Raw genomic sequence first — 71,433 nt, 5'->3', positions numbered from 1 at the left:
AAGATGGTGCAGGAGGACGAGAAAATCGGTTAGTCACGCATCTCCCCGTCCCTCCTGGTCTGCAAAGCTTTAGTCTTGTTCACAATGGACGTGCTGTACTTGCTGCAGAGGACATGTTGTATTATCATGAGAGTTGAAGTAGGTTTTGTACGGAAACTAAACAATGCTACATATTATTCACTTGCCTTTGCGATTTCGTTTGTCGTTCAGGTTTTGAGATCTCTGACTACCAGAAGCGGCAGGCGGCCATGACGGTGAGAAAGGTGACCAAACAGAAAGGTGAGGCAACAAGAAGATATCAGGTGATTTCCCTTTTTCTTTTCCTCGCTGGTGTGCTCTGTCTTCTCATCGCTGTTTACTCTTTACTCCTTAACCTGCTCTCTTTTTTTTTTTCTACTTTCTACACCTTTTTTTAAACACGCCTCCTTTGTTTATGAGTGGACCTAGACTATCTGTGTACTACTACGTAAGCTAGAAAAAGTCACGTCGATTCATGTCTTCTCGTTGTATTACTTTCGATATACTTCCTTTGAGTTAAATGTCTGTCGGGCCCGTACGCGAGGTTGAATTGATATGAGTTGCGAAGCAGCTGTTAAGCATCAATGAAAAGACAGAGGGCTGTTTGCATGACGTATGGAGTTTAAAGGGTGATAGCGGTGTTGGTGACATGTGGGTCCTGTGTCACGCTCGCCTCCAACACATTCCAACTGCTTGCATTTGTTCTTTTACTGAGTTAGGGTCCCATTCACATCCAGACGTTCACGGTATACAACAAAAACCTCTTTGGTTGATTCTGACTTCTGATGTGTAGTAGAGTTTTATAGACATCTAAATTGTAGAACAAGGAGCATGTACTTTACATTGTGTATTCCAGCACAAAGGAACAACATGGCACCTTGAAGTCAGGAGAACCATCAGGGTGTTTGACTTATTTGGGGATTTGAACAAGTTCAGTTTGAAAGCCAGATATGTCAAAATACGGTAAAACTCCCAACAGCTGCTGGCTATCTCAGTAACAGAAAAACATGTCAAGCAAGTTATTTTGGGATGCCAATCCCTCACCAAGCATCAGACCGAGGATCCACATGTCCAAAACTGTCGGTATCATCCTTTAAGATTTAGCCATTTTAGTGCCAGGCTAGATGTTTGTACATTTACCATTACAGATGTTCTTGCTATTGCCAGTTTCACGATAAGCATGACCATCCATTAAGGTATTAATTAACCAATAACCCCCCCTTCCCCTCGCTGGAATGTTCTCTCTGACGTTAGGACCCCTGTAGACGTCCGTCAGAAGTAAATGTTGTGTGTTTCAAAGTGCTGTATGTGTACATGGCTGGCACAAGGTGAAGTACTCTCTTGAATTTCAGATTCATTTATAGATTTCATCTTGAGAAAGAGGGCCATGTTGTATGGACATGGTTTGAGAATGATAAAGGTATATGCATTAGAGTTCTCCTTAGAGCTAGCACAATAAGATGCCATGGCAACTGCTAAGCAGCATTGGGAGGTGTTGTGATTAACGTTGGCATTGGAGCATGCAGTCACAGTCCAATCTGTTTACAAGCATTATCTTGACTATCCAAGATGAAACAGGTTCCTCTTAACACTAATAGATCAAACCCTTCAAACTGCAAAAAAACAGTGTTTGGCTAAATACCCACCTACTAACAAAAGATACTGTTCCTCATCTTTTCATTTCTTCCTAAGATGCCATGGCAACTTTTGAATATGTCATCTCCCAATATTGATTGTATCTAATTTTTCAATTGCACTAGCATAGCTGTGATGCTTGTAGACCGTAGCTCAATGACGTCGTAGACCGTAGTCAAATGCATATTAACGGCTTCCTGTTGGCTCTCTTGTTGCCGCTCTTGTGTTCTCAAGTGTCGAGGGTGCTATTCAAACGAATGTGCTGTCAACAAACGTGGCAGAACAACGTCTCTTGTCCCAACGTCTGCTTTTTCGTCACTGTAGCCGACGTGATCTGTGGGTTCTCTTGTTTGTCCGCTACAGAGTTTGATTGAATAGCATCTTCCGTCTCCCTTGTGTCATCGCTCGAGCTGAATTCCACCCGTCTCCCAAATTCAGCTGTCATCGTATGATCATACTGTCTCATGTCGTAGGTTTAACATGCAGGAATGTTCACACTGAAGGCCCATTCTGTACGTCTACGTGCCTGTTGTCTTTGGAAGCATGACTTGGTGTTGTGTTTTTGTGTCTGTCCGAGAGACATTTTACTGACGCCGTTTCCCGTTTGCTATCCACCTCCTCTCTTCTTCTCTCGCTTTGTGCCCTACGCTGCCTCCTTGTCCCTCTCCCCCTCGCTCCCCCTTCTCGCTCTTTTTGCACCTGCCTTCCTAGGTGTAAACAGGTGCACGCCCCCCTCATACCCGCCCCCCCAGGACCCCCTCAGTGCGGGGCAGTATGAGGTATCGGAGGACATGGCACAAGGAGAGGTTTTTGAATTCAGTCAATCCAAAAGAGGCCAGGCTCCTTTCTGGCAGAATTTTAGTAGATTAGCTCCATTTAAGAAATAGAGATACACGGACTCTTCTGAAGGACCAGCTATTTTTCTTAGAAGCACTAAACACTGGAGGATCATGTCCCATGATGAAGAAAAATACGAAACACACACACACACACACACACAAGAGACTTTTGAAATCATGGACCATTGTTAATATATAGCGTGTGAATGGAAGCAGCAAGAGGACTGAAGACTTGGATTTCAAACATTTGAGAAAAATAACAAAAACTTTATAATTCATATATGTCAGTAACGTTCTTAGTTTTCATGCTTCTCCAGCTGAGTCACCTGTCAAGGAACTCTTTCCCTCGGATTCTGCATCTTCACGCCATCTGAATGTCCCGGAGTTACTTAGATTGTCATATTAATCCATTTTGAGTCCCATCATCTGGAGAGAAACACACGGGGCTGAGGCGGGGGCATTCCCAGTGGTGTGATTGTGTCGATCTTGCCGTGCTGCTATGTGAGATTGCTTGCTGCGTTCTTTCTGAATGTGAGATTGAATAACGCCGGGCCCCCCGTGGCCCCTGAAGGACCTGTGAAGCTCCACTGTCGGTCATCATCTCTGAGTTAGACCCATTCTTCCACTGATCACAGACCAGCCAGGCCGTCTGGATCCCCTCCTCACTCTCAACGCTCCATATGTTCCTCTCTCTAGCTGCTCACATACAGTAACCCCCCCCCCCCACCACCACCACCACCACCTCACCAGGTCTGACGTTTCACAGTGTCTCCCTCACCCTCCATCTCCTGTCCTCTCCATCTCTCTACCCACCTGCTCAAGCCTGCGTGAGTCAGTGGCTCTCGGAGGGACGAGCTCCACTCTTTTGGAAACCTGCCATTGGCCATAATATGACGGGTCAGGGAACAAATCAATAGTTGGAACATCAATAGAATATTTACATCCTTTCACCAACCACGTTTGACAGGGTATTCATAACCGCTCATGCCGACGATTCGACGAGAGAGCTTTTTGCCGCTCAGATGAATCGGCCGGGGGCAGGAGATGGGCAGCGCCGCGGTCCACCTGCCTCGTGTCAGAGCCCCTCCCCTCTCTCCCCAGAGACCACCCCTGTAGCACTGTGCTGGCAGCTCACTGGGCGTTTGGAAAGAGAACAGCCGACCTCCGGGAAATCCACCGAGAGCGAAAAGAGAAGTTGAAGCATTGGCCAAGGTCTAAAATAATATCTCTTTTTCATGTCAGTTGTCAAAGCGAAAGACTCCTTCGGTTGGCTTGATTCTTTTTTTATGTTGCTCACTCTGTAAAAAGCACATATTCAGTCCGAGGAGCGCTCTTTCCCCTCGTTTAAGTCGGAGCGACGCCAACGCGCCGCAATGTGAGAATTTGGAAAAAACCCTTAACCAGCACAAGGGGAAATGGTCAAAAAACTAAATATATATGTTTAAATGAACAGGACAACCGTAGCGGTTAGTTGTGAGTCAGCACTGAAAGAACGTGCACTGCAGAAGTGTGAGCACCACCATGGGGAGGAGAACGGTGAATTTAATCTGCAGCATGACAGATTCATGCATCTCTGAAGGCTGCAGCTTCAAAATCTTGGCACTCCTCCCCGTTGTTTTTTCCAGATCCGATCCATGTTCTGGCAGTTAGCTCGGCACTGCTAAGTGATTAACACGGGACTGTGGCCTGATCAGATTGTTGTGTTTAATCAACAACGTCGCTGCCGTGGGCGAGAGCCCGCCACACGCTGCGAACAGAGGTGTTAGCAACGAGAGGATCTAAACACAATTGACACGCGCCATGAAGGTATATTCTTTTCTACAGTTGGAATGTAAGTGGCACACGAGTCCATGGTTTGCGATCCTATTTTGACCTCAGATACAGAAGTACATTTTGTGTTGAATTATATGAATTATATCACCTGATGGGACAGTACATATACAGTATGACAACTTGTGCAATGTGATATATCATCATATATCTTCAGTATTCACTACAACGTGATATGAAAGAGTTATATATCGTTCTATGTCATTTGTTTGCCTGCTTATAGGCCTTATAACCTATTGGAGAGAAGAAGAAAAAAAGAGAGAGACCTTAGAATTGCTTTGTATGTTGTGTAATTTATGTTTTTGTTTCAGTAAAGAAGGTTGAGAAATGCGTGAGTTGGCTGCTGGTGTCTGTAGAGATGGCTCCCAGTGAGATTGTTTTGGAAGATAATCCCCTGGTCTGGCACAGCAAAAAGATATGGTTCCCAGGCCATGATAACCTCAGGTCCCGTGCTACGCCCCCCCCACCCTACAAGCTCCCTCCTCCTCCCCCCATTCCCCTACTCCACGCCACCAACATACAGACACAAGCATGCAGGCAAACACACACACACACACACACACACAATCATGCGCACTTGCTGGCCCGTTCTGCTGCGGAGAAGAGAGATGCTATCTAACAGTGCCTTCCAGCATTCCACTAGTGATTATCTATTCAGTTTCACAGGCAGATTTGAATTAGTCATGTATTTTCCCTTCAGTGTGGGACTTGCATCTCTCTCTCTCTCTCTCTCTCTCTCTCTCTCTCTCTCTCTCTCTCTCTCTCTCTCTCTCTCTCTCTCTCTCATACACAATGGGAATTCCTCGTTCCCCAGTGCATGAGATCCACTCGGACAGAAACTTAGAGGTCAGGCCTTTTCCATATGAGTAGATACTGTGCCGTCTGACTGAAACACACCTTATTATATTATACCACACGTACATAGCGGTAACTTTATTGCACAAAAAGAGGTTAATTCTAATTTCAGATGTTTAGAAACTACATAGAGTTCCTTATTAATTGTTATATTTACCATGCTGAAAGATGGTTTCATTTGAATATATAGTAGGACGCAGATTTTCATTAGTCGAGATAGGTTTCACTTTTTAAAGTATATTATTAGCAGTGAGTTATGAATCAAAAGAAGAATCATCTATTTTACCTTTATCAGCTACACACTGTAAATAATGTAAAAAGAACAGATCATATATTTGGATATTGGTATTTTGCGTTGGAGACGAATGTTGTTCCAGTTCTAGCGTGCGGTAGACCTCAGTACAGGTAAATGCATGCTCGTGGCATCCAATATTTTGCATGAGACTTTAGACAACTCTTGACAGATTGTTTAGTTTCATTTAACTTCCAATGGGATTTTTATTTCCACACCGTGGAACCATTTCATTTGTGAACCCACGTCATCTCACTGAGGGGAGTTATTTTCTCCGTCCACCGGTCTCCTGCTCACGACACACTACCGGCTGTAGCGTCTGTTTTTATTTATTAGTACGTAGAGGGGACACATCTTTCCTCGCGCTGAATCAAAAAACTGAACCGTTGAGAGGTGAAGTGAAAGGCACTGACGTTCTCTTGGCTCAGATATATTGGCCACCAACTGAAAACTAATTCTGAAGTCTTTATTTGCTCTTTTCTTTGACTCCAACCTGCACTGTCATGGTCCAAACTGCCGGTTATTTTTTGGGGAATTCATTATTATTAATTTCGCTGAGGAAAAACGGGTATCATTTTTCTATGACAACAGTGAACCAAATAGGAGTTAGCACTGATCATGGGTGTTTGTGTATAGATTTGTAGTCAAGCAGAAGAGCTGAATAAATGCGAAACCTCTCGGGATGAGCTAAAAATACACATAATCCTGAAGACGCACACACACATGCACACACACACACACACACACACACACACACATAGTACTTCATTGCGATTCATATCATGCTCTTGTTTCTACTTAAGAAATGATTCTTTAAAGTGTGCAATGACTTGACAGTACAAATTAATTCCTCACTTGTATTTATTGAATGCAGTATTAAATAGAACCATTTTGGCCACATTGTTCAAAAGGATGTATACATTCTTTTTAATTGATATAATTATCATTCTGACCTTGTGCTGAGAACTGAGAGGACAGCGGTCCGTGTGGAAGATTTCTGTTCTTTTCTTTCTATTTCCTGTTATCAAGCCGAGACAGCCAACTTAGCAGACTGTCCGTTGGATGCATCAAAGGTTGCTCAGATTTGTGTGTTTCTTTTTAGTCCAGGTTGTGCGTGAGCCGCTCACATTCAGCATCGCGACATCTTCAGCAGGAACTCCTCGCAGTGGCGTTTCAGAATAGTCAGGGTACAAACGGAGTCTTCAATGAGCCATATACTGATGTGGCGTTCAATGACAACAAGGTAAACAGAAGACTGACATTCCACGTTTGGAATCGATTCATTGTATATTACCATCTAGTTAAGGTCTGAATTTTTTGCCTAACACAGAAAAATGTACTCACAATATCCATATCCTTTGTCACCATATGCAAACATTTGTCATTTTCTTTCTTGCTGGCCTTTTGAGTTTGATTATTTGTTGTAGAAATGGAAAAACCTGAAAAATAATGCCTATTCAATCCAGAAACTGTGAATGGGAGAGTGGAGATGTCAACTGTATGTACATTCTATGTTTTGATGTAATCAGAAGCACTGGGAATATGTTGTACTTCGCTGTAAAAATAAATCCATATCTGATATAGCTGTACTTTTGTTGAAAATAAAACCTCTACATAACTGCGTGTCGAGGCGTCAATGTGTGAGTGGGAGCATTGTGCTGGGTTTCCTGTTGTGTGACATCGTTTCCTGTTTGCAGGTCCCCGTTCCCAAAAGCTGACGCATTCACTCCTTGGATGTGTTACAGAAGAAAGATTCAAGGTCATGCGAACATGAGATAATAACGCTATCGGGGGAGGGGGGAAAAGAAACAATTATAACCAGAAACAAAAATAACTAGAGTCCACATTTTGGTGAGATGCAGACAGTCTGTGTACACGTGAGTCCAGATGTGTCTCCATGTATGAATCTTTCATGGTGTGAGAGGAGACTATGAACGTTGGACAAGCGCAATAAGCAGTCGTACTGTGGTCTCTAGTGGTCAACCTCGGTGTTACACTGATAAAGGACACGGTAGAGCTCCCAACATGGAGCCCTTTGGGATGTTCATCTTTCTGTGTCTGTACAAAGACACTTCAGTAAGCTTTTTAGAGCTTCAATAATATTTCCATCTAAAGCTATTTATCTATTTCACAGGCACACATTTCAATCTTTATACGTACATAATAAAAACAAGACTTTATAGCGCTCACTGGGACGGTCCAGTGACCTTCTGTACTTGTCGGTAAAGCTACAAATCAATCATCCAGTCATCAAAAATGAGGTATAAAAACGAAATGTCACTGGCCAAATGTTCTGATGCTACAGTGAGCATCATATTTGTTCAGAGGTTTCATGCTTCAGATAGTTCCTCAGGATCAGAGGAACGTCCAAACGGTCGATGGCGGGCTCTTTATCGGCGAAGGGGAGGTATCTTCGAATGGCCAGCCGAGTCTGAGACATCAGTGTTTTGGGACAAACTGTAGCAGAGAGAGAGAGACAAACAAAGTCGGATCAACACTTTGACACTTCGGTGCATGCAGAACCAAACCTGGGACCGGTGTCTCACCTCTCTCTTTGAGCAGCAGGACCAGCGCTTCGTTCTGCTTCGTCGTCTTGTCGATGATCAGCGTGGGCAGAAACACGTCTGCCCCGAAGTCGACGAGCAGCTGGATGTACTCCACCCCGCAGCCGTACCGCAGACACACCTCCAGGACGGTCTTTGGCTGCTTGATCCGGGCCAGCACCTTCTCGTCCGTGCAGTTGTAGTCGGGGTTGGCCCCGTGGAGAAGGAGCAGCTTGAAGCCGCCCAGGTGTCCGTACACGGCCGAGATGTAGAGGGCCCCTCTGCAGGCCGTGGCGTTGGAGGCCCACTCGGGGACCCTGGGCTTGGCGTCCACCTCGGCTCCGAAGCGCAGCAGCTCCCGCAGCACGGCCACGTCGCCCTCGCGGGCCGCGGTCAGCACCGGCGAGCAGTTGTTGTACTGGCTGCCGTTGGGATCGGCTCCGGCCTTCAGCAGGGCGACCACGCAGTCCAGGTGTTTCCCGCTGACGGCTGTGAACAGAGGCGTCTGGGCCTTCACGTCCAGGCTGTCGATCTGGAGTCAAACGCAGCAGCAGCACCGACATGTTGTGACGGTGAGAAGCAGGCTCCGACAAATTGTGATTTGGTGATCCAACACCGTCGATATGTATCATTACAGCTGTATTATCCGACACGGCATTGACGTATCCTCGCCTCTCAATTTGTATTTATTTATTTATTTGTCTAAGGACTTGAAATCCAATATTCATTCTCATTTTAACACTGTTTCGATCTCCACCAACTCCGGAGGGAAATATCCTGCTTATTAGCAGCTAAATGATCCACTATATCCTGAAGTAATCCCTAACATTGTCAATTTGCTGTTTTGTGCTGGTCCGGTATAGGAAATAGTGGGAAACAGCTGCCTGCTGCTTCTGGAAACAACCTTATTGATGCAAAACAAAACTGGTGGGGTAAAAAGGTTGTGTAGGCTTGTCACTGCCAGTGACCTCTTTCATATTACACTTAACCATTTGGTCCATTGTTCATTTAAAAATATTGATAAGTGCAGCTTTAATGCATCTAATTGAATCTAAATGTGTACTCTTCATTTTTGAGAGGTGAAAAAGACCTGCAGGAGTTATCTAAGAACCTTTTGGGGCTTTTTAAATGAAATGTGTGATGCAATACATACTTTGGGTTACTAATTAGGAAACGTATGTCCATCACACCCACCAGCGGTCACATGCTGTCCCACCCGCCTCCTCCACACCCACCATCGAAGATCCATCCTCACCATCTTCACCTGCCAGCTACAACAAAACGCTCTCTCCGTAGCTCACCTCTGCGCCGTGCTCCAACAGCAGCTCCAAGCACCTCAGGTGTCCCAGGGCAGCGGCGCTGCGCAAGGGGGTTACCGGGACCCCCCACCCGCTCCGAGCATTGACAGACCTCCTGTAACTCTCCTGAGACAGAAGCTCAGAGAGCAGAGTCACGTCGTCGGCGCCCACGGCGTTGTTCAAGGCCTGACACTGCTCGCTGTCCTCGTCCTCCTCCTTCGGCTGCAGCAGGGAGAAGATCTTTGAAATGTCCATCAAACTCATGTTGACAGCTTGGCCCAGAACCATGACGTAACCCCAGGCCGCTGTGAGTCAGAGCGCCTCCATCTGCGACGGCGGAAATGTCAGAGAGTGACGGTAATACGTCCAAACACAAATGCACAGCTGACATCTTGGGTTATTTTTGTGAGGCGTGATTCTCCTTTCAACATATGGAATTCTTGCGTGGAAGAAAAATAATGACTTCTTTCCGTGACCATTCAGACGATGCAGTTTGTTTACATGACACAGCTACGTCACATCAGACTAATCACAGCGACGCAGCTTAAATCACAGACACACACGAGTGCATTTCATACTCACTGGTTTCCACTGGAGCTCTGCACATAACTCGCTCAGTGGCCTCAACAGCGACAAGACACTCACCTCAACTAGTTGTTCCCTGGTGTGTTTTTTCTCAAAGACAATCGAAGAAAAGAGAAGTTAAACACTTTCAAAACTCCATGAAAAGTCACGTGGATGAAAGAAGAAAAAGTCCTCCAAGGAGTGTGTGATGCTTCCGCAGGAGCTGTGAGTTGTGAAAAGCTCAGTATGGTGCGTGCGTGCGTGTGTGTGTGCGTGCGTGTGCGTGTGTGTGTGTTAACAGATAGAGGGGGACCAGAGCTCCTTTCTGGGGGGTAGAGGGCTAATTTTAGGCCACAGATGGGCCTGGCTGAACTTCCATTCTTGGAGAGTCCAGGCTCAGGGTTATAATTAGAAAGGTGATACGAATGGGACACTCGGTCGGTGATTGCCGAGTGTGTCCGGAATACACAACTAAAATAAAATGGAGACTTCTGTGTCTCTCTATGCGGCATTAAGGAGCATAATTCTCCACTTAACAGACGCAACAGCTCACATTGTGACGAACAAGCCAAACAACCAATGAGAACGGCCGTTAGTTTGCCTCTACATGCCCCGCTGTCACCTGTCTCCTCGATTTGCACCAAGACATCAGGGGCAGAGCCAAAAAAATGCTAAGTATGTGTGCTCTTTATACTCTCCCCCTCTGCAAAGCAGCCATTCCAGTAGGTGTCAGTGTCAGGAGCAGCCAGGAGCGGCCAGTCAGCTGTTCCTCTGCCCATGTCTTCATCCCGCCCCGTGCTCAGAAGGGAGCCTGTGACACGTCACATTCTTTCAGCAGCAGATGGCACAAGAGTCCAGATTCCTGGCACACAATTACGGGAGTTCATTTTCATGTATCTATTTGAGCACACAGCCGTGAAACAATCAAATGTGGAGAACAAAGACGTGCTTTTAATGCACACCTCCTGGAACCTGACAGAACAGTGACAAATGAAAGTTCAAAAAATAAAATGTGCAGACGACACAAGCAGCCGGGTGTCTGTAGCCAGCATTGCTATTTGCACCCGACACACACACACACACACACACACACACACACACACAGACACACACACACACGCACACACACACACACTGCTTATGTAGCGTACTTATATATATTATACTTATATTATACTTATATATATAAGTTATATATATGTTTCCTAAACCAAGGAGTTGTTGTACTTCTATTTTTACTATTCCTTAATCTTGGCAGAAAGCTGCTGCTGCTGTGTTACTAACTTAATGCCATCCGGGTGCAAATAGACACTGAAAAGAAAAACTATAACTTCATTAAACCATATATATACATATATATATATATATATATATATATATATATATATATATATATATATATGTATATATATATATATATATATGTATATGTGTATATATATATATATATGTATATATACATATATATATATGTATATATACATATATATATGGAGCTCAAGATCTCAAAATGCATCTCCCCCTAGATTGTAGAACCTTGACACTATAATAGATACTGTAAACATATTTAAAAGATTTCACACAGAGTTTTGAAATTCGTTTTTAACCATAATTTCCATAAATAAGACGTATTATGTGTATAATAAAATTATGAATAAATTAAAAAGATTTATAAGATACAAATACCATTCCAACCATACCTTCATTTACATCCCATGCATAAGTGAAATGCACGATTAGCTTTGTCTCGCATTGTTTTCAAATAGTTAATGTTATATTTGTATCATATATTTGTATAACGTTATATCATTATTGTTAAGTATTTTACACCCAGCTTGAACGCAGTTTTTCGCTCAGATTAATTTGTGATTCTACATCTGCACTTATTTGTCCTTCTTTCATCCCTCATTCTCCTTTTTCTTATTTGTATCACTAATTATATTTCTCTAGATATATTGAGGTATATATTTTAGAATTGTGTACATAATTTACATTTTACATACAATTTCCCTCTGGGGAACAATAAAGCATTAGCGTAACGTTACCTCGGTTACATGTTCAGCATTTTATTAGTTTTGGCAAATTTAAAGCGCCTAATGTGCCTTTTTCTGTCATAGAGTCACATTACCAACTGCTTGTAACGGATTATTTTAGCAGGCGAAAATATACTCACAATGGCATATCAGTTTAGTTTCTACAATGACTGTTTAACCTCCATTTGGTCTGTAACCCGTTTCATCATAGCATTGGGATTATTGAAATAATTCTGGACCATATTAAACATTATTATTGTGTTAAAAAAAAATTCCACTACTTTCTAATACTGAGAAAACATTACTTGTCTTTGTTGGTTTTATCATTTATTATCATGGCCGTCTGCATGAACACGAACAACGCAGCTGGATATTTAAACACTAGACGGGAGAGCAAAGATGGCGGCCCTTACTTCCTAAAAACACAACACTCGTTATCATCATAACTCGAAATTAGACATCGAGGAGGAAGAAGTCAGAGTCTCAAAAGCGAGGTCAGACGAAGGTCAGGAGCCAAAGCGAGAGGCCGCTCTGGTGCACGTCCTCAACGATTGTGGAGTCAGACACACGGTCCAGAGAGGAAGAGCGAGGTGATGTGGGACTCGACCGATTATTAAAATATGAATCAGCTGATAATATTAAGCAGTATATAGCCACACTAGTAAATGTAATAATTAAAAATGGGTTCCACCATTACCAGCTGCAACATTAAAGTGAAGAACACATTATTGCATTACTTATAATATGTCTACCGTAAAAATATTATTTGAAATGGGCCATTCTGCATAATGAGTATACTTTTACTTTTGGTAATTTAAGTATATTTTGATGCCAGTACCTTTTGTACTTTAACTTTAACATCAAGAGACATGCTTATAGGCTCACAATCGGATCCACTTTAACCCGCTCTCTGGGACAACCCAGAGTTTCCCTCGTCTCAGGGTTAACTAACTCCAACCAACGACAGCAGAAACTCAACACATTTCCCATCGCAGCCTGACAACTAAACCTGTTCTGACCGCACCTTGCTCCATAAAAAGAATACATACAAATAATAATAAATCTTGTTGATGTAATTAAGTACTTTTATACTGTGACGTTTTTAAGGCAAACCCCAGTACGGTGTTTTCGTTATTGCCTGCCACACAAAGGCTTTTTGAATTGCCTGTAGCACACATTGTGTCCTATCTCATGACATCTTTATGACATTTATATGACATCTTAATCATAACAATACTATGACTTTTTTCATAGCTCGTGTTCAGTGGTGTAAAGTAAGTACATTTAGGCTACTCAAGTACTGTGCATGAGGATAATTGTACTTTACTTGAGTATTTCTATTATATACTTCACTCCATTACATTTCAGTAGTATGTAGCCAAACTATTAAGTATAATAAGTTAAAATGGGTTCCACCATCACCAGCTGCAACATTAAAGTGAAGAACACATTAATGGATTAGTTACAATCCAATATGTCTAAATATATTATTTGAAATTGGCCATTCTGCATAATGAGTATACTTTTACTTTTGGTATATTTAAGTATATTCTGATGCCGGTACCTTTGACTGAAGAAACATTTGGAGTGCAGGACTTTTACTTGTAGCAGAGTAATGTACTGTGCTCTGGTAAATCATTAAACGATAAATACTTCCACTGAGCCAGCCAGCACACCCGTTGAGAAGTGCAAAAGTATTTTCGGTTTATTTTGACACTGTGGCTGGACAAAATGTACTTTGGCAGGCTGCCACGGTCTAGTTAATTAATGGGAAGCACTGCAAAGACTAACAAACAAACAAAAACAACAACCAAAACAAAGTCACATCCAATGAGATCTTCAACATATTGCGTGACTAATTATTCATAGATTAATGGCTGATGGATTGAATTATTCCAGACTGTCTCTTGCAGGGACATAGTTGGAAACAGCAGATGCCGGATAACAGAAATTGGTAATTTTCTACAAAATGTCTTTCTTGATTGTATTAAAATGACTAATTAATGAAGGACACAATTAATGGAAATTAAAGATAATTTGTTCACTTTTTTATTTCAGACACAAAGGTTGGTTTGAATGTGTGCGACGTGTAGACAGGTGACTAAATTAATGCAACTAAAGGTTCTTCATGTTTGTCCAAATCCTGCGCATCTTTGTCATTTTATTTATGAACACAATGCAATTATTCACTTTAACTGCAGGGCCCAGTTCCAGAAAGCAGGTTGACCTAAATATGAGCCTGAGATGTGAAACCCTGAGTTTGTGTTGCAGAACAGCTGATCAGAGTGTCTTCAATCAACTCTGAGTTAGTTCTCTCTGAGTTAAGCTCTTTCCCGTTAAAGAAGCTCCTCTTCCACTGAATTGTCCATTCATTTATAATTTACCAGACTGAGAAAGTGTTGGAATCTGATTTTGTAAAAGGCTGAAGCCTCCATCACATTTTAGATATATGTGTTCAGCTTGACGGGGGAACGAACACACAGCAACTTCAGATGAAAAATGTAGTTGAAGATTTAAAAAACCTTTAAATCAATAAACATGTACAATAGACACATCAAGAGACTTGCTTGTAGGCTCACAACCGGATCCAGTTCCCTCATCTCAGGGTTAACTAACTCAGAGTTTTCACTCAACCTACTTTCTGAAACCAACGACAGCAGAAACTCAACACATTTCCCATCGCAGCCTGACAATTAAACCTGTTCTGACCGCACCTTGTCTCTTACAAAGAATACATACAAATAATAATAAATCTTGTTGATATACTTGACAGTACTTTTATATTGTGACATTTTTAAGGCAAACCCCAGTACGGTGTTTTCGTTATTGCCTGCCACACAAAGGCTTTTTGAATTGCCTGTAGCACTCAGACACATTGAGGCATGTCCCATGACGTCTTTATGACATTGTTATGACATCTTAATCGTACCAATACTATTACTGTTTTATGACTTTTTTTATAGCATACATGACAGTTTTATGACATTTTAATGGGATACTATGTTTTCTTTTAATGCATATTTCATGTCATGTTTTATGATATTTTCATAAGATACATTTGGATGACTTTTTACTACAGCAATGACTTCGTCTAATACTAATGTTACTGCTACTACTACTACTACTACTACTACTACTACTACTACTACTGCTACTACTACTGCTACTACTACTACCACTACTACTACAACAATTACTACTCATAATACTACACTTATGAGAACAACAACAACAAAACTGCAATAACTTAATTCATTACTGCAACAACTATGATATCAATTACTGCTACTGGTTGATTTGATAGTTTCAAAAATGTTTTATTCTTCATGTGCTCCAGTTGTCGTCTCCTCCAGGCCCTTCAAGTCCCTTAGTTTGTTTAGCAGTCTCTGTAAACACAGACATTTTATCCAACATTTAAAAAACATATCAAGTCCCTCCTGTTCCAAACAGACTCTTTGTATCAGTTTTCGTGGAAGATCAATCAAAACCTTGTACAACACAAAACACATAACAGATATTTATACCATCTGAGTGGGCAAAACCTTACATATACTACATTGTTAATAAGGTAAATCAATATATGATATCCTTTCCACGGGAGCATCTTGACATATTAATTTGACATTTTGTTATTTTCCACGATTAGTGCCTGTGAATAGATTCCAAAAAGCACACAAACAACCACTATCATGTAAACAGTGATGTAATCTTGAACCTTGGCACCTAAACCATTTAAAGGGGTTGTTCATTGTAATAAAAGCAACGTGTTTGAATCTGCATTTGCACTTTGTTGTTTGGAAATGAAAAAATGCTGCTTAAAGTTTTGTACAATATTATTTGAAGATATGGTTACGCTTTATATGAAGGTCATGTGTGTATTGCATTTTAAGCACAATATTAAGACACAATGATGTATTTCTAAGACTTTTTATAACACGTTATACAATTTAATACTCATGCATGACAACTCATAACAAGGTTTATAACATATTTTAAGTGGTGGACATTATGTGTTGTAAGTTAAGCATCCATACTGTGTTTTAAAGAAGAATCTGAGTCTTGGGTGACACGGCACATTATGACTGCCATAACTTTAGTTATGATGACACATAGAGAGGCGCTCTAAACTATCATAACAGCTTATGCTTTCTTAGTATGATGTATGGAACAATGTCTTATAAACATCAATAACACGATGTAGCATGACTTTGTGAGCTTTCAGTAAAGTGGCAGCACTGTATGAGGTTATTAGCAATCTTATGATATGCCTACCATAACATCTTGATGAAGACTCGTGAGCACATTTATGGGTCTGAACCCATTGACGAGCAGTTATATTGGGTCATATATTGATAATCTGATCATGTAATCGCAATGGGTCTTGTAATAATGAAGGAATTAAAAATGGCCATTCATTTGGTAGTAAAGGGAACAAATAATTAAATGAAATAAAATAAGAAAAATACATAGAACATGCATGTAGTCAAGTGGTTTTCGACACATACTATGTAATTCCCCTGGTTTCATTCTAATCTACACCGTCTACTATCAATACAAAGGGATAGAATGACGGATAAATATATTTAAAAACGAATGAATGAAACAATCTGACACAATAATCAAAGTTTCAAGAGAACATTTTTGCTTTCCTGGTGTTTCCTTACTCTGTGAGTTTATGCCGCATTGATCTCGTCCCTCCGGCTGAGCTGCTTCTGAAGAGCCTCCCTGTCGTCCTCCAGCTGCTCCTCCAGCAGTCTCTGGAAGACGGAGACACACAAAAACACATTACAGACACACTGTCATTCAAATATAAAATCATGTCAATTGACTCTTTTAGTTTCCAGTCGTTCCAGAAGGTTTTATGGTCCATCTCTCATCATCTCAATGTCATTGTCTCCATCTAGTCTGCTGCTCCTCCTCCAAAACAGCTCCTTAAATGGGATATTATTCCAGCTGTAGGTGTTGTGGCGTTCTGGACGTAAGAAACAATGACATGAGGAAGAGGAAAATCACACTGAATGATGGATGAACGTCCATGTCTATTACAGGCCATATCCGATACACCATTTCACAGCTGCAAACGTAAACATTCTCAACGTTTTTCCTGTTTATTTCCTGTTGTAATGTACGTCAATAGAATCAGCTGACAGGAAGCAAACGTGGACCCAAGCTGTTGCAGTGCAATACAGTTCTGCTGAGAGGTTTATCATTTCATGAATTCTCAAGAAGGTCTGAAGGAAGCTAAAGAGGCCAATGAATTTTAAATGTGTTGTATCAACATTTAACACAACGCGGCTGGTAATGAGAGAACATATCTCACCTCAGGGAAGAGATATTGTCTCCGTTGGTCTGTTTAATGTCCCTCTTCTTCCAAGAATTCATCCATTGAGGCCACATATCTGTGTGTGTGTGACAAATAAAAGCAACTGAGTAAATACCACGCACACAAACACCACTTGCTTCCAACTATGTTCCTGCCGGACACAGTGGTGGAATAATTCAATCGATCAGCAGTTAATCTGTAATTGATCAGTCACAATGCTGTCCCTTGAGTGGTAGAAGATCCTGTGACTTTAGGTTTTCAGGAAGCAAGAGAGTCTTTGTGAGTCTTTGGCATTGGCACAGACTCAGACGTCTCCAACATGTGTAATCAGCCTCACTTGTTATTTATGTCTAAACTATCAATATACATCCACAAAGCTAAATCACTGAGTAAACTGATATGCCATTACTAACATAGTTCTGCCACTTGGAGTTAGATCAGTACTGCTTACAAAAGCAGACATTACAGTACTCAAGCAGTTATAGTAATGAGGCCATGACAAAAATAGGAGCATCATGTACAGTAAATTCAAAGTGCAACAAAACTAATACAACTGATGATGAATATTTGCCACAAACAGAGATTAATTTCCATTAAAAAAATCATCTTGATATTCAAGCAAGAGAAAATATATCAACAGAAACAGCCTTTTTATATTGCACTTTTTTTTGTCTAAATATTGCACCTTTTATATTTGGTATTACACATTGTTTTGCACTTGTAATTATGATTCTTGTCACTATAAATTCGATGAATAAATAAATGAATGACATTGCATTACGTGTAAAACAGCGTCCTGTGCGCGCGTCGGCCACCAGATGGCGCTCGTCGGTCGCTGATGGCAGGAAGTGCAGCTGTCATTAACACCAAAAGAAGAGGGCGCGTAAACACCGTCTGGTGAAGATGAACACAGTGCTCTCGATGAACTTTGTTTCGAGGTTAAAAGTCTGTTGATGTTTCACTTCCTAACTCTTGGTTTCGATACTCGGGTTTATTACGTTATTCTTACGTCACCAACTAAACGTTATCGTCGGGTTGTAGGTAATAATTAAGGCTCGCGTGCTGTGTTTTGTAACATGGAGGAGGAAAAGGAGGAAGACGCCTTGAGGAACCACTGCCGACGGATGACTTCTCGTGTCCGTCACAAGCAGCAGCAGTAGCAGGAAGAGGGACAAGATATCGCCTGGGACGAGTTTAGAGACAGAAAATGTAGAACATGTCCCCTCCTTCTCTCAGACTGTGCGGCGCGCGAGACCGCACGAACCTCCCACGAGCTCATATGTCAAGGTCCCGAAGTCCAGAGCGTCCCGCTTCAACTGCTCTCACTGCTGAGGCTCAAAGCCGTCAGCGAGAAGATGGCGCGGGTCAGGCAAAACTCTCCGTGTGATTTGTTTTTCTCTTTTTTTGTTTGTGTGTTGCCATGATGCCTAATGTCGCCACTTGGGTTTGTGTTGCCGTGTCGTGTTGCAGGCTGCGGAGGTGGAGCTCCACGAGCCCGCGGGCTGCAGCGTGTGTGAGCAGGAGCAGGCTGCTCTGGCCTTGAGGAGCTTTATCAGGAGGAAGAAGACACAACTGCAGTTCCAAACCCTGAAGGGCAGACTAAACACACACTCACTCACACACACACACACTCACCCTCTCACACAGTTTTACACTCTCGCTGACCACCGATTTGTGTCACTTTCACCAGATTCACGTGATTTTTAAATCCGACTGTTTTTCTGTTCTAGGCGTGTGCACCTTTGGGTGGGGTCCCATCGATTTGCCCTTCACTGGATTCGGGAGGAACTACTCAGTGGAGATGTGCGGGTCACAGCAACCTGGGGTTGCCTTAGCAACGACTAAGGAACGTGGAGTTGCCCTGGCAACAGATGAAATGAGGGGTTACCCTGACAAAAAAGCAACTGGAACTCATTTAGAAAGACCTCGCTGTCCTTTTGCAGACAGATAGCTGCAGACGTGACGGGCGCACAGTGCTAATGCAATGAGGATGACGGTGTTGTGGTGTAGTTAAAACATGTCGCCGGCTCTTTATTTTTGAGACGCAGGATAAACCCGCCCAATAAACACTAATCCATACGCTGACGGCGGCGTCCTCGGGTTACGTTCACGCCGCTAAATAACCGAAACAAATGTCGAGCCTTTGTTTTACGTGTGGGGAAGAAGAAAAAAAATGACATGCTAACAGGGTTAGTAGAAAACAGCCATTTATTTGATATCACTGTATTAAAGTTAAACACACAACACTGTTCAGAGCAAATGAGTCTGGCCTTTTTTTTTTTTTTATCATCCGTGAACACTGTAAACATTAAAACAACATTGTGTTTTATTTAACTTCAATTATACCTATCCAATTTATATTTGGCACAAAAGAAATACACAACAGACAGCCATGGAAGCACGCATGCATTGCAAAAAATGTGAAAGTACAGTACAATATCTAAGGCAACAAAACAAACAAAAAGAAACTAGCAACATAGGCAAAATTATTTAGACATTTTATCAAGTTCCTCTTTGCATTATTGCAGTTACATTGTTAGGGGCTAGTAAACCTACTACAGTCATACAGTTACATACAAACATCCAAAGCACTGATGAAACCAAACGAGATGAGGACATTTCAGTTGACAGTTCATGAAAAAAGGTACTAAGACAATTTGTTAAATTTGGGACTGGAAATTGTCCTGTAGCACAAATCTGTGATTTCACCCATACATTGTGATGTACGAGGCTGATCCTAGATCAGTGTGTTGGACCAGGTCCCTTTTGAACCCGACTGAAGCTGAAGGTAAAGTAGGATCTACTCATCAGGCTTCCTCTTGGGCTTCTTTGGGTTGCGGGAGCGGCTCTTGGCCTTACACAGCGGGCAGATGGGAGCATTACGGTGAATCTGCTGGTGGCAGGACAGGCAGGCCTGGAGAGAGAGAGAGAGGGGGGAGGGGGGGGGGGGGAGTACATTTAGAGCAATCACTTCACATTATGTCTTCCTCGCTGTGCTGAAGAGATGACTGTGTGACGAAGCTTATTCTTTTCTTTATTCAACGTTGGGGTGGTGTCCGAGTTTGTTTTCTCTACATACGGCACAACTAGGAGCCAATTACATCGTGGAAATTCAAAGAGCTTTTTCACGACAGAGAAACAAACCACAAAGTGCAGCTTAATTAACTATAACTTAGGTCTTAACTGAACTGTAGCTTTTTTTTTTTTGCCTTTCTTTAACAGATGCGGCTATTTTAGGTCAGGCAGAGCAATACCTTCATGGGCGGGGGTTGCTGTCTGAAGGTGGCCGTCTGGCGTGCATCTTGCTTCCTGGAAACCTGAAGCTGCTGTGCTGCCGCCGCCGCGGCAGCGAGGGATTCTGGGATGGCGGGCTCATGCGGCTCCTTCTGCCACTCTGCTTTCTGCTTCTCAAAGTAACTGTTTGAAGAAGAAAAGAAGAGAGAAAACCGAGCTAGGTGTGATGCTTATTTAGAACTTATGAATCATATCACAGTTGAGATTATCCCATCTACTCTGTATCAAGAGCTGTGGAGTGGCAAAGGCGAATAAAAAAAGGAGACTAAAATTGGAGAACATTATCGCCAATCTCGCACATCCCCTTTATGTGAACGACTCTGAGCAAAAGTATTTTCATTGTGAGAGTGTTTGTCTGCTTGCATGCGAGTGTGACCGTGAGTGAGGAGGGCTGGGAAAGAAATGTGGCCTTGGACTTTATGCCTCACTGGCCCATTTTCAAAATAAAAAAGTGATATCCTATTTCTTTAGGCTCTCAGGTTTCTCTCAAAATAGGTTTGCAATAGAGTAGAGCATTAACAGAACAACTGTAATGGGTCGTATACCCTGTGACCATGATCCAGCAAAGCATCAACAAACTCACTTCAACATTTCAAGAGGATTTGATATGTCTTAATAAGGGCTCACGTTGAAGTTGGATTTGTTTGCTACTACAGAGGTGTGAATGCTCGGCATCTTCAACTTCACCGTCGAAGCATATCTTAAAATGTGCCCAAACACTCCCCATGGGCCTGTGGCGTGATGATTTAAGTATCATTACTGTTAATTTGTGTTTAATTAGATATCCACTCAAATATGCAAGTTCTAACATCTCCCAGGTGTCATGTGTCTAGGAAGAAAAGGCACCGAAGGAATACTCCAGTCAGAACTTTTTAACTATCTCGTAAACTCAGGGTACATTGAGGAGCACACCCGAGACAGAAAAGAGAGACGCCAACCACCTGGACAGATGAACTCATCATGCGAGCTTCCACAACAGGATGCGGCCAAACTGAGAGGCCGGCCTGCCAACAATGTGGCCCGTGTGAAAAGCAACGTTCTCCTAAATGGGGCTCTTCATTTGTAAAGATATTTTTAATTTACGGCACATCAAATATCCCATAAACCAAAATGAGAAATAACACATGTTGAAATCAACATCAAGGGCCCTAAATCAACTGGCAGAAACATTACAGCCAAACTGGGTCTTTGTTTCCATCTGTACGATGGGAGAGAAACATCTCACATTAAAAGCACCTTTTCAACAAGCATCCTAAACGTGCACTTGAAACGTGCACTAAATCCTCGATCCCATTAAACAACCCGATCACGAAGTAAACTAGCCGTCGCCGTCATCTCAGTTTTGCTTCATCGTAAACTCTTCCATCTTAATGTCATCCACAGTTGACAGATGTCGGACTGCACTTTGTGGATAACAGAGACTCTGAAGCTTCAAAATTGATTTATTGTTCAGCAGTTTCAGAAGACACAGAATCTTAAAAGGAACGGAGGGGGAAATGAAGCTGGACAGGAATTTCTGAAAAGGCTGACAGAGCTCAAGAGATACTTTTCTGTGAGCCTGAAATTAATCACATGTCCTCCACATTACTGCCAAGACACATCAAAGACGTCTTGTGAGTAAAAATAGAGTGTTTTTTAGCATTTTGATCTGATCAATCAACTCATTGTCTTAATCTGATTAGACCTGCAGGGTCTATAACTCAAGGCTTCACCATGTGGTTATTTTTTATATAGACAATTTATTTATTAAATGATTAGAAAACATGCTAGTTTGCTAGTTTGTTAGTTCATAGATAGATAGATAGATAGATAGATAGATAGATAGATAGATAGATAGATAGAGATCTCAAGATGATATGAAGTGACCTATATTTGGGTGGAATATTTTGGCCATATCGCCCGGCCCTAGCCCAAACACAATGACAATACCTTGAGATAATCAATATAACTAGCTGTCAATAGTGTACATTGGGGCTAAACCAGCCTTTCCATAACCTTCCATAATAAATTATAAAAATCTGACAAATGAGTTGGGTTCTTCCAGACCACTGATGACCTGAAGATCATGTCCCACTCAAAGAATATTCCCTTTAAGGGCGTTTTCATGTTCAGTGCGATGGACTACGATCGCAATTCTTCTCAATATTTCATCACGCCTGAAATATTCATGACCATTGTGTTTATAATGAAGTTGCAAAAAGACAAAGTTCCATAACGAAAATATTATATTCGATAAACAAGGTATTTCAAGGTATTGTATCAAAGTTAGAAATTCCAGTATTGTTTGAATACTAATACTGACACTGCTAATAGATAAAGGAGCAATATGATAATACAGTATATGCTTTAAATTTCTAAGATATAGTTGTGCAGTGTTCTACGCAGACTGGATGACAAAGACTAAGAGACTTGACCTAGGCTTGAGACTAGAATTGGACTTCCAGAAAATGACTAGTGAGCATCTCTGCCCCTCACCACCAAACAGAACTGGCATTAAACCACTATTTATAATGCTGTTCGGGTTACTTGTGTTCTATTGCACAATGTTGTACTTGTTACTTGTACTGTGGTCAAAGTGCATTTTTATCTGAAGGCAGACATTGGAGGAATTCGCTGCTATTTACCTAGTTCAGGCTATCGCTACTGTCAACATAAATGAATCTGTTAAAATCAAGTTTTGAAGTATGTGCTGTTCACACTTGCATCATCAATGGTCAATTTTGTATTTTTTGGGGGTTATGAACTAATCCTAATATAATACAGAAGACTCTAGGGGACCTTGGTGTACAGCAAGGCTCCATTCTTGGACCATTTTTTCTTTGTGAATGCTAAATGTATATGTACTTGTCCCCTATAAATGAAATCAAATAAATGATAAGAAATTAACCAATATACTTTATATGTCCCTACAAACCTGAGTAAATTTGGGCTTTGCACTGTACACAATATCAACTTGTTTTTTTACTGTGTACATATCATCACATTCTGTTCTGTGACCGTGACATATATAATCTGCTAGCTGCTGTATCTTTTACACTTATATAATTAATATATATATATATATATATATATATATATATATATATATATATATATATATATATATATATATATATATATATATATATATATATATAGTTTAATGAAGTTATAGTTTTTCTTCTCAGTGTCTATTTGCACCCGGGTGGGATTAAGTTAGTAACACAGCAGCAGCAGCTTTCTGCCAAGATTAAGGAATAGTAAACTTCAGAATTGACTGTTGATATGTGAAAAAGCACAATGGAAATTAAGTTAAAATAAAACCTGTTCATCATATGCCGAAGTGTTTCATACAAATGTTGAATAAGTTATTTTGCATATGTCTGAAGAAGCAAATAATCAGCTGTAAATCCACTATGTTGTAAGAACATTTAATGAGACCTAAAACATGACCGTAGGTGCACTGTGAACACTTGTCAAATAATTTTCACTGTAACTTGCATGCACTTTAGTGTGAGTGCGTGCGTGCGTGCATGCATGTGTGCGCGTGTGTGTATACTGACTCCAGGGAGAGCTTCTCCTCTTCTTCGTTCAGGTTCGGGAGTCTGTGGAGGCCTAAAGTCATCCTGAGAGCATCCACGTGCTCCTTCAGAGGTTTGTACTCGTCATGCAGGCGCCGAGTTGTTTCTAGCAGCTTATTCAGATCGTTCTCTGACTGCTTGATGGTGCTCTCCATCTGAGAGGACAAGAATGGGTAGTTCAGAAGTGCACAAGTTAATATGCTCTGTATAAGCTGTGCGTGGTTGTACCTGGTCATTACACATTGTATACAGGAAACAATACAGGGACTGAAATTGCATTTACTATATCTTGACTATGTGTTGCTGATTTAGCATCGCTGTTCTCAGAGCTGTTGCTAACTTGAAGTCATCTGAAAGCTGGACTGAGATTTCTGCAGCACTGCTCCATCTCTGAACGTAGGACTCACCACATTTATATCTGCGTGGATGAGCCGCAGCTCCTCCACGTGGGCCATTTTCTCCTGCAGGAGCAGATCCATCTCTTGTTTGTACTCTTTCAGGTGCTTCTCCTCAGACTCCAGAGAATCAAACTCAACCTTAAGACGAGTCTTGATCTTCTGCATCTGGACCGTCTTGTTCCTGCAGACAGTGGCACAGACAACAGAGACTACAGCTGTCAAGGCCGTTTCCCTCACAGGTGCAAACAAAAAGGGAGATTTTCTAAAGATCTAAAACGCCATACATTACTTTCTTTCTCCCCCATCTGCATGGCAGTGCTTTGAATTTGCATACAATTATGAATAACCTCGCAGAACGCGTTGATATAAAGCAGTAATTACCTCAGCCATGAAACAATGTATTGTCGTTTTATAGTGCATGCATTCATGTGAGTTATGCACATCTGCGAAGAAGAAGAAGACATCAGAGGAAACAAACACCACTCCAGATGATGACAGACCGATGCGCCTGCTAGCTACGCTGCTAGCTTAGCCACGTAAATAATTAGCACCGCACACATCTGGCATTTTGTTGATACACATCTGGATAGCTGACACAGGTCTGACGCGAACGTGCGCCTGGTCTCAGCTTCTGTGTGTGCGTGTTTCTCCTCCAGCCCGCGGGGACTGCCTCCTAACACCCGACGGAAACGAGCTACAGCCTGAATATGAAATGTTAAAGCCCGAGGCACCGCAGCAGACGGGCTAACGTCAGCTAGCTAGCTAGCTAGCTAGCTCAGTAACAAAAGCGAAGCCAAGGGGCCGCCGGCTGGCTACCGTTAGCCCAGACAGCGCTCATCGATACGAGTCGCACGTCCGACAACAACCGGGTCTCCGCAGTCTCACCGTATCTCCAAGATGTTTTCCAACTTGCACATTATTTCTTGTTCGTCCGCCATGGTTCCGCGAGTCGCTTGTCGTTCAGCTTGGCCGGCTCGGTTACCCGTTAACGCCACGGTGGTCTTCCTTGTTGATAATACAAAAAAAAAACACAATGGACGGTGTGTGAGCGCGCACACGAGCACGCGCCCGCAACGTGAAACCTTTGAGGCTGCGCGCGATGAGTGGCACCGCGCCGCGCGACCCGAGCCCTCCTTGGCACGCGACTGAAATTAAATACAGACAGGAGTTTACTGTCACATTGAATTGACAAATTAAAATAACAGTAAATCGACTGTAAAAAAAGGATGTTATGGTCACAGCTATACCTATTAGTTTATTACAAGTTAAAAAAATACTCCAAACATTAAAAATCAGAAAAGAAAACTACAAAACATGTCATAAGAATGAAATCCCATTATACATTGTAATGCATTTAAATTGCAGTAGTATTTAAAAGTGAGCTATATCACACTCTGCTGTTGAGCAGTTAGCGACAGGCCTACAAACCGAACACCACACTAAACTCTAAAATCACTGTATGCCATAACTTGCGCTTAAAACATTAACTCAACAGATTATTAGATAAGCAGAGTGTGCTGGCGCCATCACTGCAACTGGAACACCAGGTGCTGAGTTAGGCCCACGCCTAATTGGTGTACCTCTGTAAATAGGTTTGGGAGATGAAGATCATGCCTAGGTTGTAAATAAATGATTCTCAGTCGAAAAATCAAATCAATTTAAGAGGAAAAGTCTCCAAAGTAGATGGAGGCTGCCTCTCTCAAAACATGTGGGCCCCAGGCTGCCACTGGATTAACTCGAGAGAAGTAGCCTACTTGGGAGCAATACAATGGTCCATTCTCATTCAGTAATAATCCTGGTCGGTATTGCAAGCAGTTTCATATGACTCCGCAGAGAAAAGGCTACGACAAGCACCTCTCTGAAGAAGGGTTTCGGCTACAGATTAAAAAAATCCAAATGTCAACTGTAAGTAGCTACCCTTCAATTTTATAATAACTTAATTTACCTTTGTGTTTCATCTGTGCAGTAGTTGTGTTGTAACTGTAGAGTTTTAACTGGAGTTTGTGAACCTGCTTTGTTATTTACAAGCTACCAGGAGGTATTGAGAGAATTCTTATCAGACTACATGAGACGATATCATGCCCAGCTTCCAGATGTTTCTTATTGGTGGTGTTTGTTGTTCCTGGATTTAATGTGTCTCGTCACATTATCTAGATAAACAAAACCAAAGCTAAGCATTCTTTTCCTGTGTTCATAAATATGCACTGACGCAGTCTCCAAACGATGATCAGCAAGGCTTACAGCAGTTTTACATCATTGTTTCTATTATTATTATGCTTGTTAGAGGCACTCATGAAAGTCTGCTTTGTTTAACTGATCTCAACATAGTTTATTATGAGTTCTAAGCATCCACTTCTCCTCTATTCTGCTTTTGTTTCTCCTGTTGTACAAGTCTCAACAACTGCAGATATGTGTATGTGGTTTTATACCAACATTCCAGACTGACGCTAAATGGGTGTCATTGTTTTTACCCCGTCGTTAATCCTCATGCATCATGGACTGAACCCCATGTTCTCAGCTGAGTCTAAAATATACTGTGGGCTTCATCTTTTGATTGTAGTCCCCACCAACCTCTTGCGATTGGATGCTCCTGGTTGAACAGAAGAATGTAAGGAATACTCTTTTTGGTCATTATTCTGTCAAAGAGCCAAGAAATGTAGCATTGTGTCAGAAGAACAAACACAATTATCACAGAATTGGTAGTGCTTTATTTTTTTCTTTTCTTTTTAAACCCAGCTGATGTTGTTCTGCATGCTCCTTGATGCTCCTCCAGTGGCACACTTGATGAATGAGCAGCAGGGATCTGTTTCCTCCTCTGGCTTAGTGTGAGTGTTTTCTCTGGCAGATCAATGTCCGCGTTACAACCATGGATGCTGAGCTGGAGTTTGCCATCCTGCCCAGCACCACTGGCAAACAGCTCTTTGACCAGGTACAATGTGCATTACAATCAAGCAGGTGCTTTGAAGAGGCAAAGTGTGTAATTGTGTTACTTTTTGTCACGTTTAGATAGTCAAGACGATCGGGCTGAGGGAGACCTGGTTCTTTGGCCTCCAGTACCAGGACAGCAAAGGCTTCTCCACCTGGCTCAAGCTGAACAAGAGGGTGAGGAGAACAACTGTTTGTGAACTGTACATCCCTTGACAGCATAACTTCGACTCCCCCGACATCTGGATGTAAAGGAAGATGTAATCCTGCTTATGGTTTTGGCCCATTGAGACTAATTAGTATGTATCTCTTCATTCCGGCATCCCTCTGCTGTGGGATGCTCATCCCAGGTGACGGCTCAAGATGTGAAGAGAGACAACCCATTGTTGGTTAAGTTCAGGGCCAAGTTTTACCCTGAGGATGTCACGGATGAACTGATCCAGGAGGCAACACAGCGCCTCTTCTTTCTGCAGGTCGGAAATGAGTACACGCATATTGTTTTTATTAAGGGATATATTTGTGACCAGGAAACATTTGGATTTGATTCAATTTGATTGTACTTTTGGAGAATGAGAAGGAGCCAGACCCACACATGTACTATTGATGTATGCTAACAAGAGCGCAAGATTCATATTTAAGCAACAATAAGAATCAATTAAACACACATTAGGAATCTGGACAAAGTGGATATCAGAAGGCATTTAAGGCTTATGCAAGTGCAAAAATAAATCAGGCTTCTCGATCAAAACATAGCAGTAAAACGTCTTAATGACCAGTGTTTGTTGGTTCCATGATGACTCATGCAGATCCCATCAATCCTTGTGGGGTTGATGGGGACATGCACACAAAAAGAGGTCCAGGCGCATTAAATTAACATATGAGAACACATATGGGTTCTCTCTCATCATAAAACATTTGGGTATTTGTGCGTTAAAGCAGACCTTTCAGTCTTTTTTTCTGTGTTTTAGGTCAAAGAATGCATCCTAAACGATGACATCTACTGTCCACCTGAGACCGCGGTGCTCCTGGCCTCGTATGCGGTCCAGGTCAAGCAAGGAGACTACCGGAAAGACTATCACGTCTCGGGATACCTCGCAAGAGAGAAGCTGCTGCCACAAAGGCACTGAGTCCTATGGTTACGAGTGTTCACCAAAGTTCCACTTCATTCCAGTTTCAGCCATCTGTATTCTAACCGGTGTGTCTTCTTTACTGATCAAAACCAGGGTTTTGGAGCAGCACAAGCTGAATAAAAATCAGTGGGAAGAAAGAATCAAGGTGTGGCATCAAGAGCACAAGGGACTGCTGAGGTACTGCAGTCGTATTGGAAAAAAAGACATTCATGCATTTGTTTTTGTAAGCAGGTGTTCTGTCGCTCATTAAACTGCTCCACACCACAGAGAAGACGCCATGGTGGAATACCTCAAGATAGCCCAGGATCTGGAGATGTACGGGGTCAACTACTTTAACATCAAGAACAAGAAAGGATCCGAGCTGTGGCTGGGGGTGGACGCACTGGGGCTGAACATCTATGACAAGAAGGACAAGTAGGCTGCATTTTCAAAATGTCTCTTGTTGTTTATACTGCATTCATGGTCCCCAGAGGACAACTATGTACTGACTTGACCCCCTGACCTTCCATCTAGCATCACAATGAAGTTGACTTTTTCCCTTCCTTTTTTTTCTTTTTTAAATATCGCAATGATTATTGAATAGACGGTGACAAAAAAGTGATACAGATATCCATGGTCCCCAGAGGATGGATCCTAATGATTTTGGCGATCCCTTCGAGATCCCCCCACATCAAAATTAAACTTTCCTGAAAGAGGACATTAATGCTTGTGATTCGTTCCAAACTGAACCAAAAGGAAACACAGTAATTAAAAAGCAGGTTTATGTTGTTTATATTTTAAAATGGTACGTTTTGCATGCTAACACAGCAAAACTTGCGTTTTCTCCTCAGTGTCATAATTATGTTTCAACTGTGTGCAAAGAACATGGCACTCTCTGTTAACTAATGTGGTAAAACCATGCCAATATTTCACAGGATGACCCCAAAGATCGGCTTCCCTTGGAGTGAGATCAGAAACATTTCCTTCAATGACAAGAAGTTTCTCATCAAACCAATCGACAAGAAAGCTCCGGTAGGCAAAAGAACCACAACATTATCGAGAGCGATTCATCTGCAGCAGCTATGAGGCGTCTCGTGATGTGAAATGTTTAGTTAGTGGGACATTTCTTTCTGCATACCTAAAGTCAGACTTTGTGCAAGTATGTTGATCTGTGAGCTTATTTTAGCCAAACTCAAAACCATGCATGTATGTGGATGGGATTAAACGGCTGCTCCTTCTTAGTACTCATTGTTTTAGCATTAGCAATGTTCATGAAACAGTTTTCACAACTATCCTTCAAGTCCTTCCTCAGAGATATGCCTATTCATATTTGTTTGCTGCGACTATGAACAGGAGATGTGAGAGAATCTCATATCCTCGTTACTGATGAAATTGCCATTTTTGCAAGCGCATAAATTACAACAAGTAGTTTAATGACAGCAGCTGCTCCTTGATCTCACTCACAAAGAGGAATTTGGCCTCAGACTTGAATTTTTCTGCTCCAGAAAGCCAATTGTTGAGAAAAATGTACTTAATCCTCCCAAACACAACCAACCCGTCAGGACATAAACCCATTCTTAACTGTAAAACAGATCTGACTGTGTGTCATAGATCCCTGCATGCTGATTTTCTTTCTGTGTTAAAGGACTTTGTTTTCTACGTACCCCGTCTTCGCATCAATAAACGTATCTTGGCATTGTGCATGGGGAATCACGACCTGTACATGCGCAGACGTAAACCTGACACCATCGAGGTGCAGCAGATGAAGGCCCAGGCCAGGGAGGAGAAGAACAAGAGGCAGATGGAGAGGTGAGGAAAGAGGACATAAAGAAGGCTTTTTTCATTTCTTTTTTTACAGTTTACAGTGTGTTCTCTTTGCTTTAAGAAAGAACTGTCAGGGGATCGAGGTCTTTTTTTCAGATGTGTATTTATGCACAATTCTCCTGTCAGGGCTCTGCTCGAGAGTGAGAAAAAAAAGCGAGAAAATGCAGAGAAGGAAACAGAGAAGATTGCTCGTGAGACCATGGAGCTGATGGAGAGATTGAGACAGATAGAAGAGCAGACAAAGAGAGCTCAAGACGGTCTGACAACTTTCTGAATACAAATGTTTCTCAAACTTCAGTTTTATGTGTTTTGTACCTGTTTAAAAATATCAAAAGAACCGCACAGTACATTGACAGATTTGATCTCTGTGAAGCGTACGCTATGTGTGGGCCTATCTGGGTATATGTGTAGGATGATATTTTTTTTTGTGTGTGCGCACGGGTGCCATTGTGTTTCAGAGCTGGAGGAGCAGACTCGCAGGGCTCTTGAGTTAGAGAAGGAGAGGACAATTGCTCAAGAGGAAGCTGAGCGGCTGGACAAGGACCGCAGAGCTGCAGTGGAAGCTAAAGCAGCCCTGCTGTACCAGTCTGAAAACCAGATCAAGAGCCAGGAAAGTCTGGTAAAAAAAACACACCTGCATTACTGGGTTTAATTCAATTCCACTTAAATCGATTAAATTATAAGGCGGATTCCTTCACAACCATAAAAGTTGAGAAAAGAAACTGCTGGAAAGTGATCATTCTAATTACTTTATTTCCATGATCAAAGACTCATGATATATTTACATCTATTGATCAATACCACCTTAAAGATGGAAACAAGCTATTGATGTCTTCAAATTATTCTCAAATTCAGCTTGAGAGTATACTTCCAATTATTCCTACTTTTAGCCGATTGAAAAGAAAGGCCACATAACACATAAGTGCACGCACAGACACACACATACAGACACACACACATGTTCTCTCTAACACACACAAGCACTTGCAAACAGAGCACAATGACCTCAGATCAGGAGCACTCTTAACTCTCTTCCCATTTGTGTGCGCGTGTGTATAGGCCACTGAGCTGGCAGAGCTTACCTCTAAGATCTCCCAGCTGGAAGACGCCAAGAAGAAAAAGGACGAGGAGGCGAATAGATGGCAGGAAAGGGTGAGAATTAATGAAAGAACCACGAGAGAGAGAGAGATAAAGGATGAATCAAACATGAGCAAAAAGGGATGTCTGACACTTCTGAGCTTTGGGCCCGGGTAAAGTAGAAAAGGCGGCGACCACGGAGTATATCAGAGTTTCAAGATTGTGATCATATGAACTTAATGGGTGTCACTTCATTATCACGGATAGCGAGGCTCAGCCATGTGATGCCCTAGTTGGTTCAAACTTTTTTATTAACTGTATATTCAAATTTCGCAAAAAAAAAAGATTGGGCCAAAGTACACGCAAATCTCCTTATTCACATTATTTCACCAACGAGACTGATGCACGCAATGCTAAGAAACCGATTGAGTCATAGAGGACAACATATTTGGGAGATTCTCCCTTCATTAGTGACCTTGAAAAGGTTAAGATATAATTGAAAAGGATTGACTGAAGAACAAAAAAAGATCTAAAAAGGCTACTTGCACTTTAATATCCAACCACAGCTCTTCAATGCCATCTATGTGTGTTGACAGGCGGCGGTGGTAGAAGCGGATTTGGAGCGAACCAAAGAGGAGCTGAAGACTAAACTCATGGGTGTCCACCTCCAGGATTCAGTCCACCCTCCCATGCACGAGCACGACGAGACGGACGAGAGCAGCGCCGAGGCCAGCGCCGAGCTGACCTCTCCAGGCACGGTCCGAGATCGCAGCGAGGAGGAACGAGTAACGGAGGCCCAGAAGAACCAGCGGCTGCAGACAAACCTCAAGGTAAGGCTCAGTGAATGTTTTTAGATTTCCTGCATTTGCTGTTCCCTTGTTCACCGTCGGGGTCAGAGGTCATGGTCAGATAGAGATTAGCAGTCCCAGGGCTGTCCTGGAGCTTTTGAGAGTGTGTGGCTCTATGGCAATGTTGGACCAAAACTTCTGAACGACTGCTGGATGGATTGCCATGAAATTTACTGCCGGCATTCATGGTTCTCAGAGGATGAGTCCCACTGGCTTTGGTCATCACCTGACTTTATATATATATATATATATATATATATATATATATATATATATATATATATATATATATATATATATATATAATAGATATATTAGATTATTATCCATTATTAGTCCCGCAGTGGGGAAATTTGCAGGATTACAGCAGCAAACAGGGTAAAGACATAGTGAGACATAGTGAAATTAAGTACAGGTAATATAAATAATAAATGGTAAAAACAGTAATAAAACAGTAAAAAACAACAGTACTGAATTATATATATATATATATATATATATATATATATATATATATATATATATAACTATTATTATGAACAGTGTATTAATATTGCACAGGTTGAAGTGTGTGTGTGTGTGTGTGTGTGTGTGTGTGTGTGTGTGTGTGTGTGTGTGTGTGTGTGTGTGTATATATATATATATATATATATATATATATATATATATATATATATATATATATATATTTGTTGGTTTAGAAATAAATACGTGCAAAAAAAAAAAAGTGAATTCCCATGCCCTCGGCCACACATTATGTTTAGTCCTGATTGGCAAATGTTGGCATGCTAACTGGCGATATTAACCTGATGAATATTACCTGCTAAACATCCCGATTGCATTGTCGCTGTGAGCATGGCAGTGTGCTGACACGAGCATTTAGCTCAAAGCCCAAGTGCCCAAGTAAAGCTTCAGAGCCGCTAGCAGAAGACTCTTGGTCTTGTTTATGGAGAATGTCTGGAGCACTGACTTCCATTCTTCACAGCTGTTTTTTATGGTAATTCTTAAGTGACTGTTTCATGTCAAACCCATGAGGCTTAAGAAGATGTGTGGGGCGACATGTGCTTAATATTACCCAGTTGCGTGTCTGTTGCCTTTTCCTTGTGCGCCTCACAGAGTTTGTGGTTTGCTATTCACATTTTTGTTGTTGCTGTGAGATTTTTAAAGTGTTTTGGTACACTCTCTGTGTTGCCCTTGTTGATACAGTCATATAGAGGTTTCAACTCTGTAAATATGGCAGCTTAATTGCCACCAAAATATGTGTTTTACCTAGAACTAAGTGCTCTGTGCATAATAAAACATTGTCGCAGGAACATTATCATTCTTTTGGTTTCATTCCTGTCGCAAATCGCATCCAGACCCATGCCTGAAGTGAATGAAATAACAACGCTCTCTATCTCACAGCCCAAACAAGATATGGCACTGCACAGAGGACTCAACACAAAACTGGACTTAATAACTATGCACAATGCCGTGTTTTCAGAAGGGGATTGAGTGGAGCACACGGGGTGATGGGAGAGGGGCAAGACGTCTGAATGGTCTCCTTAAGATTCGGAGGAAAGAGAATCTTATTCAATGTGGTTTTGTGTTCTCTTTCAGTTCCTAAGTACTGAGCTGGCTAGAGCTGTAGACGAGAGCAAAAAGACCCCAAATGACCTGATCCATGCTGAGAATGTGAAGGCGGGCCGCGACAAATACAAGACCCTGCGACAGATTCGCCAAGGCAACACCAAACAACGCATTGATGAATTTGAGTCCATGTGAGAAGGGCTGCTGTCGCCCGACTGAAGGCAGGATGAGGATAGATGATGAAATAGGACGAGTGGAGAGATTTTAGAAGCATGTAGGTGCAGATTATTGCATAGGTAGAAAATGAACCTGACATAACTGGGGAAGGCACATTATACTGTTGCCGCCTTTTAATGTCCATGATTGTAATGCCATTTCATCTGGAAACAGGTGCCAACTGTTGAAAACACATTCCAGTTACATAGGAACAAAAAGAAAAACACCTGAAATGTCATCCATGCTGTCATTTATGAAGAGGTTTGCTGTTGTCCTTGTAAATCATATTACAAATGCGTGCAATGCCGACTAAAGAACATGTTATCCACATTGATTCGTGAGAGAGATGCCATTTAATTAAGATCATTAAAATGTTTTTATCCCTGCAGAAATAAAATACACACAGAAACACCGTGTGCCGTTTGTCCACGTGAGCTGTGTCTAACAAGGCAAACTGTTTAAAAGTGGCAATCAAATGAAATTCATTATTAACCTCAAATAGAGGTCTGTCCATCAAATATAAATAGACAGACAATTAAAAAAGGGACATTGCCACTGAGGCAGCCTGTATAAAAAAATTAATACAAAGTCCCATCACTGCCTGTTGATAACTAGATAACAAAAGCCTAGATAAATATAAATTAGTTTCTTTTAAAAGTCAATTAGTGTACAGGACAATGTGTACTTTATCAAAACCGCAATTACTGCCATGTTTTGTGGATTCAGCCACCGGACACAAAGAAGCCCAGACAGCCCAACGTAAGTATTGTTTAAGTCCCAAATGAACTGGAACGACCACAGTCCTGCGCGGACATGGCAGCTGCCAGAGTGTGTTGCTGAGTCTCTTATTTCTTTTAATTCAGCTGGATGTTCTCGCGAGACTCGTCAATATGCCAGAGTACAAAGTCAAGTTACAGAGTTCAAACCGTTACTTGTGAGTGTTTTCCTCCCGTTGGCGCAACAGGCAGTGACACCGGTTACTTTGAGGAGTAGAGAGAAAAGTTAGCCGGCCCTTCATTCGCGGAGCAGGTCGACGGGACGTCCCTTTCCTGAATTCAACCTATGTCGTCGACAGCTCTGATTCTCATATCCGCTGAAGCGTATACGGCCGGAGACTCGTCGGGGTGGGTGTTGTTTGATTTGTTCACCGTGTGCAACCAGCGCGCGGCTGTAAAACTGTCTCTACGCGAGCCAGAGATGGCCTTTCGCCTGAGCTTGTCAGACTTGGAGGAGACGTCCAACTCTCTAATCATGAACGAGCGCGAGCGGCTTAACCACGCGGACACCTGTGCGCGCGCGACCACGGCCGAGCTCAGCAAGGCGGTGTCGGTGTCCCTTGGTCTGGACTCTATGTCTTCTCCGCCCAACAGCATGCACCCGTGCTGCGGCGGCGGCGGCGGCGGCGGCGCCGCCTTCGCAGAATTTGCCCCCGCGGTGGAGAGCAGCTCCCGCAGGGTGCAGGAGTTAGGAGGAAGACGCGGGGACGACTTTGGAGACGCGTGCCACGGCATTCAGCAGGTGAGCTGCATGGAGCTGCTCCGGTCGGGCGACATGGACGGCGCGCAGGGCGAGACGCGCGACTCGGTCATATCCAGATACGTCTGCAAGGAGTCCAACTTGTTCATGAGCCCCGCGGCGGAGCTGCCCGCGCACCCTCAGGTGGACGAGCTCTTCCCGTTGAGACCGTACTCCGCGTACTCAGCCGGACCGAACCCGTACAGAGACCCGCCGGGCGTGTGGCGCACGTACAGCAGCCGGTCCGAGCCAGAGAGAGGCGGATCCGGCGGACATGATTTGTTGTGTAAATACTGTAATTGCGAGCAAGGTTCTCTCGGATCCCGACGGGAATGCCACTGCGTGTGGTACAGCAAGGGTGAGCAGGGGGGTAAAGGCGGCGCGCGCGCGGCGGCGGTGGCACACGGCTACGGCCAAGTGGAAAGTTACCAAAGTGCGATTCCCCAGGAGCAGCTCACTTTGTCCGCCATCAAGACCGAGCCATCGGTGTGGATGGATTGCTCGGATCGCAGTTTGAGGTAAAAATAATAATATACGTATTAAATAAATAAAAACGCATTTTAATGATTAGCTCTGATTTGGCACCAAGTCAGCAGCGCAGTGCTGTTAAGAGCTGCACTCTTTCCTTCCACTCATTTTAGTCCGACATTTCTTTAATCAGTAATAAAGAACAAATGCAGCTGAACTTGGTGTGAAGTGATGCGTGCTTTAGTCTACCAAGTCTACCAAATCTACCTTTACAATATCCCTTCTTTTTTTTAAAAGTCTTTAGAATGTAATACTTCATTGAATCCATTATCTTACTTTAACGCTCCCCCTGTCCTTCATGTTCTTCTTGTACTTATATCTTGATGTTACTACAGAGGATTGCTGCACTTTGCCACAAGGCAAATGAATCAACAGGCACTAAATCTGATATTGTGTATCCCCCCATTCGCCATGCCAAAACCTAGTCCAGCTGCAGAGGCAGCTGCGTCTCAGCATTCAATGATTTGTCCCCCAAACAGCCACATGTGCTCTCCGGCGGCCTTGGCCAAGTTGCATTTCAGCATCAAAGTTCACTCTATCCCTAACTTTCCACTAATACCACGTAATACACCAGTGTCACTATAAACAAGAGATACGGCACCTGCTCTGTGCCTGGAATGAAAGACGCCGTCCTGTTTTTCCACTTCTGGAAACGGCCGGCCAACGCCACAGTTCTTTAATTACAGGTGTGCCCGTGTCTTAGATCACTTACTTTGTTATTGTATACTCAACCCTGGAACAGGGAAATCCCTTACTACTGTAAGTGGATCGGATTTAGGGAATTAGTTCCCCAAATGTCATAACAGGCCCTCTGGGGATGTCGGGATTTACAAGCCCTCACGCCCTCTGGGGTGTGGTGATTTCCAAGCTTCCGTCCCATTGTTCATTCTGACATTTATGACTGAGCCTTATCTGTGCCCACTTTCGAATCCTTTAGGAAAAAGCCAATAAATGTGTGTGTGTGTACGTCCAGGCATGAGGATTTGTTCCCAGGTGTGTACCTGTCGGACAGGAGAGTGTGCCAGGTATGCGGGGACGATGCCTCCGGTTGTCACTATGGAGCTGTCACCTGCGGGAGCTGCAAAGTATTCTTCAAGCGGGCCGCTGCAGGTGGGTCTGACACACACACACACACACACACGCACACACAATTGCTCATTACGCTGATTAATTTCTTACGCCCACCCGTCCATGCAAGCAGGACACAGTGACCTGACATGATGAGGTCGATTCACTCGTTATCAGTCAACACCCACATATCTCTGCTTTTGAGTGAAGGCCGAGGCATTGTTGAGCTCTCTCCCTTCAACCTTTTTCTGTACCACCAGGTAAGCAGAACCACCTGTGTGCCAGCCGGAACGACTGCACCATCGACAAGCTGAGGAGGAAAAACTGCGCCTCGTGCCGTTTGAAGAGATGCTTCATGTCGGGCATGAGCCTGAAAGGTGAGAGGCCAACGATTTAGTGAGGGAGGGAGTGAGGGGGCTGAGAGGAAAGTATGTGTGGCACGTGTTTGGGAAGTGAGCTCAGACCGGTTGAATACCTTTCATGCATTGGATCAGAGCACACCAATCAAATGTTCTAGCTTAAATACAATGTAACAAATCCATTTCTGCAAAGGCCAAAATAGCATTTTCTCGGCCAGTGGCCACTGTCGAGAGACCCTTGCCACATTGGTTACGATAAGGAACAGCTTCAGTCAATTCCTTCCCGTTTCTTTTCCCAGATTTCTCCAGCTATCTATTGTGTAATAAATCAGACAAAACAACTTGGAAATGGAAGCCTCTTATCACCTTTTTTGCCCTCATGCCTTCTCCCACGCCTGTGTCGTCTGTGGTTCTAGGTCGCAGGCTGAAGGGAACTGGACAGCCGAGGAGCGGAGAGGAGGAGCAAGGGCCCGGGAAGAGAGACGTCCTCTTGGAGCCAGGAAGCTTAGTCGTCAGGGCTCCAAGTGAGGGTCGTTGTGAGCGCCGCGCTAACTCGATGCTGAACACCTTCCGTAAAACATGTGATGACATTTCCCCCCCCTTGTGTCTCGAGCAGCGTCCCAGGACCTGGCTTTCTGCATCCCCCCGACGGTGCGCTCATGCCTCTCCCTGCTCAGCGTCCTGCAGGCCATCGAGCCGGCCGTGGTCAACGCGGGACACGACCACGCGCAGCCGGACAGCCCCGTGTCCCTGCTCACCAGCCTCAATGAGCTGGGGGAGAGGCAGCTGGTAACCGTGGTGCGCTGGGCCAAAGCGATACCAGGTAAACTAGTCCGGGTCGAGGTGCGTGCCGCGTGTGGGTGTGGCCGCCTGCTGCACGAGGCCGAAATGTCCTGAAATGTTTCAGTGTTCTGCCTAGCGCCTGACAAGCCATGTGCATTGCAGTAGAAAAAAAACAAACACCCGACAAGGTCAGACATGTCGTGTTGAGCTACAGATTGGAGAACACCGAGAGTCCACTCAGTCACTTGATGGTGGCCGTGGGATCAGAGGGTCGAGATCGAGCAGTCCTTTTAATCATGAGGCTGGCGGTTTGATCCCCGGCTCCTGCTGTCCTCGAGCGAGACAATGCACTTAACGTAGCTTCACATCAGCCCACTGCTCCTAAATTCTTCGCGTGGGTTATAGTGAAAGGTCACATCTCGTGTATAAAGTGAAATTAAGTTTTTATTGCAGTTAAGTTCACAGACGAGCTCTGCAGGCACCAGGGGAAAAAAGTCTAATGTCTGATCTAATATCTGTTGTCATTGTACAAGGCCTCCACCTCTTGCTCCAGAGATATGAGGCAATGCCAGGGTTGTATGCCAGTTAAACTTCTCCATTTTGAGCAGCCGATCCCTGTTCGTGTATCCACCACTAGAGGGGGATATGTTCTCATTCAAGCCAAGAGCGGCAGGCTGGAAAAGGCCCACCATGTATCAACATTTATTATTATTCCTGTTATTAGCCTGAAGACTTTGCATCTACTAAACCCACTTGTGTTTGAAAGTGTTATTTCACCATTTTCAGATGTTTTTATTTTTATTTAAATAAGTGTTTTTCAATAGGTTTCCGTGAAATGCACGTAGATGACCAGATGTCAGTGATTCAGCTGTCCTGGATGGGGGTGATGGTGTTCGCTTTGGGCTGGAGGTCCTACACGCTCACTAACAGCTCCATGCTGTACTTCGCTCCAGACCTGGTTTTCAATGAGTAAGTCACGGAAAACACTCATTTTGCACAAAGAAGTCCCCTCCCAACCCCCGTTTCTCAAACGAAGAAAGTTTTGTTGTGACATCTGGTTTGTTGGAGTATCGTGAGATATATATCACCTGTCACCGCGATTGGAAGGAAAGGCACAGCGGAATACGAGCTTCGCTGTTGTTTTTTTAGTTTTTTTAAATCACACGATGAACGGCGTGTTGTTCAAGGCGAGGCGGTAAACGACTGTGTTCTGCTTCTACCATTTCCCTCGTGCCTGATGTGTAGACGTGGCCGCAGAGGGATCACCTCAGATGATTTATTCCGTTTCATCTTCACGAAGCCGACATCAGTTTCCAAGAACTGCCACGGCATTGAGTCATTTCCTTTTTCCATTACATTGACGAGTTTCAGTTCGCGCCGCCACCTCTTCCAGCCTCTTTATAAAAAAAAGAAAAATAAAAGAAATGTTTCTGACACCTCAACTGCTGTTTTTTTATTTGTACTTAAAAATAACAAGAACAACTTAACATAAGAGCAAATCGTCCGCACTTGATATACACAAATAACACGTCCACCGCCTCTTATCAGTAAATTGTTTTCTGTGTTGAAGGAGGATGCTGCTCTGAATGCTGAAGCCGGCCACGGGCCTTCAGAGCAGCTTTCACTCGGCTGGTGTTTCGCGCAGCATTAGCAAAACACTTATTCCGTCTGAATTCGACCTCTGTCACTATTGGGCTGCCTAAGACCCGCATGGTAATGGATACGCCTGCCCTCGTTGCTGACCCTCATTTTTCTCTGCCTCTTCGTCGTTCCCCTTTTCCATTATCCACCTCACTCATTTCTTCTAACCTCTGCAGCCTTTTCCTCTTTTTCACTTCTGCCTCCATTAATTGTCTTCGTCCTTTCTATATTTCTCTCTGCCTGACCCTCTCTCCTCCTTATGTCGCACCCGGTGCTCCTACTTCTGCTCTCACTGTGTTTTTTCCTCTTTCTTTTTTCCCCTCCTCCTCCTCCTCACAGCCAGCGGATGCAAGTGTCCAGTATGTATGAACACTGTGTGAGGATGAAGCTGCTCTCCCAGAGGTTCTGCATGCTGAAGGTCACTCAGGAGGAGTTCCTCTGCATGAAGGCCCTGGTCCTCTTCAGCATCAGTGAGTCCGCCCGGGGGAAAACACGTCCGAAATAATAAGTTGAATGTCAACTCTGCGAGTGAAATATGACTTGAATAGAGTTCATCCTTGCTTCAGAGAATTGATGGGGTGGATAAAGTCTGGGAGAGTTATTGTTGTGTGCTGGCTTTTGTGCTCACAGTGCCAGTGGAGGGCCTGAAGAACCAGCGTTGTTTTGATGAACTGCGGACCTCCTACATCAAGGAGCTGGACCGTTTGGCCAGTCACTGCGGAGAGACCACCCGCACGCACCGACTGTTTCAGCTCACGCAGCTGCTGGACTCCCTCCAGTCGGTAATGGACACAATCCGGCATCATATATGAAAACTTTGTGAACCGTTGCATAAACGGGACTTCAGTCGGCGTCACTTAACAGTTCCTCTAGAAGGGAAATGGTACAAAGTGCACCAGATCTAATTTGACCCAAAACAATACTGCGCTAAACTTTTGAACTTACTAGACCGCATAAAGACTTTGTTTGTCATTTCACGGCTGGTTGACTCCAGGCTATCAGTTATTACATTTCAAATGGGAGTAGCAATGTCTATTTCAGCCACCGACACATCCCGACTACCGTAATTCCGTCTCAACCTGGGGTACACCTCCGGTTTGTGCACAAATCCCCAGCCACCCACCGGGGTTAAACGCATACCAAAGGGTCATGTGACTGCTTTACCTTCTCTGCATATCAGGACGGAACATGATGAGTCACCCTCTGCTGGTGGCATTGCTACATCAAGAATAACTGTAGAGCCCCAGAAGGAACTGCCACACGTGATGTCCACGATGCAGAGCACCCTACATCGAGAGCCAGTCAATATCATTTAGTGCTGGCGGACTGCACTCCCATGCTAACCTATATACCGCATTGACAGGAAACATAGCAGCAGCAGCAGCAGCAGCAGCAATCAAAGCAGATTATATCTGCAGATGCAAATACGCTGACGTGCACCAGGAAATAAAATGCTGCTTTAAAACGAGTCGGAGATGGAGAGCTCTACAACATGCTCCATCTCGGAAATGATTACTTTGAATAGGGAGGGACAGAGTTGTATTTGTCCAAATACAAATTCTGAGCAAACTAAAGCAATAAAAAAGCGAAAGATTAACCAAGTTTTGGCTTTGAGAATGAGAGTATTAATAATTGACTCGTCTGTTCTTCATCTGCTGGAGAAAATTAAAACTTTACAAACTTGTGTGTCTGATGGTAAAGTTTTTTTTAAAAAGCCTAAAGTTATAAGGAGTTCGTGACATATTTTGTACATGTTATATTACCGTTCCTATAAAAAAAGAAAATTAGAATTTTTTCTAAACTGCATTCAAAACGTCTGGTAAAATTAACCCTTTTTTTAAACTAAAAGCTCCCAGTCTAATTTATGGCGACTATATGCCTTCATATGTGTTAAATAAAGGGTCACAATTAATGTTTTTCATCATCCATTCACAGTATCATTTTGTTCACCCTATTTCATGCACAGATGTAGCCGAGACCAACAAAGTCAGTAAACCCGGAAAGAAAGCATCGTTTGAGACCCGTTTGTTATTCCCAAGACCGTGCTTACAGGGATTTGAAATCATTTTTGAAACATTGTCAATGGAGATATGATCTGGTGGGGATGTGACCACTAGAGGGTGTAGATCGACTGCTTTTCCTCCTTTTGTGCCACTAAAACTTTTAATACTAATTGTAAGAATTATCTAGGTTAAAAAAAAAATCCTCCGTGACATCAGTAGGTGGGGCGTGACCAGAGGAGCTGGAAAGTTTCCTCCCAAAGAGCCGAGCTGCAAGCAGCTTCAGCCGCGCGTCTCTCACTGTGGATTTACTCTTAAGGGCTCAGCTTTGTCAGCGTCCCATTCGCATCTCTGATCTTCTATCGGCGCACGAGCTAGAGGGCCGCCAGGGACCGTCTGGCAGGGCCCCTTAGGCAGAAAACCGGAGTTGATCAAGTCTTTACCTTTCGGCTTTACCCTGCCTGTGGGGCTTAGAGCGTCGCAATGAGTGCCATCTTTTTAAATCGCCTCCTAAAGCTCGCGTCAAAAGACGGGTTTGGATGTCGTTTCCTCTTTAATTCGCAGGTTTTGTTCTTTTTTTCTTTTGTTTCCCCCGCCCCAACTTTGCACAAACGTCCGCTAATAACCTCTCTCTCTCTATCTCTCTCTCCTTTTTGCTTTTTGCTCTCAGATCGTGAGGAAGCTGCACCAGTTCACCTACGATCTGTTCCTCCAAGCTCAGTCCCTGCAGACGCGCGTCAACTTCCCCGAGATGATCTCCGAGATCGTCAGCGTCCACGTGCCCAAGATCCTCTCGGGCATGGTCAAGCCCATCCTTTTCCACAACACGGCCTGAAAGAGAGCCCCGGTGCCGCTCCTATGTGTCGCTTGACTGTGGGGAAGCTGAAACGGGCTCGAGAGGGGTTTCGTGGTTTCACGAGGTGAAGCGAACCGGTGGAGCACGGTGAAGCCATGAAGGGCATAAAGGGCATTCCTCCAGTCTAATTGCATCCACTTTGTTCTTCTTACTGCCTGCTATCTGTATCTCACACACACACAGACACACAACACATGTTTTCTGGAGCCAATTTAAAAAACACTTTTTTTTTTTTCCTCTTTTTTTTTTTTCTTCTTTCAAGCATGCATTCCTCCACACGGGCTCATGAAAGGCCGACCGCCCGGCATAGACGTCTTCATATTTAACTGGCAAAGGGCAATATTTTATTTCTTGAAGAGGAGCTGAGCCGGTAGTGAGAAAAGTCGGTTTGCAGAGTTTGCATTGCCGTAGCTTGTGTGTGCGCGCAGTGGTCCGACATTTGCACTCGCTTCTTAACAATGAATGTTCTTGTGTGCGCCCGAGGTGAGCCAAGTTGATTGACAGTTAATAAACGGCTGTGGCATGCATGCTAAGACACAAGGCCGTGAATACAAGGACGGCACTGATAGCGGTTCTGATCCATAGGAGTCATCGCCGACTCGTCGTTTTAGGTGTCCGCAAAACAAATACGCTTTTAAACTGCAAAGTGACAATCAAATTCCAAATGTATATTTAAGAATTTTCTAATATATCAAAAGGTCACATTGAAGAAAAATGATTGTAAGAAATACTTTGACTGTACTTAACTATGGCAAATTCTTTTTTCTGTTTTGTGTACTTTGCTTGTTTTTTGAATGCCAAACATTATCCAAGTATTTAAATTTTTTCCAGAACAAACATTTCATACTGTTGTGACTTTTTCCTACAGTTTCTTAAAAAGTGTTCCTCGCAAGTGCTTTTCGTTGTGTTGTCACCGTGCGTACGCATTGTAGCTCTTGACATTTTAGACAAACCGCCGACAATGTCCCGCCAAGAATCCGCTAACTGTGATGCCGCAGTTTCTCAATGTGTAATAAAAACTGTGTTTTAAAAGTGTGTTTCCGTTTGTCAGTAATGAGGGGCAGATTGATATCGCAGCACACATCTCTCCCTGACAGTGTGCTCTCTTTTGAACGCACGCTTTCACGGTTGTACAACTGTTTCTCTGATAGATTTATTTCAGTCCGCCACACGCAGCCAAGTGGACAGGCGAGCTTTAAAAAATAAAATAAAAACATCAGACGCCGCTGCATTGCACACCACTCAGGATTGTCCCAGTCTCCACCCGGATAGGTAATAGATCACAGCGGGGAATCCAGAGCACGTCGCAGTCAAAGAGGAGGAGGAGGAGGAGGAGGAGGCCTGGCTGATTCCCATGTATCCTGCAGGAAGCGGCCATGTCTGCAGACCCTGACACCAGAAGCCTCTGCCTGGGCTTTACTGCCACCCAGTGGCTGCTGTCGGACCTACACCGGCAAGCAGAGTGGAACAACATCTGCTGGATCCATTGACATTTGCTTTGTAATGTAATTGGACACGGATCCACGCAATGTTTAAACCGGGTTAACGTTAAACGGTCGGAGTCACGAGAGGGGAGGTCACTGCATGGAAGGGGACAAGTCAATAACGGGTGTATTGTGTTATCAGAGGCATAGTGGGGGATTACATAGTGTAAACCTAATAGATCCTTTGGCAGTAAAACATTGTTAGGAAAATATAATAATAAATAGATTTTTTTTAATCTTATTTATAGAAAAAGTGTATATATTTTTGTACAATATTTACAATGTCTGTGAAAAAAAATGGCATTTCTTTGAGAGCTGGTTTATTTTTGCTGCATTTAAAAGATACAAAATAAAAGCAGTCTTCCTGGGTAACCTCTGCCGCCATTTTGACTCCCATTTCCTGAACAACCTCCTACAAAAAGTATTTGTCCCTTTCTTAAATTGGAGCTGAACGACGGTTCCAAAAAACACGCTGAAATATCACTTATTTCTAAATATATTCCCTGCTCCACGTGCCCCCTTGTGGCTTCCCCTTTAAAAGGAATGGCTCGGAGGTTTGCGATGATCAAAAATGTATGCGTGGATGTCGACATTTGAACTTGGTTCGGATTCCATTTGATTTCTGTGTTTCTCTCCGAGTCTGCTCTGCATCAATATTACATGCAGATGCAGAAGAGGGATTTTTTTTCCTGTCGGGTAACGCCGACCGCAGAAATCCCAAACACACTGGCCGCAGAACAACAAAAGTTGAAACTACTTCCTCATGTGGAGATTAAGGAATGAACTTTGTGGAACTTTGGAAGTGCGAGAAAACACAAAAGAAAAAAAGAAAAATAAATTGACGCCAAAGTAACTGAACACCCACAATATTCCCGCTCCTGTGGAAATGTGGTTGGCACGGGGCTCAATACTTCTTTGTAGGACCTTACATAAAACTCCAGCGATGATGGCTTTAACACCAGGTGACCGCAGCTCACGGCTACAGTGACCGGAAAACAATTAGATGGCAAAGGGGTGGTAAGATGACACCCCTGAATGGGTTGTTTCTGTGGCCTATCTAATGGAGGGCCATTCCTGCCCAAGCACCAGTCCATTAACAACCAATTAACTTCCTATTAATATTTTACCAGACAGGGGCCTCTCTTCCTGACGTGTTTTTAAGGAGCTTTTCCCAGGAGTGTTTGAACATGAGCAGCTTTTAGCGCAGCATAAAGAGGCCTGTGTAATGGGCTGAAGGAGGAGGAGAGGCAACCTGATAGCACTGAGAGTCGAGAGGGGAGAGAGGAGAGGAGACAGACTCCTGCAGCTGGCCCGACCCGAAGCCGGGACCCGAACACACACACAGGGTTAGGATCCATGACTTTATGGCCACGACACGAGCTCAGACACGAGTAACGACCTTGTACCGTGAGTGCAATTGTGTTGTTTTTTTGTCTTTCTTTTTTAAGATGACAGTAAAGAAATGAGGGGGAGAGAGAGAGAGAGATGTACGACATGCAACAAGAAGGGTCCAAAGGCCGTAATCAAACCCGGGACGTTGCAGTTTTATGGCCTGCCATGTAACCTTTTGGCTACCGAAAGCGCTCCGGGGCAATCGTGTTTTGGAGAGTCAAAGATGTTCCTGATTAGTCCGTCTCTTGTTTGCTAAAAATTTGCAGCTGAGTGGCAGTTTTGCCTCCAGGTTCGCCGAGAAAATAAAGTCTTAAAACAGGAATATCCACCTTTGCTCCCGACCGGCCCCGAGCTGTAAGCTTTGTGCTGCGTAAGGCTGGTTTGGTGGACATTTAGAACTAGTTTAGGGAAACTCCCCGCCTTGAGACAAAAAGAAGGAGAGAGGCAGAGGGGGAGGCAGAAAGAAAAAGAGAGAGAGAGAGACCATTATGACTATAGCCTGAGGCTACTCCCAACGGATAAGGCATTTGTCTTCACTTGAAAGTATGATTTATTTTTCCACCAGTCAGAAGGGTTATGTTTGTCACCGCACACTGAAAGGACTTTTGGAAATAGCAGCAGAGGCAGAAATGGAGAGAAAAAATACATATAAAAAAGCCCAGTGCCTTTCTTATGCACTCTGCGTGGTTTCAAAGACTTCCCATCTATAGTTACCTTGTTTGAGATCACTTTCAGTCTTCATTAACTTTAGTTAATCATACTGAACCTTGTCTCTAATTTATCAGCAGGAGGAGCGTGTGTGCGTGTGTGCGTGTGTGTGCGTGTGTGTGTCTGTGTGTGTGTGCGTGCGTGCATGTGTGTGTGTGTGTGTGTGTGTGTGTGTGTGTTGATGATTAAAAGAAAGAGGGGAATGTGGGAAGGGGGAGGAGGAGGAGGAGTGAAGATGTGGTTGTATCAGGTTCCCTCCACTGGGTGTAGATGTGGTCTTAGATTTCTCTCTGGGCTGCTGATTAACTGTGTGTGCGCGCGCCTGTGTGTGTGCGCGTGTGTGTGAGAGGCAGAGAGAGAGGGAGAGAGCTAGGAGAGCACCGAGGAGAGGAACTTCAGCTTTAATTTCCCCCAGCTCCAGATATTACACCCCCGCGCGCTCTGTTTTTATTGGAACGGAGACCAGAACACACCAAGTGTTTATGAAGCATTAAAACAAGGTGGGGAACTCGAGGGTGGAACTGTAAATCTATACATTTGGCTCCGTCTCCCCCAAGCGGGATTAATCCTTTCATGTCAGATTTTATGTTTAAAACAAAAAATAAATGTTATTATTTGTTCATGACAGACCGACGGTTGTTGCGAGAAATCGTGTTTATCATCTTCGACGCGGACGAAGGAGGATGGAGAAAACACTCTGTCGAGAGAGAAGAGGGGAGAGGGAGATGGGAGCACATGCGTGGTACGAGGAGTGCTTTTGGGGTTGTAGCACAGGAGGAAGGCATTATTGTGCATTACCCCTAATGGCCGTTTGAACAAACGGATGGGCATTACATTCTAATAACTCTGCTTTTGTCGTCAGCGAACTGTTAATGATGTACCAAGAGGAAAGGGGTATCTCTCCAGGACAACACATGCTCTGCTTTTAATTATTCTCACTGCCGACGGTCTTCATACCTGGAGACATTAGCTGCCTCTAATTAGAGTCTATATTCTTCTGGTTCCACAGCGATTAGCGCCGGTTGTTGTTTTTCTGGCCCTTCTCGGTTTCTCATCCTCCTTCTGGTTTTCCAGGTTTGCCTCTTCCTCCTCTTCCTCTCCTTTTCTCCACTATAGCTGTGACAGAATCACAGTGTTTGCCCCATGCTCCAGCCATCTCCCAAGTTCATTATGTCTGTAAACAGTGTCCATGCCTCCAAACGCAATGTGACAGCCTCGCCACGGCCCTCATTTACAGCCATCACAGGGCAGATTTACCCCTTCCCCGGCTCCCGTCTGCAGCTTGATAGATGGCACCCCCTGTCTTCTGTGTGCGTGTGTGTGTGTGTGTGTGTGTGTGTGTGTGTGTGTGTGTGTGTGTGTGTGTGTGTTTCCCCCTGCGTGTTCACGGCCCTCCATTCATCTGCATGTGAAAGTTGGAATGGAAACATTTGCTCTGTCGATTCAGATCCTTAAAACGATGCGTTACGATATTACTGGCTTTGTTTCCGCCCTCTCACACACAGTGTGTTTTTGTTGTTGTTTTTTTAATATTAAATGCACTCTGCATATATCCACTGACACTCTGCTCGTACTTCCAGAGTGCTGCTCAGTTTTAAGTGCGTAGTTTGAGTAGGGCCTTCTATTTCTGTGGCCGCGCTTATTGGAGCCCCTTGGGGCAGGCACATCATCAGTTCGGGAAACGCTGCAAAACACACACACACACACACACACACACACACACACACACACACACACACACTTTATGATATCTTGTCTCTTCTCTCCTCTCCTCTAAATATTATACTTCTAGTTGTAGCCTCAGGCATCAGTTCTGTCTCATACTGGGAAGGTCAAAACACACAAACACACACACACCCAGACATATATACCACACACACCCATAGATTTCAAATATCTCCATCGGACCCTCTGAGGATCAGATTGTTTTACGGGAAATCGTGTCACGGGTCAAATGATTGAATTATTAATGCAAGCGGCGCAATAACAAGCGTCTCTTGTCTGTTGTGATTCTGACGTGATATTCACAGGCCCTTTTCTCCACCTAACTTGATACTACCATGTTACGATCCAAATCCAATAATGCAGACTCTGCAACAAGAACCCTCCCCCTCTATTGTTTCATCAGTGGAAACAAGCGTCTTCAGTCTGCAGCCTCCACAGTGGAGAGTATTACAGCCATATCGACTGCTGTGCCACATTTCCAAGGACGAGGCGATACATTTTCGTCAAAACAGTCATGGTAAAGTAATTCACAATCATAGGACTCTTTCACTATACACTGCTCTATGGAACGGGTGTTTATATATCCAGTGTGTGTGTGTGTGTGTGTGTGTGTGTCTGTGTGCGTGCGTAATCTGGCATTCCTGACAAAACTCTAATCTTCGCTCCTTTTCACAGCGCCAAATATGGATTCCGAGCATAACTGCAAATCAACCGAGCAAATCTAAAGCACATTCATTGACTCGCGATATGGATATGAAAGCGCGAGACAATTCCGTATTCCCACATCTGCATCTGCATGTGTTTTTGTTTTTTTATTCACCGTGTTCAACACACACACACGAGAGATTGAGTGGAAAGAGATGTGTTGCTTTGTGATGTTTTCAGAGAGGGGTTGACCACGACCAGGGGCCGTTCTCCTTCAGTCCCCCGCGGGCCCGTTTCTCACACAGCCAGCGTGGAAACACATGTTATTGTAAAGAAGAATACAAAATAACCCCGCTGATGGATTCTTGACCCCGAGTAGTTCAAGGTCTGTTTTGAGAATGACCGTGAAGCAATACGGGGAGAGTGGGAGAAGTAAGGTCAACCCCTTTGGCGTTTTTATCATCGGCCAGCGCCAGAAAACACAAGTCCTTTTTTGACATCTGAAACACGGCGCCGGACACATGGGCTGACAACTTCACTTAGGAGGCGGAAATCAAACGGGCTTGTTAATGCAGCTGCTGAAAACAGCCCCATTAGGAGCAGTCACTCCTATTATTTGTTTTTCCATCATTTGTACTTGCCTTTTTTCATCGTCCCTCCCCGTTGGGCCCCGGTCGGGCAAAAAAACAGAAAAACTGAAAAAGGAATGAAACATGTTCGCCTAAACATTTAATGAAGACGTTTCTCTTGCACTTAGCTCGGAATGGATATCATAGAGAATACAGAAAAAGGAAGGGGAAAAAAAGTTGTAATAGGCTTCTTTTTTTTTAAGGGGGTGGTGTTTCGTGCTCCTGAATGAAGGCGCTGCCATGTCTAGCTCCATCGAGCTTGTTTGCGTCATTATGCATTCTCATTACAGCTCAACAGAAGTTTCCCATCTGGAGAAGCGAAGTCCCTCTTAACGGTCCACTCTCCTCCCAAATCAAACCCCATAGACATCCTCCGAGGCCTAAATGAGCTTTAAGACAAAAAGCACTGTGTAAGTATGCATCTTTTTTTCCCCCACTGCCTTTCCCCTCATTATGTTCCACCCCCTTTATGGGGAATAGAAAACAAAAGACGACATGTGTAATTACAGCATGACTAAAGCGTAAACACGCCTTGCAGGACGAGGCTACGCTCTCGGCGGCGTGCTAATTGTAACTTTCCCCTGCTCCTTTCAGGGCCCGAGTTATACAATAGCTCACAGTCAGACACGTGAACATGCATACGTGCTTACATGCAAGCACACACCCACACACACACACACACACACACACACACACAGATGCAGCCATGATGCATGTTCAGTGCACTCAGTCCAGTTTCGCTTTCTGTCTCACTGAAACTGGAGGTTTCTCAACGCCGTTTATGGCCCTTTTATAGGAGATGCGTGATGAGTGATATTGCTGCTGTTGTCTCAAGCACATCACTGCCATATAGTTAATAGTTATACTCGCTGTACTTTGTTCAGGTAAGAAACAAAAAGACATAAAAGACAGATGCATCCATAAACAGCCCATGGGATTGCAGCAGGCTAGTGTGTTAACACTACTGCAGGCTACAGAAGTTACCAGCCGCAGCCTTCGAGCCTCCTCCGGCAGTTAAAACCACAACACTGCAACCATGAATGGCATCCCGGCCTTGGTCTACACACATCATTCCACACATTACTCCCCTTAGCTCTCCTTTTGATGTGTCAGAGAGAGAACTAGCCACTGTTCCACAAGTTTTTTATTGCTCACACAGCAATGTGTGAGCATATATATACACACACACATATATATATATATATATATATATATATATATATATATATATATATATGTATATATATATATATATATATATATATATATATACATATATATATATATATATATATATATATGTGTGTGTGTGTGTGTGTGTGTGTGTGCAGGCGAGCGAGTGTTTGCTCTTCAAAAGGCAGCAAAAGGAGGGTGCACTACTTAAGGCCTATTAAACCTGGAGCTCTGTTCATTGTGGCCAGGAGAGCGAGCACTGCGTGCTGAGGCAGACAAAACGGCGAAGGCATACCTTTGAACTGGAATCATGTGGGAGCTCACATTTTCACAAGTGCTGCAGAACTGAAAACAATGTTTTGGTGAGTCCCCTGATATGTGTGTGTGTGTGTGAGTTTCTTTTTTCAGCAAAGGGCCAGCTAACAGAGAATCTTTAAGGGCTTTGCCCTGACGGTGTGATATTACAAGCCCACAGTACATAATCCAACATACTGCGAGTTATTAAAATATGGCCATAGCAGCTCCCCGGGGCTATATAACTCACACATCTCTCTCTCTCTCCACCCCCCCACCCCGCTCTCTCTCTCTCTCGTCTCGTACACACACACACACATTCTGGTGCACATTCCTGTGGCACACACGCATGCACACTGTCCAATCCTCTCTCTCTCTCTCTGCCTCTCTATTGCAGTCGCCCAGACATGAACACGCAGTTTTATTTAAAGCTCGCGCCCAAGCTCACATCCCACAGTCGAAGAGGTAAACTTCCCCAACAAATCAATACTTTAATGGAGTTTCAAACCTTCATTACACACCTCACACTGCAGTCGGTTGCACTGCAAGGTGAAGGAAAGCATGTCTCGGGAAAAGACTGCCAGCGTCTACGTTACTCTATATCATCGAGGTACTGGATGAGTACAGCGGACGGCGTTTTCTCTGAGGTAGCAGGAAGGAAGCGACTAAACCCTGATCGATGCCCCGGACAGCAGCTTATGTCACACGGGTCTGAAAACAGAGAGGAATTATCATAACCTGCAGGGGTTCGTTCGTGCAAAGCAGAGTACGCCAGGATTGATTTACAAAAATTTCGCTCCCGATAAAAAGAAGCAAGCTGAGTGCACGTCCTGTGGTAATGATAGATATGCCAGTGTTGGATTCATTTATAGAGTGGGAGTGGAACTCTATTGTTAGATCATAATTCAAACAACCTGCTTCTTTCAACTATGGTAGATGAGACTCCCAGGAGGAGGAGGAGGATGCTGCTATAGCCATCTGCATTATGTGTGTGCGTGTGTGTGTGTGTGTGTGTGTGTGTGTGCACAAGCGCCTTCTGCAGATTCACGCACACTCCTCACACAACTCTGGTGTTTGTGCAGTCCCCGGGGCGCGGAGCAGGACAGGAGATTTATGTTCTCTGTCGTCCAGACACAGTTCTCCCGGCTAGCTTCCCGCTCATTAGGGCTCCTACACGGTCATACGTGTTACTCTAACAAGCTGCAGAGAGCCGCCCCCTCTAAAGCCTGATGGATTCGAAGGAGCAGAGGGTGTTCTCTCACCCATCCCCCCGATCTCCAAACTGCAAGAACCCGGCGGAGACAGCACATCACATGAAGCATCACAGGAACAAGTTATCTCCGACGAGGCAGGAAGAGGGCGACGGGAGTCGCTCAGCCATCCATCATGGTTAGCGGCGTTTATTAGGCCTCCGTTTAATGAGCCTCACGCGGGATGCGAAGACGCGCCCCGCGATTGAAATGTTTGGTTTGCGGGGAGCGGCGTTATCAGCGCTGCGATTGCAATCGAAGCGAGGAAGTGTATGTTTGCTAATCTCTCCGTTCACCCGATATTAAAAAAAAGAAATGGGTGTCGTTCTCCATCTGGTTCCGGAGACGGATGCAAATACGGAGGCCAAATGAACAAACAGATGAGTTGTTTGTGCGCTGCTCTGCTCACAGCGTGTTTATCAGTCCTGCTCCTAATCTGCTTGATGATGCATCGGGAGTCTGTTTCGCACCACGTGTCTGGCTGATCGTGGCCTGCGTCTTCATGTGCGTGTTTGTTTACAGCTTCGCGCTTGTGCATGGGAAAAAAGAAAAGGAGCGTCGCTTTTTCAGATTCCTTGTGAAAGCTTGAGAAATAATAACTTTCGCTGCGAATGAAGTTCATTTCATCTAAGTCTTAAAACATCCTGTAGCGGTTCACTTCTCCACTACTGAGGAATCATTATAATGATTTCTGTAATGAAGACACATTGCACATCGGCAGACTTACCGTCAAGCCACTGATCAGAGGAATAACTGACCTAACCACAGCTAATGATCTCCCATTGGCCTCATTCGATTCCCTTCAGGGCACGAAAGGCGACAAAGTTGCACGCACGCGAAGGTTGCAACGGCGAGCGAAGAGAAGACGTGAGACGAGTGTTGTTTACAGCCTGGCGACTCTGAGATGAGCTCGAGCCGGAGGGCGAGACAGATGCTCCTGCGCCGCCCCACGCTGCCCATATTTCAGGCGTAGCCATCAAGAGGTGGCAAATAAAATGTCTGCAGTCAAATTTTACAGACCAGTAAAGTGTAACTTAATAAAGGCAGTGAAATGCCTGCTGTATTGACTGCTCGTGCAACAACAGATCCCAGAATGATGGAAGATGCCATTAACGGCGCCATTAATGAGCCAGCTCAATGCCTTTGTGATCAAGCGGTTTCCGTTCGGCGGTCTAACTTATTCCAGCACACAGAGGGGAAGTGAAAACAGTGGTGATAGCGCAAGGCCCACAGCAGCAGCGCGCTCCTCCGAAAGCCTCCCCTGATTAATCGCGCTGCAATTTTCACGCGCTAGGTCATTCACCTCGGCAAGCTCTGGCAACGGCGGAGGACTTTGATGGTTCTTTGGAAAGTGCCGTTCTATCATTGCAGCAAGTACAGGCGTTTTAAAGACGCGGGACAGGTCAATTCATTCAATCGAAAGCTGTTTGAGTTGGCATGCTGCACGGGTTTTTAAAAAGATATTTGCGGGGCGATCTGGAGAGGGTTTCACTTTTCTAACACAACATCCAAAGTAAACCGTTTCATTTCCAATGATACATAAGCAGGCCGGCTGAGAAGGAGAGCGCTGCCATTGGAAATTAATCAGCCTTGTGGAGGAGAAACAGGGGGTGGGGGGGGAAGCATTCCTCAAATTAGACAAAACCCCAGCCCCAGCTTGACGCGGGCAAGCTCTGGCTGTGATATGGCCGGCCTCCATGCTTCATACAGGGCCAAGGCAAATGTAGAGCGATGCGGTCGGCCAGGTCTGTCGCAGTTCACCTCCGTGTTATCGCGTGCCGCGGCCAATTATCTCTTCAGATGCCTCCACTTGTGTGTGTTTCCATCACTGTAATGCACAGACGAGGGGGGGGGGGCGGACGAGTGTTGCTCATTTCGAGAAATAACAACACAGTCAAGCTGTGTCTTTGGGTTTTCATCCAGACACATTTCCACTGCGCGTGCCTTCTTCCCTCTGATCCGGGAACACAGTGAGGGGAGACTGTCGGTGTAGTCCGTCCCAATCCGAGCTGCTCGGTCTGGGGGACACCAGACCGGCCTGGCTCCCCTTCGTGGAGACAGTGCTGGGTTTAATTATCCCCAGCTGTGCTTCATCTCCCTCCCCAGCTGGGCTCTGTGTCCCCGTGTCCTCTGTCAAGGTGAGACACACGCACACACACACGCACACACACACACTGAGGCGGTATAGACTCACAGAGAGAGTGAGCATGCATAGATGAATACAGGCAGTGGACACAATAATATGAACACCTGTGCAAGAATTGTGAAGCTGCATCATTTACTTATTTCTATGCTTTCCACTTTGGTGCTGTTGAATTGGATTACATTATAGTATATGTGTGTATATAAATACACACATGGGGAACAAAATACTATAAACACCTTCCAGGATATTTAACAGTCAATGTTACCCCGACCAATCAAAACTAAATGTTATCTTGGTATCCTGCTTTTTTGTCAGAGAAATCTTTTTCATTTGAAGCAAACAGACACAGCAATATCTTTCTCAAAAGGCCACGCGGGGACAATTATCTCTTCCCATACCTGATATAAATTGTCTCGTTTAAAAACAATTTCCGTGCCAGTCTTTTCATGTGTTGGATTACACCTATAAACAATTTAAACCTTCCAGCAAAATCCTAATAAATGGATGGTAGTGGTAAACTTGCATTTCTAAACCGCCTTTTTGTCTTCATATGACTCATTTTGCGTATTTGATTGTTTACCCAACCGCACACATTCATACACGGGAGAAAGTCGGGCACGACATGCGGACTGCCGACGATTGAACTGCCGATCTTCCGCTTGGCCTGAGCCACAGCCACACCAATCCGAAGGTTGCAGCTGCCACCGGGGACACTGAGGTGATGTTGATGTTTCTTCTACACGTATTAGCATTCTGGTACTTATCTTTATTTTTAAAGGATTCATTATTTCCACTCTCTCCCAGTGTGGAAAACGCTTTCAAATACATCTAGGTGTTTGGGAAACACAGATAATAGTATAATAATTCAACACACCTGTAGATATCATTTCCACTCTTGAGCCGTTAACATCCTGGCCACGGCCATGCTCAACAGACATGATAAATATATATGTTGTTTCAACATATGTGGTTGTGCTTATTGCCTGTATGCATGCATAGTCACACACACCCATTTACAGTCGCTTAAAACAGATGTTGACCGTTGAGATAGCAGACTACCACTACGCCCCATGCTGCTCTCGGAACGAGAGAAATGCCTATGAAAGCCGTCCCGACGGGACGCTTTTGCACGACCGCCGCTCTGGCAGTTTTGATTGAATCCCAATCTGACTGGATTTGACTCGGTCCATCTGTGCGACTGTCCTTGGCTCCAGTTTAGGGTCCGGGGCGGAGGGGGCCGCGGAGTTATCACACTGAGAGGCTGTTAGGGTCATTACAACCCTCTGCTCCGATATTTCCACTTTTTTTGATGGGAGCCAAATGTTGTGCTGGAATCCCTGTGTCTGTCTGTCTTTGTTCCCGTCTCTCACCATCCTGTCCGGGCCTATGCCAGCACAGCTGTGAGCGGCAGCGTGTAATAAAAGTCTAATGCGAGCAGCTGCTGGGGGTTTAAACTGTAATGAGATGGTGTGTGAGATTACCACACTTCGCTAGTCGCTGAGAGAAAGCTTGGCACCCCAACAACACCGCCCCACCCACACCCACCCTCTCCCCAACGGTACAATTACACTTTAGATATGGCTAATAGAATATCCACACAATGCCTGTAAGCAAGAAGCATAATGAGCTTTAGCTTGAGCGTCTTCCTTCTCTTTTCCTCGGATCTTCCCGTCTCCCTCCCGCGTGCCCACAGCTGCACGGAGCCTCCACCCCCAAGGAGTTGCTGTAAACTGCGAGGAGCTGATGTAGGAAACAGAGACAGCGCTTTCTGAAATCAAAGGCGCGCCTAGTCAGAAGATTCCCACAGAGGGGGACGGCTTCTTTTTCTCTTCCAGGGGCCGGATCGCTGGAAACCCAACAGTTCGCCTGCTTACATCAGCTCGGAAAAGAATTCAGTCCTCGAGTCATGAATAGGTGAAAGCCCTGTGTCAACTTCATTAGTCATCATGGGGGAGTCTGTGGTACAGGATGTATACCTACCCACATGGTGCCCATACGGTCAAAAGCAGGGTTACAATGGGAAGGGGGCTTGCTATGAGTTGCCTTAGGCCTGCTGTGGAGTCTTTGTTCAGCGCCACTTTATCATGCAAAATCTTTTACTTTTCAACCTCCTGCCCCTTTTCTTATTATCTCGCCCACTCTCCATTATCATCTCTTCTTGTGTTTGAGTTTCATTTGTTTTACTCATTCTTCTTCTTCTCCTCCTACTTCTTTGCTTCCTCTCCCTACGTGGCTGTCCCGTGCTATTATTGGAGCCCCGGCCATGATCGGAGAACAAAAGTCCTTGTTATGATTGCGGTGCATCCTCGGAGGTGCTCTGTACCGAAAGTTCAGGGTCTTCAGGGTGCGAGGCGTCTGTAGCTGTCATCGCGCCGCTGCGATAATGGGCCCAAAGGTGCCACCGGCTCATCGAGGTGGAGGAGGAATTCTTTTGAATGCGCGCGGCTCTTCATTACCTCATGCAGAGGGGCAAAACTCTAGATTCACAGCTCTGTCGAGCTGGATATTGTGAATGTGACCCCGGGGAGCACATCGGTGGAATTTCAATACGCCACCCGGGTCAGTATTATTCCACACCTGAATGCAGAGCCTCGCAGACAATTAGAGGAGAATTATAGAAGGCGAGGCGTTGGGTAATTTGCAGAGTCCGTCTCGCCGCAGCCCTGGCCTTGGCCTTGCCCGCCTGCAGGGATATTTCACATTCTCACAGCAGATGTGGGGGAGGGGGTTGTGATCGAAAGAAAACGGATGCTCTCAGAGAACTTAAATGGGAGCAAACTCAATTTCTTCAGGTATTTAAGAGATGTCGAGAGAGGCAGCTCAGGCCATTCAATTTATAAACGTTATTGCTAAGTGTCTCTCCGTGTCAGGCCGACGTCTGCCTCCGCCGCCGCCGCCGCTGCATTTGCAGTGCGTCCGTGTTTCGGTGCAGGTCGATTTTTGTGTTCCACAAATGGCCTGTCACTGTTGCACAGTGTAGCTGCTTTATCAACGCCGCCGCAGACAGGGCTCGCCGCATTATGAATGCAAAGGGCGATCAAGTCATTAGAGCAATGTTTGAGTCTGGACCGTGGCTCGGCAGCCTGTTCAGCGCACTCCGCCATCCCTTTCATTAGCCCACCTCATCTTGTTATCATCATCGGCATCACATAGAGTCTGCTGGAGATAACAGTTGTCATTTAACCACAGTGCTTGATTAAAGTGCTCTATTAAGTGACACCCCGTTATTTCACCGCCACAGATCCATCTCTCCGTCCCCGCACAAGTGATTACCAGATGGTCGGGAAATCAGTGGCGGGCCGTGCACTTTCTACCCGGGCCTTCTGTGCCGTCTGATATCGTATTGTTAGCGCGTGGTAATTATTGGATGTGTAGCCTCCGGAAGAGCCAAACAACAAATTTATTTTCCTTGATCACAAACAAAGTAACAAGCGCTGCAATCATGATAGCAGGGAGTCGTCCAGTCAACACGCAGGGAGACCGTCTAAAACACCCCGAACAGCCGGAAGTTCGGCTCTTTAATACACGGTTTGTCTCCAACCCGTCTAGAAGGAGGAGAATAGTGTCCTCATCTTTTCTCACAAGGCTGGGACGTGCAACGACCAGTCTGCTTCCCTAATGTCAATATACTGATAACATGTGTGGGTGTTGTACTGCAAAGCGTGGAACCTTGAGGAACAGACCACCGGACGTTTCTCAGACACTTCTTACAGACAATATTTGTTAAACTGACCTCACACAACCTGAACATAGACATAAGAATAATGAAATGAAGAATATCTACAGAATATAACGATTTATATGATCAGTATACATAAATACGTGCATGACGGGATGCTGCGTCATTAACGGACAATGCATGTAGTCCAGAACCAGTCACATTTAGTTATAACAAAACATGACAAAACAATCCAACAAAACTGCGGCACTAAAACACCGCACACTCAAGAGCATGAGCCACGATCAGAAGGATCGATATTAACTATATAGCCACCACTGCGTGAAAGTAGTGGAAGAAGTTGAGCAGAATGTTTGATGAGCAGAGTTTGACGACACCAAATTACATAACATCTAAACAAATGTCTGTGTTAATGCATCAGTCAGCTCGCTCCTGTTCCCCCTGTCATCCGCTTGTCATGCGATGCCGCGGCGCCGCGGCTCACCGCTCAGCGTGGAATGCCGATTGCCACATGAGATCGCGGTAGTGTCCCGGCTCTCTCGCTCCCTCTGAAACGTGTGTTCCAGCTGTTACCACTCTATGGAGTTGTGAGGTTATAATGAGCATGGAAGCAGCTGCTTCCTCCTACAGTAGAGGCCCCAGCCTCTCTAATCCTGATCATTAAGAAAGGGAAGGGTGTGGGGAGCGGCAACGCACAGACTTGTGGGCCTCAGCACCTCAGGACACGCCGCGGAGACTTGGGTTACCCGACCGTTTTATTAGTTGGACCAGCAGGTATGGAACCTTATTGATCTGCATGAAAGTGGTAAAAGGGATTAGTTTATGCGAGACAGCTGGAGCAGAGACTACAAAGAAGTGCAGCGGTTCCGTTTTTAATCCGTCATTGTCCAAACTCGAGTTTGGACATTCAGCAAAAAAAAAAGAAAAAAAAAAGTTGCCAGTGATTTTCCTTCCATCAAAGTGTGAACCCGCATGGCTTTAATGAATGAGACACGTTGGCCTGATATTTCTGTATTCTGGCAGCCTTAACCTTCCTATGCATAAACTCAATCTAACATAGAAAATATCAGATTATTAAATATTTATGTTCTGACCTTTCGCAGTAATGATTTCATGATTTAATTTTCCCCAGCTTTACCTTAAAGTGCAGGGAGAATACAGAGCAGACCCGGGCGCCCGGCACCAGGGGGGGGAAAGATGATCTACGTCGACGATGACATTTGCATTCAGCTTGTAAATATCAACAACGCTCAGGCAGATTATTCACAGGGCCCGCTCCACCACTGTCTCTCAATAAGCCCTCAGACGTTGGCACAGACACATCTCCCTGTCTTTCAATTTCACTCTTTAATACTTTGAGCCGAGGCAGTTGAGTGAGTGAAGTTTAAAATGGACTGATATCCAATACAAAGCGCTGTAACTCACAGACCATGAACGCAGCGTCATTTAAACAGAATATATGCACGCACATAGCATGGAATGTCCCTGTGTAAAGTTAATAGCGTTACATTTAGAATAACAAGCCCGCTCAACCTTGTCACGGTTTAGACGACGTAAAACTGCACCCAAGAGCCGCGACTCTAACAAGACTGTGTCTTTGGAGCAATTTTATGTAGATTAGTAATATGCTAATCTGAGGCATGACCTCGCTGTTTGCCAGTGAAAATCGGTCTCCGTTTTTGATCTGCATATTAATTCCCAAAGAATAGATGGAAGTTGAGACATGAAAAGGTTTAATAAAATCAGCAGGTAAAAGAAAAAAAGGCAGCCTCATAATTAATCCGGCAAAGAGGAAGGCTTCCTCACACAATGGCCAAACCTTAAAATCATAATTGGCCCTTGTATTGATATTCCGCAGCCTCTCCAGCGCATCTCCTGAAACAGTGATTCATCTTTCACAGTAATAAAGATGGAAGAAAAAGCAAAAAAGAATGCAGTGAGGCGTGTTTAACTTCCTCCTGTGTATCGTCACACAATGCCGGCCCAGAATCCTCTCAGCAAGGATCGCTCCTCGCCCCCCACGGTGATGAATACACAAACTAGCCAAATTGCTAAACAAACTCATTTTTCAACGAGAAACACCAACGAAGGTGCAGTTCAGGGAGACAGGCCGCGGCTTTTTGTGTGATGGTCTGTCATTGGGTTTGCTCTACCTAACCTCTCCTGACACCTGGAGCCAGGGACCCCCCTCTAAATGTGTAATATTCAATCTTCCTGACAGCTCTGCTAATGACCAGGAGGAACCAAAACAGAGGTAATAGGTGAGCCTCAAAATTGCTTTCAAATTATCCCCGATAATGATTCCCTTCCAAGTAATAAACTCTGTGGGGTGTGTGGGGTGTGTGTGTGTGTGTGTGTGTGTGTGTGAGTGGCAGTGTGTTTACGTCGGGTGAATGTAGAATGGCAGGGCTAATTATCAGCACTATTAAAGGTAAGTACATCCAGCTGCATCCCGGACAAGTCCTAATGAAGGACAGCAGACAGGCTGGACTCTTTCATCTGTCGTCTGTTGTTGGTCAATAGCCAGAGGTGTTAGTAGTAGTAGGATATTGTACTCAAGTAAACGCATTGTTCCTTTAAAGACCTTTTACACAGTTGTAGGAAGTAAAAAAGGATGAAGAAAAAGTAGGTCAGTTAACTTTTCATTTAAATGTACTGTGAGTAACTTTAATTGTAACCAACAAACAGGCACTCTGCGGTCTGTACCACTGATTATCAATAATAAATATACAACAGCCTTCCTCGGTGCAGCTTCACAAGAATGACCCAGAAAAGAGACCAAACTCAGACCCAACAAGAATGATGAACAATAAACAAAACGAGCTGTGGACACAAAGGCGCCTGAAACGTTTTTTTTTAGAATCAACAGCAGAATAAAACATCAGCAAAGCAGACAACATGTAAACAACACAAACTCCACAGCGGCCTGGAACACACGTCTTACAGCGAAGGAGAGACTTTTTAAACACACAACGTAGGAAGTGGTTGTTGAGGCTCGTCAGCAAAGTTCAGCGCCGAGAAGTCCTCCAGAGTCTGCTGCTGGGTCGAGTCCCTCCACTCGTCCGGTCTCAAAGCTCGATTCAACCGGTCCAGCAAGTCTTCACACGTCTAACTGGAGGTAGAAGCTCCTCAGGGAAGCAGAAGTCACCGCTAGAGGATCCACCAGCATGTTAGCATGTTAGCATGTTAGCCAGACCCAGCGTGCCTCTCCAGGGCGTGTCACTTAGCGTTAGTGATGTGTCCTTTCGTGTCGAGGCTTCGATGCGCGTGTCGAGTAATCCAGGTAGATTTTGGTGAAGCGCGTATCGAGGCTTGTGTCGATGACGTATGTGGTGACGTTCGAAGCCTCGCGAGCCGGCCGTACCATGTGACTGATTCAGAAATGGTTTGTGGGTTTGCCGTGCGATTTGAAATATAAGAGGCAGCGAAACTCAATGGATTTCCCCCCTTCCTCTCTGTACCCAGCTTCAGCTGTGTCTGTGAAAGGGTATTTTATAAAGCAGGCGAAATAGTCTCAAAAAGCCCAGCACTGTGGAAAAGTTCTTATTTTTACTTTAAAAAAATTGGACACATCAAGATGGACTAGCGGAGCTGAGGCTCAAAACACCGATCCTCTGACTGGAAGTCGGATATTCTAACAACTGACCCACAGTCACATCACAACACTCTCCCAATTTGTTTCGACTTTTGATTTTGACCCCGCCATTATATCATAAAGATAGACACAATATTAATAAGTTAATAATTGATGTATTGGCGTCACAAACATAATGTATTCAATTCAAAGCTTCACACACCAAAGCCATGGTGTCGTTATAATCACTCTGCCTTCATGAAGCTTCGGCACATGAGCGAACCAATTGGATGGAAAGCTTCAATGCTTCAGGAAGCTTCATCTCTCCATCACTACTTAGCGTGCCCCAGGTGACGCAATCACTTATTAGACAGTCTATTATTAATTAATTAGGTGCAACATAATTTCAACCATGCCGAGGTACAATAACACTAATTGTAGCCACAGCCTCTATGAGATCGTTTCTTAGCTTGTGCTTGAAGCGACCGCGGCCCTGAACCTGAACATTTATGAGGCATCCTTTCCGGGTGTCACCTCTCTGGACGCGGAGATCGGCTCTCCTGAGGCAGCAGGAACACCTGCAGCTTCTTCTTCTCCGCCGCAGCAGCTGAGTCATCTCTTTTCTTCTGGTCCATTCCCACACAGTTCATCAGGACTTTTGTTTTGTCTCTGCAGCTCCAAATCTTGCGAAGTACAATATACAAATTGTACAAATAGTAGCCCAGTTCTGGAAAAGTCAAATGACTGATTTGAAAAGTAAACACTACTTTGTTACAGTGATTAGTAAATGTAATTTGTTATTTCCACCCCTGTTAACATCCACGCCCCCGGACAGCCTCTCATGTTCTCACAGCGGGGTTGGTCGTATTATTCAGGCGCTGAGAGTAAACCAACCAAAACAAACTTTACCCACTTTTCCATTTGTGGGAGCAAACTCACCTCAGGCTGATATGAATCTTAATGATGAACTTTCACACTCCAAAAGTACTTGGGTATGATTCATTCTTTAATTTTCATTTTTTTTTCCCTTACCCAAGATGAATCATCTTGTCAAGCACCATTTGCAGTGAGTTATGAACACAACACAACTGGTCTTAATCTGATATGCAATCCACTGTTCAGCTGGAACTGTCAAGAAACAAATCTGAAAAAGTTTCTTGCATGGTTGTCACATTGATATCTGAAACATCTGTTCCTGTAAGGGAAGACGAGATGGCTTTGCCTCATTTAGCCCATTTAATCCACGTTTTCTTTTTTCTCTCAAATGTGTACCCACATAAATCATACTCCTTAGGCAGTCCCACGCAGGAATATATCCCTTTGAACAAATACATGGAAATGTGTTTAATGTTAGGTCACAATTGGAATGTACACTGTGCCAACAAAACAATATAAAATATACTAAATAGATATGGCACTTACAGCATACATACAGTATTGTGTTCTATAAAGTGAGTTTTTTGTACTTTTTCAGCATTGGTGGGGATTGTGTGGTATTAACTTTTCAACATGTCCTTCAACCTGAATCAGGTCTTGAAGAGTGATTTATGATCTATTGTCGCCATCGACATTGTTTTTTTCTGTGTCCTTCATAATCATCACAAGTGACTGTTACAGAATTACCTGTGTAGGTGTTTTCTGATTCGTCACCTATACGGACGGAGATTTGGTCGGGTTGGCACACAAATGAGGTCATCGTTAAAAGACAACGGCATTGACTGCTGGTAGGAAACAGGAAATGGCGTCCTTCCATGCACAGTGAGATAATTTTGAATATAAATTGCATTTTAAACAACTAATGCGGTAATTTATTTTGTTCAACAAGTATAATCAGGACCGGGCTGAGCCCCAATATACCGTTCTAAAGATAAGAACCACAAAAAAAGTACTTTAAGTAGTTAAACAAAAAATGTCCCACTGCAAATGATTTTGTTTGAAATATGCCGTATTTAGCTTGTAGAAGGAGACTTTGTAGGAGGTCGGTGTTTAACACATACCAGCAATGTAGCATTGCGGAAAGACTGCAGAAACCTCCCCTCAATCTTTTAATGCTGCATGTTGAATGCCAAACACTGCAGACATTTGGCTAATTTAATAGAGGCCACACTCCTGGATTACAGTTCAATGTATTTCAACACGCCAGTGCTCTGCGCTCAATGCCAACGTGCAATACATCAGTTTCTATTTCCCCCTAATGCATGTAACACAGCAATTTGTACATTTCCAATCAGTGCTGCTTAAATGCATCACTGTCACCGTACAGCACGCCACCGACTTCTTTCTTCTCTCGAATTACAACCATTGTAAGTGCTCTTAATTTTCCGGTGCTGTTGAATTATGAATGATATGAAATATTAAAAAACCGGCAAAGAGCAACAGCAGAGAGAGTTTCACAATCAGGCTAAGTACGTGGTGGTCCATACTTAGCTAAATGAGCCCAGAGCTGTGCACTGCGTAGCGGCTTGACCTCTGCGCGGCACATTCATTTTCCCAACATATGTTGGCTATTTTGGCAGCTCTGGACTGTGCAACTGAGACAGGAGAAGGGTCTGTCGTGCATGTGAGCATGATCTAACTGGCTGTGAATATGAGGGGGGGGATCGGATCAGTGGTTAGCGGTTGGAGAGGAAAAGTCAGCAAACGGAATGACATGTTTGTGTGATCTGGAATAGAAGGAATAGAAGGCCTTCGGGCTATGAACTTCAAATCATTTCCAAACATGAACACACACGCACACACATACACACACAGCCGTTATGCCACCCCACCAGCATAAACACTCGTGAGGTACAGCTGTTGGAGTGTGTCTGATATGAAACGACAAGGTGACTCGGTGTCCTGTAGCCCACCTGAGAGGTAGACCTCCGCACGGGGACACAGCAATCTATTCTCCTCAGTGCAGAGGAACTTATTCAAGCAGAGCAGCGGTTATTTCCTCACTCTACTCTGCTCTGCTCCCATTCCCTCCCCGTTTGCCTTCAAGTCAGCACCAGTTAGTAGTTCCTTTTTGTGTGTGCATGTGTGTGCCAGTGTGTGTCTGCCAGAATGCACGCTAGGCTAATTTCCACTGCGATGCACTGCAGTGTGCTACGAGGGTTCTCCGGGATATTGATGTGCTGCACATTAGGCAGCCGAGTGAATCAGCTCTGTGCGCTGTAAATATTCTATTGTCACTTTTATGCGTCCGTCAATGGCTTTGTCCGGGGTAATTCGGTTCGCTGGTGTTTCTCTCCTCGGTTGCTTTCACCGGCGAAGCATCTGCACACACTTCATGCACACACATGTACATATGACGGAGACGGAAACGGAGAGAAAGTGAGAAGAGAGAGGAGGAAAAGATAGGGAGGACACGCACACACACACACACACACACACACACACACACACTTTGCCTCTGGTTTCTATTGCCGTCACAGATGATCGGGCCCAGTTTTGGCTTTAGCTCAGCTTTGACCAACCCCTGGACCTGGAGCCAAACTGTTAAAAGACATTAAGTCAGCACAGAGACGCGCCACTGCCTCCTCTTTCTGCTAACCACAGGACACTAAACGTGTGTGTGTGTGTGTGTGTGTGTGATGGAAAACAGGGTGACTGCGGGCTAAGATCTGCACACATGTGTATAATAATGAGTCTTTGCATGTACGGGAGCATGTGTAGCTCTCCTTGGTGAGGTCAGGTAGAGAGAGGGCAGAGTATTCGGAGCAGCCTTTCCGGTCTCTCTGGGTGCACCACATGCCTGTCGCAGCTCAGTGAGCAGACTGTGAAAAGCTTATGTAAATGACGAGCCGCTCAGATGTGAAATCAGCCCTGTATTAAATTGTTTTGTTCCACTTGTCAGAGCTGATTAGTCCAGAAGCTCTCCAAAGGCTGCACAGGTATTGTGTTGATTGTATTCATATAGGGGAAGAAAAGAAAAAAATAATCCATAGATCACCTCGGGGAAGAGCATCTGTGGAGGTAGCAGGGTGCAATTTCTTTCTGTGGTTTGATCATTAGTCAGTTATCCCATGGAAGATTAGTCGGGTGGCTGTTGAAGATGCCGGATGGGCCTTCACGGACACACGCTGATTGCCGTCCTCCTCCCCGTATGTGTGCAGAGGCCCTCCGCCTGTCTCTTCAAAGGACGGCCGCTCCCGCTCCATCACAAAGGGCAGATCACAGGTCCCATTAGTCTCACCTTAGTCCACTTTCTGTCTGACTGTCATTGACCCGGATCTCCACGCCATCTTCCCGCCGCTCTCGCGCGCACGCACACCTCCGGGACGCAGCACAGGTGGCACGGTGTCTTCCAGTGATGGGATGGTGGGAGGCGGGAGGGGATGTGAGAGACAGGGTGAGGGAGAGGGGGTGAAACAGAAAAAAAAGTGAGGGAGAGAGAGGGACAGGGAGGGAGGGAGGCAGTGAGGAGATTGCAGCACGGCGGCTGGAGGGCTCCCAGCATAAAGCAGGTCTTTGAAAAGGGCAGACAAAGAGAAAAGGTCTCGGCCAAATACCTGAAAGAATGTTGAGAGGAAAGAGGAGCGCGGCCAGAGGGAGATAAGGCAGTTAGCCGCACACTGAGGCAGCTCCTGTGTCATTGGATCAGGTTACTCCTGTGTGCGTGCGTGTGTGTGTGTGTGTGTGTGTGTGTGTGTGTGTGTGTGTTTGCATGCGCTCATCTGTGCGCTTCGTCCATCTGAGCGCCGGGGTCGATAACGGCCCTGCCGACATTCCGGAGTGGTCTGTCTGCGTTCACGGTCCAGCGAGGTCGCTGACAAAGCCGTGATGGGGCGAGGCTGCGTGTGGCGCCTCCAGGGCGAGCCCAGGTCGGGGCGACAAGACCGGGACCACAGACCCTGAGCCACAGCATCAGGCCCCAGTACAGGATGAAGGAGCGATAACAAAGTCTCAATATTTCTGCTGGACTCCAGAGGATTCTGGTTCCCATGTGTAGCTTTTTTCTTCCAAGCTCTTCTCCTGGGCTTCAAAGCATCTCAGAGAGGAAGGCTTTGAAAGTGATTTTCAAGTCTGGGCTTTATCTGTGTGTGGGAAATCACCCTCCAGCTATTTTGTAAGCTTAGCTACCTTTGAATGGACTAACAGAGCCTTAGGATAAAGGGATCTACTGAGCTACCGTAGCAACACACCAAAATGAGGCGCAAACCAGCTTCCCCTCTGTGTTGGTGTGGAAACGACAACAACTCTGTCAGGATATTAGAAGAGGATAATATGAGTATCGAAACAAATCTAAGCACTTATTAGTTGTGATTGAGGTCTGATAGCAATTAGTCTCGCCCCGGCACACGGACTGACTCCTGTCTAATGATGTCATTGACCTTGTCACCCCCCAGAGGTCAAAGTGTCCATGTTAAACCATGCGTAATGGTTCCGTGTTTAGACTACAAGGGCCTGTCCGGCTAGATGGTGATGGATCGCTTCTTTTTGCTGCCGGTGGTGTGTGTTGCATCAGATGATACGGGTCTCAACATGATACGCAGTTGATTAAATCAATACTCCAAGGAAATGTGCAGTGGGCTCCATTTCAATCCAATAACACAGGGGCTTAAGCCGTGCGTGTGCGCACGCTGCCGCACATGAGCGTGTCTGCGCGTACCCTTGAGGGGCGTTTGCACGGTACACAAAATGAAAGGACAAGGACGTTGTGTTTGTTTGCAATATGCTTCTGAAATGAGGTCATCAACAGCAAATGCACGCCTTTAAAGAGGCATCATGATCATTTGACACACGTGAGGCAGAAATCTTCCCCCCCCTAAGGGCGATGACAGACTCGATGATGGTGGTAATTTACTGCCCCAGGTTCCTAAATCATAAGGGAGGGATGGGAAAAAAATGACAGCCCACCGGGGTGATGCAAAAACCGAGTGGCGTTTTTCTATTTTCTCCGGCTTGTTTATTAGATTTGTTTGTCGGGGAGGAGGCCAGCTGCTGCTGGTGGAGAGGCGGCGGATCTGGATGTAGAATCGTGGATATGAAGGAATTTCCAGCCATATGGCCACCGCCGTGCACGTTATGTCAGGGATTGTTAGCAGGACAGGTGCTGCCCTAAGGCTGTTTCGCATTAACAAATGCACGCACGCTGTTTATCACACCGTTTCGCACGCAGGCACAAACACAACACAGTGACGCAAATCTCAGGACGAGGGAAATAATTTGTGCTATTTGACTGCCTGCCTGCTTTTTCTCCTTCTCTCTGTTTTTCTCCCCCTTTTCTCTCTTTTTCTGCCTCACCCCAGCGGTGACCCGTAGCAACCCCCAGTCTAATGACCGCAGCAGTTTGACACTCATTAAAGGTGCTCAATTAACCAGAGGGCCCGGAGTCACTTTCATTAGGCGACTTGTGAAGGTCTATTTTGGTCTGGTTTTAAACAAAAGCGGTGGAAGACAGACCGGGTGCTGGTACCTGGAAGTGGTTGTAGTTGTCGACGCAGCAGAGGAGGGTGGGGGGTCTTAAAACCTGCAAGAGGAAGGGAAAAAGCACCTCTTGAGAGTCATTTGTTTTGTTTGTTATTTGTTTTGTTGAACTGGATTCTGTTGGTGTTTTATGGAAACAAACTCAAATGGTGAAAAACAGCAAAATTGCTGAACAGAGCACAGAAAATTAGATCTCATGAGAGGGAAGATGAAAAACAGAGCCATCTGCTCTGAGGGCTGGCTCTCTAAAGACGATCTGGTCTCATTTCAGTCCTTTGTATCACTCTTTTACAGTAAATCAAGGGAGAGGTTTTTTTTTCTTCCTACGGTTAAAGCTTGTGTGTGTGTGTGTATATACTTAAGGCTGCATGTGTGCAAATATAGCTGCGAGTGCACAGAGGGGAATGTTTTTCCCATTGTGCATGCTTCCTGCTGCAACATATCTTAGTAAGTGTGTATCTGGTTTTAGGCAGAAAGCGTCTCCCGGTCCCAAGCCTCCAGAGTCATCGGCCTGTGAAGGTCAAGTCTGATTCAGAAAGAGACAAGGCAGATTGGCATGGAAATGGAATCTGCTGTCTCTGTGCCAAACGTCCAGACTGACTGACTGCCCTCAGCCTCTCATCACATCCAAGTCTATCCTCTCATCGCACCATCCACTCCTCCTCCTCTCGCCGCCGCCTCTGCATACCAATATCAGAATAACACAAAGGAGGAACAGCACTGACATAGGCCTGTTTAATAATCGCCATGTCAAACAATGTCTGCATGAACGGGAAACATGAATCCAGCTGTTCGTTGCAGCTAGGAACCATCTGCTTACAGCAGAGCTGTCTCTTCTCATTGATTTTTTTATTTATTTTGTACTTTTGCATATGGCAGATGTAGCCTGAAGCCATTTTTAAGCAGTTATTTTATAATGAAACTAGAAATGCACTTACTGAGCTAGTAAATTCATAAACAGCCGCTGCTAAGAGATATTGCTTAAATGTTTATTACATCTTTATGAGAGAAGTCAAGTTAGATGAGTTGCATGAGGCCTAACGCACGTGTGTGTGTGTGTGTGTGTGTGTGTGTGTGTGTGTGTGTGTGTGTGTGTGTGCGCGTGTGTGTTTGTTACGCCGTTGTATGTAATGAGCATGCACTTTTGATATGAATGAGTGCAGTGAGGCGTGAGATGAGTATGTGCCTGCTGGTATGGAACAAGTCCTTGCACTTCTTGTGTGTGTATGATTTTGTGACTGGAGTGAGCATGTGTGTGTGTGTGCGTGCGCGTGTGTATGTATGTGTGTGTGTGTGCGCGTGTGTGTTAGAGCGAGAGAGAGGGAGGGAGTGTTCATTGGGCTGAAATGGGTCCCTGCCCTTCATGAATATTCAGTTACCCCCCCGAGTTCCCCTGATGTCTCACTGATGTCAGCTTGCGTGTGGGAAAAGAAGTTGCCCCGGTTACCTTACTCCCCCAAAGCTGTTCTTACTGCTGCAAAAAAAAAAAGTAATTTAAATGTGGAGACGCAGTCCCCACATCATCCCCAAAATGCAAAAAGCGTGCTGGTCTGGAGCCAGTAACACAAATACAGCTGAGTGAAATCTCCTTGATCTCATGTGGCACCCTCAAAACTAGGGCAGCACTTAGGTCACATGTTTAGGTCAGTCACCCTTCACTGGGGGATTCTCTAATGCATCCTGTCAACCGCTGTGCAGCCGCAGCATCGCGGAGAACACAAAGGCATGTCTGCGCCGGCTCATGATGCCTCCCGACTGCTCCTCTCACTTTTAATTTCTCAGCTGGGTGTTTGCCGTGAATTTGCCTGTTAAGCTGAAAAGCTCCGATATAAAAGGTCTGTTTTGCTCCCTTCACGCCGAGTGACATTGAGAGATCCTTCAGTGCTGAACTGAATGAGAGATATTATTATTCTCACACTGTCATTGTCAAACAGGCTTGCAGACAGCCACACAGGCATGCACACACACACACACACACACACACACACACACACACACACACACACACACACACACACACACACACACACACACACACACACACACACTCTCTCTATCCGTCAGCATCCATCATCTCTGCCCCCACAGATGTTGCTTAGTATTTAGGTCAGTTAGTTTGCAGATGGGTGGTCAGCGACGCTTGTATTGGCTTGGGTTTCCATGAACTGATACAATAGACCAGTCAGCTCTAAGCGGCCACCCTGGAGAAGCCGGAAGTGCGGCTCTTTATAATCATAACGGACGGAGTTCGCTTACGGATACCAAACAGCTTTAAGGTCCGACTAATGATTGGAGTTACCAGATTAAGACGGTGCTGATGAATGCGTGTACTGTAGCTATGGAGATAAGATGTATCATGTGACTGTATGTTTCTACTGCCACTGGGGACATTGTGATCAAGCACTTTACCGTGAAATGTTTCTGCACATTGTGGTTCTGTTTTGGCTTTGCTATACTTTGGGGCTGTACATGCATTGGCCACTAGTCAGCTATTTTATCTATACTTAAATACTTAAATAGTACACATCATGCTCGTATTCAAGTTCATACTTGTGTTGGGGGTTTCTACTAGATCATGTTTCAGTGCTTTAATCATTAAAAAACATTATTTTTCTCATACCATCTGTCTGAACCGCTCTGTTTTAGTGCCTGTCTCTTTAAGGCCTCCTTATGAAAAAGCCCAGTCGGCTCCAACTGGCATGCCAGAAAAGTATGGTGCACCTTAACAATGGTGGTCAAGCCGTGGGTGGAGGTACTCAGATGGCGGTATATTGTTATGAGCCTGCATGAGACATAGGAAGGGAAATAAAATCTGATTGGTTGGCTTGTTGAATCCCACATCTTCTGATCCCACAAAGACAGGGTTGTTTTATTTCACAGTTTGTGAGTTGGTAGTTACTCCGGATACCTAAACGTACAGAAAAGTTCATGACATATCTCAAAGGTTTGTAAAACGTCTCCTCTAAGATTACTGAATATCTACTCATTTATTGGCACTACGTTTAGGTCAAAACTGTGTTATAGTACAGAATAGAAACAGCATTATGTCAACATTGTTCACAGAATGTATATATTTCATTTAATTGTCTCAACCTTTCACTTTTTCATTACTGTCAGGTTTTGATTCAATATTTCCGTATTCGGATTCAATATTATTTGATATTAATTCAATTTTCTTTTTTTTTTAATTTCAATTATTTCAGTTTTCATTCTATATCCTCAGGATTATGTTCGATATTCACAGACTCTCATTTTATATTCACAGATTTCTATTCAATAACCTCAGGTTTCATCTCACTATGTTTTAATTAAATAAAGTTTTCATCAAATAGTTTCAAGCTTTAATATTCTCAGGTTCTCAGATGTTTTTATTTTTTTATAAAATGTTATCGGATATTCAGCTGGTAATTCCATGTAATAGTTTATAAAAGCTGTGCCAGTGACTGAGACAGCTTATTTTGTTCTACTGTATTTTGTATTTTGCATTTAAGACTTTAATTTACTTCTGTCATTTATTCATCCT

The 71,433-nt window shown here is 44.3% G+C and overlaps 6 protein-coding genes across 9 annotated transcripts in view; 4 read left to right on the top strand and 2 right to left on the bottom strand.

The window, feature by feature from the left end:
- The window catches only part of arhgef9b (Cdc42 guanine nucleotide exchange factor (GEF) 9b), a gene marked incomplete at its 3' end in the record, with an annotated part of 12,285 nt that extends 9,745 nt beyond the window's left edge, over window positions 1–2,540 (top strand). For all 3 annotated transcript variants that reach the window (XM_079229060.1, XM_079229059.1, XM_079229058.1), the window contains 3 exons: window positions 1–28; window positions 211–279; window positions 2,365–2,540. The exon at window positions 1–28 is cut by the window's left edge and continues 216 nt beyond it. In XM_079229060.1, coding sequence (XP_079085186.1) covers window positions 1–28; window positions 211–279; window positions 2,365–2,540 — 273 coding nt within the window. The remainder of the gene's footprint in view (window positions 29–210; window positions 280–2,364) is intronic.
- A 3,517-nt stretch (window positions 2,541–6,057) lies between these two features.
- Window positions 6,058–9,598, bottom strand: LOC306745819 (ankyrin repeat and SOCS box protein 12-like; the record flags this gene model as incomplete). Its single annotated transcript, XM_079228667.1, has 3 exons — window positions 6,058–7,926; window positions 8,016–8,544; window positions 9,314–9,598. The coding sequence occupies 3 exons, from the start codon at window positions 9,596–9,598 to the stop codon at window positions 7,781–7,783; spliced, it is 960 nt and encodes a 319-aa protein (XP_079084793.1). The 3' UTR covers window positions 6,058–7,780.
- An 8,522-nt stretch (window positions 9,599–18,120) lies between these two features.
- LOC306746182 (uncharacterized protein) lies at window positions 18,121–20,000 on the top strand. The gene is made up of 3 exons (XM_079229054.1): window positions 18,121–18,594; window positions 18,701–18,824; window positions 18,961–20,000. The coding sequence occupies exons 1-3, from the start codon at window positions 18,586–18,588 to the stop codon at window positions 19,179–19,181; spliced, it is 354 nt and encodes a 117-aa protein (XP_079085180.1). The 5' UTR covers window positions 18,121–18,585; the 3' UTR covers window positions 19,182–20,000.
- Window positions 20,001–20,022: 22 nt separating this feature from the next.
- On the bottom strand, window positions 20,023–25,471 carry zc4h2 (zinc finger, C4H2 domain containing). Its single transcript, XM_079229053.1, has 5 exons — window positions 25,368–25,471; window positions 24,492–24,663; window positions 24,067–24,239; window positions 20,485–20,647; window positions 20,023–20,144 (listed from the first exon to the last, which is right to left on the bottom strand). The coding sequence occupies exons 1-5, from the start codon at window positions 25,418–25,420 to the stop codon at window positions 20,031–20,033; spliced, it is 675 nt and encodes a 224-aa protein (XP_079085179.1). The 5' UTR covers window positions 25,421–25,471; the 3' UTR covers window positions 20,023–20,030.
- Window positions 25,472–26,303: 832 nt separating this feature from the next.
- LOC306745702 (moesin-like) lies at window positions 26,304–34,029 on the top strand (the record flags this gene model as incomplete). Of its 2 annotated transcripts, XM_079228538.1 has the most annotated exons (15): window positions 26,304–26,387; window positions 27,043–27,090; window positions 27,328–27,411; window positions 27,489–27,584; window positions 27,758–27,880; window positions 28,376–28,527; window positions 28,631–28,714; window positions 28,805–28,951; window positions 29,452–29,548; window positions 30,162–30,325; window positions 30,467–30,597; window positions 30,799–30,959; window positions 31,400–31,492; window positions 32,014–32,247; window positions 33,865–34,029. In XM_079228538.1, the coding sequence occupies 15 exons, from the start codon at window positions 26,304–26,306 to the stop codon at window positions 34,027–34,029; spliced, it is 1,863 nt and encodes a 620-aa protein (XP_079084664.1). The 2 variants fall into 2 exon arrangements, with proteins under 2 accessions (XP_079084664.1, XP_079084665.1); XM_079228539.1 differs by lacking the exon at window positions 27,043–27,090.
- A 1,218-nt stretch (window positions 34,030–35,247) lies between these two features.
- Window positions 35,248–43,038, top strand: LOC306746003 (progesterone receptor-like; the record flags this gene model as incomplete). Its single annotated transcript, XM_079228868.1, has 9 exons — window positions 35,248–36,083; window positions 37,067–37,203; window positions 37,422–37,538; window positions 37,937–38,044; window positions 38,137–38,343; window positions 39,128–39,272; window positions 40,284–40,414; window positions 40,575–40,726; window positions 42,615–43,038. The coding sequence occupies 9 exons, from the start codon at window positions 35,248–35,250 to the stop codon at window positions 42,777–42,779; spliced, it is 1,998 nt and encodes a 665-aa protein (XP_079084994.1). The 3' UTR covers window positions 42,780–43,038.
- Window positions 43,039–71,433: the final 28,395 nt, after the last annotated feature.

The sequence above is a fragment of the Taurulus bubalis genome (genome assembly GCF_910589615.1).
Source record: "Taurulus bubalis genome assembly, chromosome: 13".
Taxonomy (NCBI): domain Eukaryota; kingdom Metazoa; phylum Chordata; class Actinopteri; order Perciformes; family Cottidae; genus Taurulus; species Taurulus bubalis.
The sequence above is the reverse complement of the archived record's forward strand: the minus strand, read 5'-3'. Positions and strand labels throughout refer to the sequence as shown.

Excerpts from the sequence above, each read along its gene's own strand:
- zc4h2 (XM_079229053.1), bottom strand. The coding sequence starts at position 25,420 with ATGGCGGACGAACAAGAAATAATGTGCAAGTTGGAAAACATCTTGGAG. Across the intron at positions 24,664-25,367 it reads GAAAACATCTTGGAGATACG|GAACAAGACGGTCCAGATGC; the intron begins GTGAGACTGCGG and ends CACTGTCTGCAG. Across the intron at positions 20,145-20,484 it reads AGCAACCCCCGCCCATGAAG|GCCTGCCTGTCCTGCCACCA; the intron begins GTATTGCTCTGC and ends CTCTCTCTCCAG.
- LOC306746182 (XM_079229054.1), top strand. Across the intron at positions 18,825-18,960 it reads GCAGTTCCAAACCCTGAAGG|GCGTGTGCACCTTTGGGTGG; the intron begins GCAGACTAAACA and ends TTTCTGTTCTAG.